The sequence below is a fragment of the Eleutherodactylus coqui genome, chromosome 1 (genome assembly GCF_035609145.1).
Source record: "Eleutherodactylus coqui strain aEleCoq1 chromosome 1, aEleCoq1.hap1, whole genome shotgun sequence".
In the NCBI taxonomy this organism is placed as follows: Eukaryota; Metazoa; Chordata; class Amphibia; order Anura; family Eleutherodactylidae; genus Eleutherodactylus; species Eleutherodactylus coqui.
This window is the reverse complement of record NC_089837.1, coordinates 319,550,585-319,622,673: the sequence shown is the minus strand read 5'-3', so window position 1 is coordinate 319,622,673 and position 72,089 is coordinate 319,550,585. Positions and strand designations below refer to the sequence as shown.

Genomic DNA, 72,089 nt, shown 5'->3' with positions numbered 1-72,089 from the left:
ATTAAATCCTATCCTCACCCATATAAGAAAAGAAGAAAGAAAAGAAGAAGAAGAGGAGAAAAAGAAGAAAAAGTATGTGTGTGTGTGTGTGTTGGGGGACGGGTTGATTGAAGAAGTAAAACAATAGAAAGAGGGGAGGGGAGAGGGGAAAGCAGGCAGGTTTAGTATTGTTAACTCTGTCATTCTGATGACCCACAGATGGGTCCTATATTCATCATGCCAAAAAGAACAAGTCTTGGAACTCTATAAAGGACTCAAATTCTATCCATGGCTGCCATACTGACAACAATTTATCTGCTCCCCTCACATTCTCCGTACACTATTCCTCCATATGACAGGTGTGACATCTCTTGTTGCCATTCATACAAGGAAGGAACATGAGTGGTCGGCCAATGATGCGGTATGACCGCCCTAGTAGCTGGCAGGCAAAATCGTAGTAAACCTCTTTTTTGAGATTTAATTGAGCCTTGTGGGGTGTTATCTATTCTCTTATGTATTTCTCTTACAATTTCTCAAAGGGTGTTAGTGCAGTACCAAAAGAGCAGCAATATCCGCAGGTAAAGAGAGAAGATCACAGATGATAATACTCTAACCAGGACAGATTGAGGTCAACAAATCTATTTCTGAGCTCCTGAAAAGACAGAACAGAGGGACCACTAAGAATGTGATGAACCCTGGGGTCTTCCTGTCTCTTCCATACCATAAAATGATTTGGGATATTACCTGGCGGAAACGCTGGGTTGCTAAAAAGTGGAGTTAGGGGACTATCCTCTCTAGAGTGGATTTTTTAATCCCAAAGTCTAATCGTCCCTTTCAGAGGATAGTTTGAGGAGACGGCAGTGGCCCTATCGCTGGGCCTTATCTATGAGAGGAGTCTTATGGAAATCGGGCAGTCTACTTGTTCCACGACTACCCATTGCTTATTAGTAGCATGGTATTGCCAATCTAAAAGGTGCATTAAGACTACAGCTGTAGAGAAAACACTTTATGAGAATTCCAAATAGAGGATATTTCCGTCTCCTCTATTCACATTAACTGAGAAGTATTTGTTCAAAACTTCTGTTATGAGCTTCTTAAACTGGGGGGTTTTCATAAGAAAGATAGTATTACGCCAAGTTCTAGTTGCACGTGAGGGATTGTTAAGACAAAGGGTAGGGGAAATAGAAGAGTGATCAGACTCCATGTTAGTGCCTATGAAGAAATCACCAAGAGCAGAGTCCATATGTCAAGCGTAGGTCAATACAGGAAAAGGATGAGGGGAGCAGAATGTAAATTGTTTAGAAGATGAATTTAGCCCCTTAGTGAGCGGCCCATAGTGTTTTTATGTACCAAAGGTAGCCAAGAGCCTGGAGCAGTGACGAGTGGCCTCGTTGAGGGGTCCCCGGTCACCTGATAAAAAGGTAGCGATCTACATTAGGCCAGTTTCACACGACTGGATACAAATCGCGGATTCTGCATGCATTTGATTCACTGTATTACGGGGATCAGTCAAATGCATTGGATTAGACAATTCCGCTTACATTAGCGAGTCAGAATTACATAATCCACTCACAGAAAACAGAACGCAGCATGTTTTATTTTACTGCGGATATCCGCAACATAGAGCCCATTGTGCTCTATGTTCGCAGATATACCTGCAGCCCATACGCAATTACATTGTGTACTAGCAGCGGGTTCCCGCATTCCCACATCATTGCTAAGCTAAGCAGTTATGTGAGGTACATTACGCGGCCGTATGCAGGGCCACGGCCGGGCTCACACCTGGGATCCACTGCAGGCCTCCGCAAGTAGATTTATATATGGCCATGTGAACCGGGCATTATTCAGATCGCTACCTGTAATATTTAATTGTAATAATTTACAAGATATCCCTGGGAACGCTCATATTCCTGCATTTCAAGGAGCAACTTTTTGAGTGCCCTCTGTTTGAGATCTATCATTCTGATAACTATGAGCCTTTGTAATCTTGGCTTGGTGTAGGAAAAAAAATGTTCCTGAAAATTTTAATAATTAATGTTAAATTTGTACGTCTCCTAAATGTTTGTTTTTTTTTAAAAACTAAAGTTTTTCCAATGTGCTTCCAGAATAAAGTAAACAGATGGAAACATATATCTCACCAAACATTTGTAAAGTATGTTTGCACATATTTGACATACTGCAGTTGAAAGTGGTAAAAAATTATAATTTTTTAAAAATTTACCAAATTTTGTCATTTTTAATAAATATATACAAATTTGATCAGTCTATTTTTAACACCTAAATTAAGTACAACATGTGACGAAAGAACAATGTCAGAATTACTTGGATATGCAAAACTTTTATGGAGTTATTCTATGTTAAAATGACACATCTCAGATTTCCCAAATTTGGGCTGGTCATTAAAGTGCAAACAGGCTTGGTCTCTAAAGGGTTAAGCATCTAAATGTGTCATATAAAACGTCTTTGTGAAGCCATGGGGCAAGAGTGGGAGAAGTTCTGACAGTACGCCCAGCAGAGTCAAACTTTCGATCCGGGATAATATTGAAATCTCCACAAATGACAAACCTTCCTCCCTGAATCCTACAAATCTTTTAATAGTTTTATTTAAAAATCTAATTTGAGAAAAATTTGAGAAATATATATTTGCCTGAGTTATTTGTGAATTATTTACAGACCCTAATAGTATAATAAATATTTCCTTAGGATCTATTAACTGCTAATTAAGGACACAACTAATGTTATCACTGAACGCTATCGGTATACGGTAGATTTTTAATTTTCATGACATCATAGTTATTAATGTTAGATCATAAAATAAGGTTAACAAACGATTAAAAGATATAGAAACAAAAAATTTCACATTCCTGGTGTGACACAAAGTACATCAGGACAAACCTAAGGAGGTGGGGTTAACCTGGTCTGAGAATAAGCTACTGTGAAAATAACATGCATAATATGCAGGGATCAAGATTTCAGACTGCTGAGAAAAGGAAAGAGGGACCCCATGAAGAAGGGGATTCAAGATCTGGCTTGTCTTTTATCTATGCAAACTATGTATATTTTTGGGAATTTATTCTGAGAGAACTTGGTACAAGACAACTGTGCAAAGTGGGTTTCTTGTAGGCATATTAATCAGCCTTGTTGTTTAAATCATCTTTGCAGACTAAGGATCTATTGAAAGGAGATTTAAGCCCTTAGGCATTTTAAGAGAATATTTTAAGCAACATAAAAATTAAGCAAGATATGATAAGAATAGTAGAACTTTGGTATGCTGCCTTTATCTACAGATAAAAACCAAAATTAACCCTTTCCAATGCACTGTCTGACGTCTTCCTACATTCTGATTGAAGCTTGTACAGCTCCAATGTCAGAGGATGTCCGACAGGGTATTCTTACCATCTACTGCCAGCCATCTACCATCTACTGGCCATCTACTGCCAGGCTCTCTGGCGCACACACACTGGCTTTAGCCAGCAGATGGCACCGTTGTATAACAGTAAAAAGAGAAAGCCTTTTAGGAAACCCTGAATCCAAAATTGAATTGGAAAGGGTTAAATGCTCAATAAAGAACCTTCTGTGATTTTCATAAACAATAGGGGACCTGTTAAAAGTCGCTCTCCCTGAAAAAGGGTGAAGAATATGGCCACAAATGCTCTGGAAAAAATCATATCCTGTATAATATTGAGGGAGAAAAGTTTGCCTGACAAGAAATTTTCTCTAAGAGAATGGCAAGTAATGAAGATTACTTCTATGGGATGAAGGCTTGTGAGGCCAGTCTTGAGTTGTTTTAGGGGATTTTAGTGTAGACACACCAGGATGTTGATCTAAAATTTGTAGGCCCCATGACAACGGCAGTTTAGATCCTTCTTCAGGTTTGCATGAAATGTGTGTAGATTAGAGATGAGCGAATGTACTCGTCCAAGCTTGATACTCGTTCGAGTATTAGCGTGTTCGAGATGCTCGTTACTAGAGGCGAGCACCACGCGATGTTCGAGTTACTGTCACTTTCATCTCTGAGACGTTAGCGCGCTTTTCTGGCCAATAGAAAGACAGGGAAGGCATTACAACTTCCCCCTGCGACGTTCAAGCCCTATAACACCCCCCTGCAGTGAGTGGCTGGCGAGATCAGGTGTCACCCGAGTATATAAATCGGCCCCTCCCGCGGCTCGCCACAGATGCATTCTGACAGAGATCAGGGAAAGTGCTGCTGGTGCCGGAGCTGCTATAGGGAGAGCGTTAGGAGTGATTTTAGGCTTCAAGAACCCCAACGGTTCTTCTTAGGGCCACATCTGACCGTGTGCAGTACTGTTGAGGCTGCTTTTTGCAGTGTTGCACAATTTGTTTGTTTTTTTTTGTATATCGGCCGTGCAGAGCATTGCGTCCTCAGTCTGCAGTCATTGTACAGAGTATAGGGCCAGTACTGGTGAGGCAGGGAAAGAGATATTCAGGCTATATAGGCAGTGGGCTTTTTCCAAATAATTGGGGAAAAATACTATATTTGGGCTGCCTGTGACCGTCTTCAGTTTACTGCGTATCTGCTGGGGGTAGTAGTCCTAATTAATACGCAGCTAAGCGTTACAGCAGGCTTGCGCAAAATTGTTTCCTGGATCTGCTGTCTCTGTTACATCAGCGCCGTCATCCCGCCAGAGGGAAACAGTATACATAATATTATACGCTGCCTACAGTATCTATCTGCTGGGGGTAGTAGTCCTAATTAATACGCAGCTAAGCGTTACAGCAGGCTGGCGCAAAATTGTTTCCTGGATCTGCTGTCTCTGTTACATCAGCGCCGTCATCCCGCCAGAGGGAAACAGTATACATAATATTATACGCTGCCTACAGTATCTATCTGCTGGGGGTAGTAGTCCTAATTAATACGCAGCTAGGCGTTACAGCAGGCTGGCGCAAAATTGTTTCCTGGATCTGCTGTCTCTGTTACATCAGGGCCGTCATCCCGCCAGAGGGAAACAGTATACATAATATTATACGCTGTCTACAGTATCTATCTGCTGGGGGTAGTAGTCCTAATTAATACGCAGCTAAGCGTTACAGCAGGCTTGCGCAAAATTGTTTCCTGGATCTGCTGTCTCTGTTACATCAGCGCCATCATCCCGCCAGAGGGAAACAGTATACATAATATTATACGCTGCCTACAGTATCTATCTGCTGGGGGTAGTAGTCCTAATTAACACGCAGCTAAGCGTTACAGCAGGCTTGCGCAAAATTGTTTCCTGGATCTGCTGTGCGTTCCATAAGGGAAGTCAGCCTCCAACCACAGGCCAATAAGCGGCACATTTAATTACAGCGCTCTGTTTCTGCACTACTGGTAATACAGTATGCTGAGGGGTAGGGGTAGGCCTAGAGGACGTGGATGGGGGCGCGGACGCGGAGGCCCAAGTCAGGGTGTGGGCACAGGCCGAGCTCCTGATCCAGGTGTATCGCAGCCGACTGCTGCGGGATTAGGAGAGAGGCACGTTTCTGGCGTCCCCACATTCATCTCACAATTAATGGGTCCACGCGGTAGACCTTTATTAGAAAATGAGCAGTGTGAGCAGGTCCTGTTGTGGATGGCAGAAAGTGCATCCAGCAATCTATCGACCACCCAGAATTCTGCGCCGTCCACTGCTGCAACTCTGAATCCTCTGGCTGCTGCTCCTCCTTCCTCCCAGCCTCCTCACTCCATTACAATGACACATTCTGAGGAGCAGGCAGACTCCCAGGAACTGTTCTCGGGCCCCTGCCCAGAATTGGCAGCAATGGTTCCGAATGCTCTCCCACTGGAGGAGTTTGTCGTGACCGATGCCCAAGCTTTGGAAAGTTCCCGGGGTCCGGGGGATGAGGCTGGGGACTTCCGGCAACTGTCTCAAGAGCTTTCAGTTGGTGAGGAGGACGATGACGATGAGACACAGTTGTCTATCACTCAGGTAGTAGTAATTGGAGTAAGTCCGACGGAGGAGCGCACAGAGGATTCGGAGGAAGAGCAGCAGGACGATGAGGTGACTGACCCCACCTGGTTTGCTACGCCTACTGAGGACAGGTCTTCAGAGGGGGAGGCAAGTGCAGCAGCAGGGCAAGTTGGAAGAGGCAGTGCGGTGGCCAGGGGTAGAGGCAGGGCCAGACCGAATAATCCACCAACTGTTTCCCAAAGCGCCCCCTCGCGCCATGCCACCCTGCAGAGGCCGGGGTGCTCAAAGGTCTGGCAGTTTTTCACTGAGAGTGCAGACGACCGACGAACAGTGGTGTGCAACCTTTGTCGCGCCAAGATCAGCCGGGGAGCCACCACCAGCCTCACCACCACCAGCATGCGCAGACATATGATGGGCAAGCACCCCACAAGGTGGGACGAAGGCCGTTCACCGCCTCCGGTTTGCACCGCTGCCTCTCCCCCTGTGCCCCAACCTGCCACTGAGATCCAACCCCCCTCTCAGGACACAGGCACTACCGTCTCCTGGCCTGCACCCACACCCTCATCTCCGCTGTGCTCGGCCCCATCCACCAATGTCTCTCAGCGCACCGTCCAGCCGTTGCTAGCGCAAGTGTTGGAGCACAAGCGCAAGTACGCCGCCACGCACTCGCACGCTCAAGCGTTAAACGTGCACATAGCCAAATTTATCAGCCTTGAGATGCTGCCGTATAGGGTTGTGGAAACGGAGGCTTTCAAAGGTATGATGGCGGCCGCGGCCCCGCGCTACTCAGTTCCCAGTCGCCACTACTTTTCCCGATGTGCCGTCCCAGCCCTGCACGACCACGTCTCCCGCAACATTGTACGCGCCCTCACCAACGCGGTTACTGGCAAGGTCCACTTAACAACGGACACGTGGATAAGCACAGGCGGGCAGGGCCACTATATCTCCCTGACGGCACATTGGGTGAATTTAGTGGAGGCTGGGACAGAGTCAGAGCCTGGGACCGCTCACGTCCTACCCACCCCCAGAATTGCGTGCCACAGCTCGGTGGTGGTATCTGCGGCGGTGTATGCTTCCTCCACTAAACCACCCTCCTCCTCCTCCTACGCAACCTCTGTCTCGCAATCAAGATGTGTCAGCAGCACGTCGCCACCAGTCGGTGTCGCGCGGGGTGGCAGCACAGCGGTGGGCAAGCGCCAGCAGGCCGTACTGAAACTACTCAGCTTAGGAGAGAAAAGGCACACGGCCCACAAACTGCTGCAGGGTCTGACAGAGCAGACCGACCGCTGGCTTGCGCCGCTGAGCCTCCAACCGGGCATGGTCGTGTGTGACAACGGCCGTAACCTAGTGGCGGCTCTGCAGCTCGGCAGCCTCACGCACGTGCCATGCCTGGCCCACGTCTTTAATTTGGTGGTTCAGCGCTTTCTGAAAAGCTACCCACGCTTGTCAAACCTGCTCCGAAAGGTGCGCCGGCTCTGCGCACATTTCCGCAAGACCCACACGGACGCTGCCACCCTGCAACATCGGTTTCATCTGCCAGTGCACCGACTGCTGTGCGACGTGCCCACATAGTGGAACTCTACGCTCCACATGTTGTCCAGGCTCTATGAGCAGCGTAGAGCTATAGTGGAATACCAACTCCAAGATGGGCGGCGCAGTGGGAGTTAGCCTCCTCAATTCTTTACAGAAGAGTGGGCCTGGTTGGCAGACATCTGCCAGGTCCTTGGAAACTTTGAGGAGTCTACCCAGATGGTGAGCGGCGATGCTGCAATCATTAGCGTCACCATTCCTCTGCTATGCCTCTTGAGAAGTTCCCTGCAAAGCATAAAGGCAGACGCTTTGCGCTCGGAAACGGAGGCGGGGGAAGACAGTATGTCGCTGGATAGTCAGAGCCCCCTCCTGTCTATATCTCAGCGCGTTGAGGAAGAGGAGGAGGAGCATGAGGAGAATGAGGAGGAGGGGGAAGAGACAGCTTGGCCCACTGCTGAGGGTACCCATGCTGCTTGCCTGTCATCCTTTCAGCGTGTATGGCCTGAGGTGGAGGAGGATCCTGAAAGTGATCTTCATAGTGAGGACAGCCATGTGTTGCGTACAGGTACCCTGGCACACATGGCTGACTTCATGTTAGGATGCCTTTCTCGTGACCCTCGCGTTACACGCATTCTGGCCACTACAGATTACTGGGTGTACACACTGCTCGACCCACGGTATAAGGAGAACCTTTCCACTCTCATACCCGAAGAGAAAAGGGGTTCGAGAGTGATGCTATACCACAGGACCCTGGCGGACAAACTGACGGTAAAATTTCCATCCGACAGCGCTAGTGGCCGAAGGCGCAGTTCCGAGGGCCAGGTAGCAGGGGAGGCGCAGAGATCAGGCAGCATGTACAGCACAGGCAGGGGAACACTCTCTAAGGCCTTTGACAGCTTTCTGGCTCCCCAGCAAGACTGGGTGTCTACTGTGTGTCGAAGCTGGACGAAGCTGGACACGTGGCCTGACCTCGCGCTGTATGCCCTGGAGGTGCTTGCTTGTCCTGCGGCTAGCGTCTTGTCAGAGAGGGTGTTTAGTGCGGCTGGGGGAATCATCACAGATAAGCGTACCCGCCTGTCAACCGACAGTGCCGACAGGCTTACACTCATCAAGATGAACAAAGCCTGGTTTTCCCCAGACTTCTCTTCTCCACCAGCGGACAGCAGCGATACCTAAACAATACGTAGGCTGCACCCGCGGATGGAAGCATTGTCCTCTATCACCATCAAAAACGTGGACCTTTTAGCTTCATCAATCTGTGTATAATATTCATCCTCCTCCTCCTGAAACCTGACGTAATCACGACGAATGGGCAATTTTTCTTAGGCCCACAAGGATCAGTCATATAATTTTTCTAAACAATTTTTATACGTTTCAATGCTCATTAAAGCGTTGAAACTTGCACCTGAACCAATTTTTATTTTAACTGGGCTGCCTCTAGGCCTAGTTACAAATTAAGCCACATTAACCAAAGCGATTAATGGGTTTCACCTGCCCTCTTGGTTGGGCATGGGCAATTTTTCTGACGTACATTAGTACTGTTGGTACGCCAATTTTTGGGGGCCCTCGCCTACAGTGTAATCCAATTAATTTTTTGTCCACCTGCATTAAAGCTGACGTTACATCAGCTGTGATGGGCAATGCAATGGGATACATTCATGTACAGCCGGTGGGTTCCAGGGAGCCACCCATGCTGTTGGTCCACATGGAGTTGTAACTGCATGTGTCCACTTCTAAAGAACCCCAGTCTGACTGGGGCATGCAGTGTGGGCCGAAGCCCACCTGCATTAAACATGACATTACCTCAGCTGTGATGGGCAATGCAATGGGATATATTTATGTACCCCCGGTGGCTTCCTGGCACCCACCAATGCTGTCGGTCCACACGGAGTTGTAACTGCATGTGTCCACTTCTAAAGAACCCCAGTCTGACTGGGGCTTGCAGTGTGGGCCGAAGCCCACCTGCATTTAATCGGACGTTACCTCAGCTGTGATGGGCACTGCAATGGGATACATTTATGTACAGCCGGTGGGTTCCAGGGAGCCACCCATGCTGTGGGTGCACACGGAATTTCCATTGCGGAGTTGTACCTGCCTGTGACTATTTATAAAAAACCGCGGTCTGACTGGGGCATGCAGACACCTTGACAGAATGAATAGTGTGTGGCACATAGGTTCCCCATTGCTATGCCCACGCGTGCAGCTCCTGATGGCGGTGGCACAGGATTATATTTCTCATTGCTTCTGTACAGCATTGTGGGCTATTGCCCCGCCCCTTTTAAAGAGGGTCGCTGCCTAGCCGTGCCAACCGTCTGCAGTGTGTGCCTGCGGTTCCTCCTCATGGCAGACGAAATTAAAAATAGACATGAGGGTGGTGTGGCTATGAGGCCAGCGTTTGGCATGAGTGCAGCTGAAGGCTGCGCAGGGAGACTTTGGTGTGCGCTGTGGACACTGGGTCGTGCGGGGGGGGAGGGGGGGGGGGGGTAGCATGTAAACCAGGAGAAGTGGCAGCGGAGTGTCATGCAGGCAGTGATTGTGGTTTGTTGGAGGTAGTGTGGTGCTTAGCTAAGGTATGCATTGCTAATGAGGGCTTTTCAGATGTAAAAATTGTTGGGAGGGGGGGGCCCACTCTTGCCGCTATTGTGGCTTAATAGTGGGACCTGGGAACTTGAGATGCAGCCCAACATGTAGCCCCTCGCCTGCCCTATCCATTGCTGTGTCGTTCCCATCACTTTCTTGAATTGCCCAGATTTTCACAAATGGAAACGTTAGCGAGCATCGGCGATATACAAAAATGCTCGGGTCGCCTATTGACTTCAATGGGGTTCGTTACTCGAAACGAACCCTCGAGCATCGCGAAAATTTCGTCCTGAGTAACGAGCACCCGAGCATTTTGGGTCTCGCTCATCTCTAGTGTAGATCCATTCTTTTGCATTAAAGTAGTTTTGTAGGACAATCCCACTTATAAGGAATCTTGGCTTGTCATAAAGTGGAGGTAATGCTGGCGACGTGCTGCTGCTGACACATCTTGATTGCGAGACAGAGGTTGCATAGGAGGAGGAGGGTGGTTTAGTGGAGGAAGCATACACCGCCGCAGAGACCACCACCGAGCTGGGGCCCGCAATTCTGGGGGTGGGTAGGATGTGAGCGGTCCCAGGCTCTGACTCTGTCCCAGCCTCCACTAAATTCACCCAATGTGCCGTCAGGGAGATATAGTGGCCCTGCCCGCCTGTGCTTGTCCACGTGTCTGTTGTTAAGTGGACCTTGGCAGTAACCGCGTTGGTGAGGGCGCGTACAATGTTGCGGGAGACGTGGTCGTGCAGGGCTGGGACGGCACATTGGGAAAAGTAGTGGCGACTGGGAACCGAGTAGCGCGGGGCCGCCGCCACCATCATACTTTTGAAAGCCTCCATTTCCACAACCCTATACGGCAGCATCTCCAGGCTGATCAATTTGGCTATGTGCACGCTTAACGCTTAAGCGTGCGGGTGCGTGGCGGCGTACTGGCGCTTGCGCTCAAACACTTGCGCTAGCGACGGCTGGACGCTGCGCTGAGAGACATTGGTGGATGGGGCCGAGGACAGCGGAGGTGAGGATGTGGGTGCAGGCCAGGAGACGGTAGTGCCTGTGTCCTGAGAGGGGGGTTGGATCTCAGTGGCAGGTTGGGGCACAGGGGGAGAGGCAGTGGTGCAAACCGGAGGCGGTGAACGGCCTACGTCCCAACTTGTGGGTGCTTGGCCATCATATGTCTGCGCATGCTGGTGGTGGTGAGGCTGGTGGTGGTGGCTCCCCGACTGATCTTGGCGTGACAAAGGTTGCACACCACTGTTCGTCGGTCGTCTACACTCTCAGTGAAAAACTGCCAGACCTTTGAGCACCTCGGCCTCTGCAGGGTGGCATGGCGCGAGGGGGCGCTTTGGGAAACAGTTGGTGGATTATTCGGTCTGGCCCTGCCTCTACCCCTGGCCACCGCACTGCCTCTTCCAACCTGCCCTGCTGCTGCACTTGCCTCCCCCTCTGAAGACCTGTCCTCAGTAGGCTTAGCAAACCAGGTGGTGTCAGTCACCTCATCGTCCTGCTGCTCTTCCTCCGAATCCTCTGTGCGCTCCTCCCTCGGACTTACTCCAATTACTACTACCTGAGTGATAGACAACTGTGTCTCATCGTCATCGTCCTCCTCACCCACTGAAAGCTCTTGAGACAGTTGCCGGAAGTCCCCAGCCTCATCCCCCGGACCCCGGAAACTTTCCAATGGTTGGGCATCGGTCACGACAAACTTCTCCGGTGGGAGAGGAACCATTGCGGCCCATTCTGCGCAGGGGCCCGGGAACAGTTCCAGGGAGTCTGCCTGCTCCTCAGAATGTGTCATTGTAATGGAGTGAGGAGGCTGGGAGGAAGGAGGAGCAGCAGCCAGAGGATTCAGATTTGCAGCAGTGGACGGCGCAGAATTCTGGGTGGTCAATAGATTGCTGGATGCACTTTCTGCCATCCAGGACAGGACCTGCTCACGCTGCTCATTTTCTAATAAAGGTCTACCGCGTGGACCCATTAATTGTGAGATGAATGTGGGGATGCCAGAAACGTGCCTTTCTCCTAATCCCGCAGCAGTCGGCTGCGATACACCTGGATCAGGAGCTCGGCCTGTGCCCACACCCTGACTTGGGCCTCTGCGTCCTCGCCCGTTTCCACGTCCTCTAGGCCTACCCCTACCCTTCAGCATGGTGTATTACCAGTAGTGCAGAAACAGAACGCCGTAATTAAATGTGCCGCTTATTGGCCTGTGGTTGGAGGCTGACTTTGCTTACGGAACGCACAGCAGAGCCAGGAAAGAATTTTGCGCAAGCCCGCTGTAACACTTAGCTGGCTGCGTATTAATTAGGACTACTACCCCCAGCAGAGACGCAGTACAGTCAGGACGGTCACAGGCAGCCGAAATATATTTTTTTGGAAAAGCCCACTGCCTATATAGACAGTATATGTCTTTCACGTTTTTCACTGTCCCTACCTCAGCACTACTGGCCCTATACTATGTAAAATTACTGCAGACTGTTTCCCTCTGGGCAGGATGACAGCAATGATGTAACGGGCAACGCAGAGCCAGGAAAGAATTTTGCGCAAGCCCGCTGTAACACTTAGCTGGCTGCGTATTAATTAGGACTACTACCCCCAGAAGAGACGCAGTACAGTCAGGACGGTCACAGGCAGCCCAAATATATTTTTTTGTCCCAAATTTTTTTGGAAAAGCCCACTGCCTATATAGACAGTATATGTCTTTCACGTTTTTCACTGTCCCTGCCTCAGCACTACTGGCCCTATACTATGTAAAATTACTGCAGACTGTTTCCCTCTGGACAGGATGACAGCAATGATGTAACGGGCAACGCAGAGCCAGGAAAGAAATTTGCGCAAGCCTGCTGTAACACTTAGCTGGCTGCGTATTAATTAGGACTACTACCCCCAGCACAGACGCAGTACAGTCAGGACGGTCACAGGCAGCCTAAATATATTTTTTTGTCCCAAATTTTTTTGGAAAAGCCCACTGCCTATATAGACAATATATGTCTTTCACGTTTTTCACTGTCCCTGCCTCAGCACTACTGGCCCTATACTATGTAAAATTACTGCAGACTGTTTCCCTCTGGGCAGGATGACAGCAATGATGTAACGGGCAACGCAGAGCCAGGAAAGAATTTTGCGCAAGCCCGCTGTAACACTTAGCTGGCTGCGTATAAATTAGGACTACTACCCCCAGCAGAGACGCAGTACAGTCAGGACGGTCACAGGCAGCCCAAATATATTTTTTTGTCCCAAATTTTTTTGGAAAAGCCAAATGCCTATATAGACAGTATATAGACAGTATATGTCTTTCACGTTTTTCACTGTCCCTGCCTCAGCACTACTGGCCCTATACTATGTAAAATTACTGCAGACTGTTTCCCTCTGGACAGGATGACAGCAATGATGTAACGGGCAACGCAGAGCCAGGAAAGAATTTTGCGCAAGCCTGCTGTAACACTTAGCTGGCTGCGTATTAATTAGGACTACTACCCCCAGCAGAGACGCAGTACAGTCAGGATGCTCACAGGCAGCCCAAATATATTTTTTTGTCCCAAATTTTTTTGGAAAAGCCCACTGCCTATATAGACAGTATATGTCTTTCACGTTTTTCACTGTCCCTGCCTCAGCACTACTGGCCCTATACTATGTAAAATTACTGCAGACTGAGGACGCAATGCTCTGCACGGCCGATATACAAAAAAAAAAGTGCAACACCGCAAAAGCAGCCTCAACAGTACTGCACACGGTCAGATGTGGCCCTAAGAAGGACCGTTGGGGTTCTTGAAGCCTAAAATCACTCCTAACACTCTCCCTATAGCAGCTCCAGCATCAGCAGCACTTTCCCTGAGCTATGTCAGAATGCATCTGTGGCGAGCCGCGGGAGGGGCCGATTTATATACTTGGGTGACACCTGATCTCGCCAGCCACTCACTGCAGGGGGGTGGTATAGGGCTTGAACGTCGCAGGGGGAAGTTGTAATGCCTTCCCTGTCTTTCTATTGGCCATAAAAGCGGGCTAACGTCTCAGAGATGAAAGTGAAAGTAACTCGAACATCGCGTGGTGCTCGCCTCGAGTAACGAGCATCTCGAACACGCTAATACTCGAACGAGTATCAAGCTCGGACGAGTACGTTCGCTCATCTCTAATCAGCATGCATCTAGTAGAGCTGTGTGTGTGTAATGTCTGGGTATCAAGATGGATGTAGTAGAGTTATGTGTGTGATGTGTGGGAATCATAATGAATGTACAATGTAGCAGAGCTGTGTGTGTAATGTGTGGGAATCAAGATGGGTGTACTACAGCTGTGCGTGGCATGTAGTAGAGCTGTGTGTGTAATGTGTGGGGTGAGGATGGATGTAGTAGAGCTGTGTGTGTGATGTGTGGGGATCATAATGCATGTACCATAGAGAAAATGTATATGGAGAGCAGCATCAAGTAGAAGCTATTTCAGAAAGACATCCTGGAATCTTCAGGGAATCCAAATCCAATTAGCATCTTTATTGAGTTTAAAACTCCATCAGCATGAACAACAAAACTTGCGACGTTTCGTCCTATGCAAAGGACTTTGTGTGTGTAATGTGTGGGGTGAGGATGGATGTAGTAGAGCTGTGTGTGTGATGTGTGGGGATCATAATGCATGTACCATGTAGCACAGCTGTGTGGCCCACTGCGCCACCAGAAACACTGTTACTATAATTTCCTAATAATTACTAGTATTATCAGATAGGGTGCTGCACAGCATGAAATGGCTGTAATACACAAATGAGACCTGCAGAGTGCGACAGTCAATCGGATGAAAGGGGCAGGCATAGAAAAATGTATTTTCACCAGAGTGACCCTTTTAGTAAAAATATAAAGAAATACCTTCATGGAAATAAAAGTATTAAACAAAATAGACTGTGTTGAACCAAAAATCAAATAACTTTACATCCTCACTGGAAAAGCAGGAAAAATATGAGACAAGTGTTAAAATATTTTCAGAGGACATACTAAAAAGAATGAAGAAAAGGAATCAATAAAATTAATTAACAATATTAGCAACTAGTGAAAATATAAAGTATGAACATATATTCCAGCTAAGCAGATGCCTATTAATTTTTTGGGACCTAACAGATGTCGAAGACATCCTAAATCTTGACTTTTATTTTTTCTAGATTAAAAATATACCAGAGCAGGATAACCAGAGAAAGACAATACTTGAAACATACATATGTGGGATGGGGTTACTAGTATTATGGTTTTTGTACCCCAATGTCCATATTCATATTGAAACACCCACACTAGCAAAACCCTATTCATTATAGAACAGGCTTCAGAAGCTGTAATAAAAATATACACATGCACCTGCGCATTCAGAAGCAGGAGGGTATTTGCATATATGGTGTGCTTACAGCAGAAGGGCTAGACCAAGCAATACAGCCATGGGCACTCCCCAATAAGAGATCCCCCACCAATATGGGATCAATAGATCACATTCATGAGCCAGAGAAAAAGTGAGCAAAATAGGGTGTTAAAGGGTTAATTAGCACACTGATAGGGTTACACTGGAATACTTTAAATTATTTCCAGCCCAAAATCCAATACTCAATACAACCCTATAGCAAGCAAAAACTGACTATATGATCCAATTTGCGACCCAAAAGCCAAGCTGGCTTGCCCTGATAATTGCTGTAGCAGATAGTATTACTAACTAGACCACACATCAGTCTATTTGCTGACTGGAATAAACATGATATACGTGTCATTTATAGTGGAAGGAATAGATAATCTAAATAAGTAGATGTCTAATAATTTTTCCCTGCCTAACTGATGTGGAATGACTAGAATCTACACAGTTGAGTCACTCTACTATGACCACCTCCTACTTTTGACGTCAGCAGCATGTAGCCCATGAAGTGACCTGTCGTGGGCTGGCTTGGTGGGTATATAAGGTGTGCAATAGGCTTTCTGCTTACATATCACTCGTCATTGTCATGGGTAAAAGGGGCGATTTATCAGAGTTGAAAAAAGGGTTGATTATTGGACCTTCTCAAACAGCACAGTTTGTGAACTATTCACATGCTGCTGGGTTGAAAGTGTACCGTGAGTGGACAAATAGACCACTGGGAACAACCAACGTGGAAACTACGGAGTGCCATTGATGTGAGAGGTGAATGTCGGCTATGAAGATGCGTGAGGACCGACGTAGTACAGTGGAGTAGCTCCCTAAGAAAATGGACCAGGGGGCTATCAGACGTATGTCTAAAATAGTTTAGCGAACCCTACTGCGAATGGGGCTCTGAAGCAGACAGTTGGTCACTGCATCTATCCTAAGAAAGAAGCATTGGGAGAAAATGCTTCAATTTGCATGGCGGTTTTGGAATTGGACCACTGCTGATTGCCAAAGTTTTGCCTTCTCCAATGAGTCACGGTTTCTGCTTTATCGAATGCATGGACGATGGCATGTCAGGCGAGAAACATCAAAGAACAAACATCCTGCAACCATTGCTGGTAGAATACAAGCTGGTGGCAGCAGCATTATGGTATGGGGAATATTTTTGTGGTATTCTCAGGGTCCGCTTATCCATGTGGAAGGCACTCTGAACCGATTTGGTTATAAGTTCATTCTTGCACATCACGGACAACCATCCATGTGTTTTGTCTTCCCTGGGGCAGATGGGATCTTCAAGCAAGACAATGTCACATGGCAAGAAATGTCTGACAGGGGTTGGAAAAGCATGAGCAAGTACTTCACTGGCCCCCTAATTCCCCAGACCTGAATCCAGATGAGTATCTGTGGGACCACATAGGTCATAGTTTTCGCTCTGTGGATCATCCCCCACACCTCCACCAACTGTGGTATGCAAGGCAGTCAGCATGGCTCCAGAAATCTAAGACAACCTACCAGCACCTTATTGAGTCACTTCCAGCCGATCTAGCTGCTGCCCATGTAGTACACAGCGGCTACTCTGGATATTAGCTGGTGGTCATAATAATGTGACTCGACTCTGTATATACTGTTTGCAGGGGAATGAACAAATATTCCGCATAAGTAGATTCCTAAGAATTTTTCTGTGCAGGATAGATGATGGATGACCAGGGGATTTGTGTAGTTTATAGTGGAATGAACAGAGTCCACATAAACACACACCTTAGAAATTTACTGTGCTTATGAAACCAAAAAGATCCGAGGCATCAGCTGTTTATACAAAATGTCATAATCTTAATTTAAATGTTCTGTAAATGTGTAATGTGACATTTCGGGAATGCAGGGCCTTTTTCAAGCCAAAACATGTACAGGATAGATATTGACAAATTTAAAATGTCAGCTTTTTTAACCCTCTAGGCATTGGCAATACTTCCATGGTCATGTCTCCATCATCTTAGATACCATAAACAATACCTATTAAAAACATAGAGGGACAGAGTTACCATTCAAAATACAACAGTTTTCAGGGAAAAAAAATTGCTCCAGAAACCTGTCTTACATATTTTGCCACATTTACTATGTGTTTTTCGGCACTAAAGTATGATTGTTCTCAGTAAGATAACCAAGTAATCTTGTAGATATGATACCTTTTAAAGTCTAACAAAAATACATGATGTTATAGCGAGCTTTCAGGTCCTCTATCAACCCTTCGTCAGGCTTAAAAAAGACCTGAAAGCTCGCTATAACATCATGTATTTTTCTCAGTCATTAAAAGGTATCATATCTACAAGATTACGTGGTTTCTCTTACTAAGAACAATCACACTTTGCTCTACTTGCTAACACCAGCAAAGTGCATGCCACAGATAATTGAAAAAGTTTTGAATACCTATAAAAAGTGTAAAGTTTCTCAGAGTTCCACCATAATGTGGGGAATAGACGTGCGTTTCCGACCAGCCTTCTTCAGAGGAACAATTTGGGGAACCGCTTTCTCTTTTCCTGTAATCTGTCTTTAATCAAGAGTCAAGAGTCCCTTGCTTCTCCATTTCCTTGCCAGTCGCTAATGGCCCTTTTTACAATGATTCCTAAACCAAGAAAGAACCCCTTGACATGCAGAAATTATCGCCCCATCTCATTGATCAACGTTGATGTCAAACCCTTTTCTAAAATCATGGTGAATAAGTTGGGCCATCTCCTGCCTTCAATCACCCACAATGACCAAGTAGATTTCGTACTGGGCAGAGAGACCAAAGATAACCCCAATAACACTGTTCTTCTGATGTCAAGAGTTCTATCTCCGAAGCAACCGCTCTGCTTGCTCTCCATTGCCTGCGAAAAGGCATTTGATTGCATGCACTGGGGTTTCCTACGCTCCACACTTGAACAAATTATATGATTATGTTTATCGAGTTTGGTGCATTTTTTTCTTCTACATGCGGCAGTAAGTTCACCCGCTCCCTTGCTTTTGGGCTCCCGTGAAAAGAAGCCTATAGGCAACGGACTGTTATATGCACTATATGGACAAAAGTATTTGGACACTGCATGTTTTTCAGAACAAGTACTTTATTCTTCTATTTCGTAAGGTGGCGGCCCTCCTTTTGCTTGTATTACAGCGGCAGCACGTTGAGGCATTTCCACAGTTTCTCCATAAGTCTGGGCCGGAATAGCTCGCCATTCCTCGTGCCAGGCTGTGAGAAGAGATTGTTGTGAGGATGGGCGTGGGTGGCGGTGGCCTACCCGTCACTCCAGTTCATCCCACAAATCGGATGAGTGAATAGTTATTACAAAATGAGCAGCTTTTTATTTTCCCTGTGCCCTTCCCAGCATACCATTCGGCAAACTCAGTATTTGCAGATTTTCTGCAGTGTCCAAATACTTTTGTCCATATAGCGTAGATAACTTCTCACATCTACAGTTCTCTTAGGCCTCATGCCAATGTTTCCCAACTCCAGTCCTCGAGGCACCCCAACAGGTCATGGTTTCAGGATATCCTACAGTAAGAACATCTATGGCAATGTCTGAGGCCTTCACAAGAATTACATCACCTGTGTAGTACTAAGGAAATCCTGAAAACATGACCTGTTGGGGTGCCTTGAGGACGGAAGTTGGGAAACACTGCCACATGCACACGGGCACGCACGGATTCTGCTGCTGAATCCCGCAGAGGAATCCGCCCATGCTTGCAGACATGGGCATTGAAAGACAGGTTCTTACCTCTCCAGATCCAGCGCGGGTCTCCTCCGTCGCGGCCGTATCTTCTTTCTTCAGCACTGCGAATGCGCAGTAACTTTTTAAAAAATCTCCTTCTTTCCCACAGATCCGCGGCACATCCACAGCGACAGCTGCGGGTGTTCCACGGTAGGGACGGCTTCCATTGATTTCAATGGAAGCCGTCCCTGCAGGATCTGCAGGAAAATAAAGCATGCTCCGATTTTATTTCAGCATGGAGCATCCACAAATAAAATCCGCTGGTGTGCGTGGAGAGAGGAATCTCCACACACAACAATGGGCACAAAATCTATTTGCCCCGTGTGCATGAGGCCTGAGCCTGATTACCCGCTATGTAAACGTTTATTGGTTTTGTAGTTTGCTACTACATGTTGTTGCCTACTTTTTCAAATACTACTAATAATAAACACAGTTTAAACATAATATGTGGTGAATGGAGTCAAGAAAAGTACATGGATTTTCATTGATCCATTCACACTTACACACTTACTCCACTCACAATATTCATTGTGTGTACAAGTGAATGCAGACGGCCGCAAGTATCTGCAAGTATCAACTACAGGAAAAGTTTTAGGAACCTACTTATGTGAAAAGTGTGTTCATTCTAGTATAAACTACACATTTATCCCGCTCATTCCATGTCTATGTATCTTACATATAAAAATCTTTAAAGGGGTTGTCCCGCGCCGAAACGGGTTTTTTTTTTTTTCAATAGGCCCCTTGTTCGGCGCGAGACAAACCCGATGCATGTATTAAAAAAAACAAACGGATAGTACTTACCCGAATTCCCGCACTCCGGTGACTTCTTACTTACCTTGCGAAGATGGCCGCCGGGATCTTCACCCACGGTGACACCGCAGGTCTTCTCCCATGGTGCACCGTGGGCTCTGTGCGTTCCATTGCCGATTCCAGCCTCCTGATTGGCTGGAATCGGCACACGTGACGGGGCGGAGCTACGAGGAGCAGCTCTCCGGCACGAGCGGACCCATTCAGAAGGGAGAAGACCGGACTGCGCAAGCGCGTGTAATCGGGCGATTAGACGCTGAAATTAGACAGCACCATGGAGACGAGGACGCTAGCAATGGAACAAGTAAGTGAATAACTTCTGTATGGCTCATAATTAATGCACGATGTATATTACAAAGTGCATTAATATGGCCATACAGAAGTGTATAACCCCACTTGCTGCCGCGGGACAACCCCTTTAAGCGTCTACTTATATGGAATGTCTGTTCATTCCACTTTAAGCAGAACATATATCTTATACATTCCACCTCAATTTTGCACAGGGACATTGTTAGGCATCTGCTTTTGTGGCATATCTGTTCATTCTACTCTAAACTTCACATATATCCTCTTCATTCCAATCTTGCTCGGGGAAATCATTATGCATCTAGTTATCTGGAATGTTTGTTCATTCCACTGTATACAGTCTATATACTCCGATTCATTCTGCATCCATGAGGCACAGGGAAATTATTAGACGTCTGCTTTTGTGGATCATTCCACTATGAACTACACGTGCACCTTGTTCATTCCATCTCTATTATGTACAGGAAAACAATTAGGCATTTACTTATGTGCAATATATGTTCATTCCACTGTAAACAATATATATATATATATCCTGTTTGATCCACATCTATCTAGCAGAGGAAAATTATTAGGCACCTGCTTATATGGAATATCTGCTCATTCCACCATGAACTACACATACACCTCATTCATTCCAGGTCTGTTAGGCTCAGGCAAATCAATAGGCATCTGCAGAGTTGTTGTATCCGTTCATTCCGGTATTAGGCCTGTGTCGTATGAGGCTATGCGTATTTGCATTCGCACTTATGCTGCATTTTTGCGCATTGCATGTTGTGTATTTGCATGCGTAAAAAAATCATGCCCGATTCTCTTGGCCATTGAAATGGCCAATTAGTCAAGTGCATTCAAAATGTGTATTTTTTATTTTGCGCGACGCAAAAAGCTTATAATATAGCTTATAACAAGCAGCTGCTGTAACTCCCAACTACTGTATATGTGGGGCTGTTTCTGGGGTCCCCAGGGATGATGGTGGGAGGCAGGCTTCTGGACTTGTGTGTCAGCAGCCCCACCGACAGCACTAGTCGGCCAGAATGTCTGATAATGGGAACGATCAAATTGCCGTCTCCACTGTTCGTACACATCAGTTAGGTTCTCTGGACGCCTCTAGGCCGCGTTACCATGGAGATAGCGCTCACAAATCCGTCAATCTCTCTTTCTCTGGTTCCTATTGGTCCGCACATATAGGCGGGGCTAATCGGTTTCGCGCACGCGCACCACGAATACTGCGAGCGACGGGGAGAGGGGGGTTCAAGGGGGCGTGAATTCCCTCCTCTTGTCTCCGCCATCTTGTTTCGGTTCCCGCCGACCCCTCCCCCTTGTCTCCCGGAGCGCGTACGGAAGGTTACGGAAATCCCCCGCCTGCCCGTGAATAAACCCTGAGCGGAGTGACCGGAGTGCGACCAGTGTCCTCGGCACGGCATCGGACGGGAGGGCCGCGCTGTATCCTGCGCGGTGAGTGCGGCTTTTGTGTGCAGGGCGCTGGGGGGAGGTCGGCGCGGGGCGAGCGGGCTGAGAAAGTCTCGGGCTCAACTTTCCGGGCCGGCCCGGTGACAGGCCGCACTCCCCGCCTCGGGCCCCGCTCATTGGTGGAGGCCGCGGCCTGGTCGGTGTGATTGGTCGGTTGGTCCGGAAACCAGCTTGTTTAGGAGGGGGAGAGCAGGACCGGTGTGTACACGGCGGAGCGGCACTTACCGGCGGCTCTGCGGCCAGCTTACCGGTGTGCGGAGACTACATAGCAGGCAGTACTTACCTGCAAGCTGGGGGGGCGCTAGCGGGCCCCCACAACCTGCTAGTGAGCTAGTGTAACCGCGGGGCTCTGTTGCTGTACACGTATGTACCGTCACAGTGATGGTGGCAGTGTAATGAGCCCCACGGCCGGCTGCACCCCAACAGGCGCTGACCCTGTGCCCGCCGCTGACCCGCCACCTCTATTTTCTCTTCTCCATTTGTACTGTGAATGGCTGCGGCGAGCCGCCAAGGGACAAGCGCAGTGCGGATTTTTTAAAAATGTGTATTTTTCTTGGCGATGACGTAGAATCCACGACCTTTCCACAATTTCGTGCAGAATCTGCAGGAAAATAGAGCATGCTGCGATTGTTTCCCTCCGCGAGCGGAAATCGCCATTCAGTTGTGAGCGTGTGCGGACAGAGGCTGTTTTCTTTTTTTCCGTAGCACGCTATGGACGGTATTTGCTGTGGATCGGCAGTACGGACGTGGTTGGTGTGCAGCCGGCCTAAGTGATATACTGCATGAAAATCGGGACATCAGGATGTTCAGCGCCGTTGTGATAAATAATTGAGCAGCCTAAAGCCGCCGACACACGGGCGTATTTGTACTGCGGGATCTGGAGCGGGCGTCCGCCTCCGGATCCCGCAGCAAATACCGCCCATAGACTTGCTATGGAAAATCGCTTTTCCCGGCCCACGAGCGGAAAACTGTGATTTTTTTATTTTTATTTTTTAGTTTTTTTGCACTTGCATGTTGGGGGGTGGGGGAGGGGGTCGGGTAGGGAATCGTTACATGTCCTATTCTAGTGCGAGTCTCCCACGGACAGCTTCAATTAATGTCAATGGAAGCCGTCTGCCCCACACCCCTTCCACAGTAAGCAGTGCAGGTGGGCCGCGGGATCTGTGTCGTTGCCTAGCGACAGCACGTCACTACTGCACATGTGCGACAGACGGCACATCATAGTACACAAGCTGCCTGCTCACAAACACATCGGACAGGTACATGGGGGGCACCGCCGGGGCACAGAGATGGGTTCCGCTGCGAGATCCCACTGATGGAATCTGACCCATTCGCTGTGGCTTCCGCTGGACATGAATGGGCGATGTAGGGTGTCAAACACCCCGCAACACTGTAAAATAGAAGATACCGTGTTTGATTTAGCGCACGTTAAAAAACACTCATCTGAGAGGCCCCGTTAAAATGAATGGAGGCTTAGTGCAGTGTTTTCAGTGGGCATTCAAAATGGCCACTAAATACTGTAAAAAAAAAACAAAAAACACGCCTCTGAGAGAAGCCTTCGGCCGGGCTCACACAGGCGGATTCCAATTGCGGAATTGCAATTGTATTCTGCAAGTGGAGGAAAAATCCCAGCATGCTCTATTTTGCCCCAGACTCCATTCAGATGGCCTGCATCGAAGTCATTGGAGGCGTCTGACCCTGTATTATACCCTGTAGTCTCCCAGTGGGTATGACTCAGGACACTGTCCCTCCCCTGGTGGTCACCTGACCCTACGTACCGTAGCTGCTCCTCCTGTAGATCAGGCACATTGTGGCCAGTAAATCAGCGCTGTTGCTCTATGGAAACCAGTGGTCTTCTAGTTTAGATTTATTAACAGCTGTGAAAATATCAGTTGTTTGTTCTGAAGAATGTTGACTGTTTCCTTGGAGGGGTATTTGATGCCTGACTACAGCACTGTAAGGCTGGGTTCACACAGGGCGGATTTGCTGCGGAAATTCCATCCAGAATTTCGCCGTGGCAAATCCGCCTGTGGCCGCTAGTCCCGGGATTAGCCAGCCATGTGGACGAGATTTCTCAGAAATCTCGTCCACACGGGATGACAAATTCGCCGCGGCAAAGCCGGCACTGCGGTGCGGATTAGCCGGCCGTAGCATGCTCATTCTTTTTCTTCCTCCGCTGCGGCGGCGCTCTCCTCTATGGGAGCGCCGGCCACAGCGGAAGAGCGAACGGCCGGGCTGCTTCAAAACCCACGGCTAAGTGCCGCGGCTTTTGAAGCAGCGCTTCTTCCGGCGGAATTCTCGAGTTTTTTTGCTGCGGCCAAACTGCGAGATTTCCGCCGGGATTCCACTGTGTGGTCCTTTCTCTCTTGCTGTGTAAGTGATCATGGCACCTCATTAATTTGCCCCAGTAATTGGATTGTCCTATCAGCACAGATCCTGTCTGTATGCCTTCGGCCTCATGCCCACAGGTGGATGTTTGTTGTGGAGTCCGGAGCATCATCCTCTGGGTTCTGCAGCAGCAACTCTCGCTGACATAGTGATATCTTTTGCAGTTAGCACCCTTGAGATACATTTGTTGCTTTTTTTTTTTTGTTTGTTTTTTTTTGCTTAATTCGCTAGAACTATTTTTAAAATTAATAGGGAGCTCTAGAACTCTTTGGGGTGCATCCAGAACTTTTGAAAATATTTACTTTTTTGAAAGAGGGGGTGCTGACTTCACAGAGGTCTTAGGCCACTATCACACAGGCATTTGTAAAAAGAGCGTTTATTAATGCGCCCCATCATTGCAATGGGTGATGTGGGGCCTTAGAAAGTGCTGCAACGCACTAAAATAAAACATACAGCGTTAGATTTAGCGCAGTGTTTCTTAAATGCTCGTCTCATTGAAATCAATAGAGGCTCAGTACAACGGTTTTAGCAGGCGTCTCAAGCACCCGCTTAACTGCTGTAGGAAAAAAAAAAAGCCTTGTGAGAGGTGGAACGTTTGTATTTGTCACATGCTGAATGCTGTTTAAAAAAATGTTTTGTTGTTTTATTTTTCAACTCTCCCCATCTCCCAGTAAAAATTAAATAAAAAATTTATCAAAAAGTCAAGTGCACCCAACAATGGTAGTAATAAAACCTACGTACGGCTTGCTCTATAAAAAAATAAAACGCACCCCCATCGATGTGGAAAGAGTCATGGCGCTCACAACGAAAAGCATAAAGGGGCTTTTAAACCCCTTTAAGACCTAGAAATAAAAATCTATAAAAAATAATATTGTCATAATGGACGCTGGGCAGGTAAGCAGGCCTGGGCCTGGGTCAAACTCCACTGCGGGAATCCCGCATGCGAGGTTCTACCTACCTGTGGCCAGTAGGCAACGCAGGGGGCACCGGCCGGGCAACGGGTCCGACCTGCCCGGGGACATGAGGCCTAATGTCATTTTTACCGCTTGACCCCTGCATAAGCAAACTCTCCCACGAAAAATGCCATTTGCATATTTTTTTCCCATTTCACCTCACTTAAAAGTTTAGTGAACTTTTTCAACAACTTATACGATGCATTAAAAGGAACCCGTCATCAGGTTTGTCCTAGGCAACCTAAGCTATGCATGTAATAGTGCTAATGAGATTGCTATACCTGCCCCGCTACCCTTACAATCCTCTTCTGGAAGTTTTCCCAGTTTGGATTAAAATTAGGAGAAGAGTCTGATTCTCTGATGGAATCCCGTGCCTAAGCCTGCATACTAACGTCCACCTTTACTTCCGATTCGCGTGCTGAACACACCTGCGCTTTTTCAGCCGTTGCAGGGTCACCTGACATCAGATGCCGTCCGGCTGCTGAGCTTGATGTGTATGTATGCAGATAAGGCATTAAGGCCTCCTGCCCACGGGCGATATTTCATTGCGTTATCCACGGCGATAATTAGCACGCGTGAAACTCTTTCTATAGGATAACTCTGGAAAGCACAGCCCGATGTACATGGTGAAAATCCGCTGTGATTCTCCACTCGCATATACTACAGTCACCATCTGCAATCGCTGTGACTTTAGTGTTCTCCTATGGTGGAAATCTGCTGCGTTAAAACCCAACACCCGTGGACAGGCGGCCTAACACTAGTACAGTCACAGTTTAGGTTGTGTAGGAAAAGCCTGATGACCAGTTCCCTTTTAAATGGTACCATTAAAATACGCAATTCGTTCTGCAAGCCTGCATATAGCTATGTCCACTGAACATCAGTTATAGTTGGTGTGCGTTCACATCTGTGCTGGGGATTCCACTTGCCTGTTCTGGCCAGGGAGCAGGAAAGGGGATTTTCAGCTGCATGCACATGGAATATGCCATAGACTGTGATGCTACCGAACACACACATAGCAAGAACATGCTATGATCTTTATATCTTGGCGCATGTTACGTGTGCATACATGCCAAGATAGTGTATGGCAGTCAGGGGCCCGCAGCAAGTACGCAGTGTTATTGCATACTTCTTGCATGCCACACAACTGTCAAGTCTAAGTCAAATCAGACAGCATTTGTGTGCAGCCGGCCTTGGGTATAAAGTAGGGGGAAAAATTACAGATAGGGAAATACAAAAAAAAAAAATCACAAAGTGGCTATAAACTTACTAATATGCAGATTGCAGGAATGGGCTGATACAGGCAGACATGGACACCAGTTATCTCCCAACATGTAGACAGACTGCTAAGGCTGCCTGTCCACGGGCGTTGCGGTATCCCGCGGTGGAGCCGCCGCCGGGGAGCAGGAGCCAGCTGACGGATCGCCGCGGTGAGCCTATCTGACAGATAGGCTCACCATGGAGAATCGCAGCAATTCGTAGCATGCTGCGATTTGTTGGCTGTGAGCGGGGAATCTCTATGATTCTCCGCTTGTGGACAGGGGCACTGTGCAATGCAAAAATGCAAGTAGTGTAGCCGGCCTTGGGTATAAAGTAGAGTTGACACACTTCCATCAGAGTATGGTTCGGGCTGTGAAGGATCGTACAAATCGCACACCTAAACACTCAGGAGGTCTCGTAGGCATGTGCCCAATGAATATACTATCATTTGTGCCAGAAATCGGAGTAGAGTATACTGGAAATCTACAGAAGCTTATAGCCTGCGTAGGTTTCACGGACCGGCCAGTCATGTGATTCTAAATAAACTTGCCGCACTTCACTCCAGTGCACACTTGACTTGGACAGGTGTATAAAGCGATGGTCTAAATAAGTTGACCCGAGTATGCTCAATAAGAGAGCCTTATGTGGCACGGATGCTAAGGCCCTCCCCAGGACCAAGTGGTTGCGAGTTCAATCCCCGTTCAGGTAGCTGGCTCGAGGTTGCCTCAAACTTCCATCCTTCTGAGGTTGGTAAAATGATGGAGGTGTAATTACCTTAAAGCACTGTGGAATAAGTTATACAAATAACAAGATTGTTTTTTTTCTTGGATATACACAGTACAACTATTAGTTTAGTTCAATTGTCTGTAATTGTGATTTTAATAACAAACACAATCAGCCCACATTTTATTAACAATCAGTGCAGAAATCCAGGTAATTCCAAAGGGTTCACTTACTTATTTCTGCAGTTCTATGTTGTCTTCTGGTTCATGCTGTGAGCTGCAGTCCTGTCATTATAAATTAGCATCTCCTGGATATAGAGGACCTGCTTTAATTTGATCAAAAACTGCTAGCCCCAATCTTTAGTGTATGATCACACATTGCAGAGTGAGTCTGCACCAAATGATTTTCAGCCTAGAATTCCCTCATTGTATCGCAACAAGTTAAACCCACAGTGAACATCTGCAGCTTTTCCATGACAGAGCTGCTAACGCCGGTCTCACGTGAGCAGATGGGAATTGTGGATTCAAATGCATTGACTTTTGCTCACACTTGCAGGTAGGAATTGTGGATTCCGCGAGTTGAAGAAAACTTGCAGCATGCTCTTTCACCACGCATTCCACGTGTATGAGCACCATTGATCTCTATTGATGCATTCGATCCGCAGTGCATACGCAATTAAAATTGCGTATGAACGCGGATTCGCTCACAAATTGCTAGGAGACCAGATACAAATGGTATAAAGAAAGCAGGAATTTGTGGGCAGACAATGCAGGACTGTGTCTGGGGAGCAACAACATCCATCCATCCTGCTGTAACATCTGCTTAAGCCGCACAACCTGCTCTTTACCACAATGAACCCAGTGCTTCATATACAGTGCTAAACACAGTGCAGTGCCTCCATTGATTTCAATAGAGCTTTGCAGACTAGCACTCAAATGTGTTGTTTCTAACACCGTGATATTTAAGCGCTGTCAGTTGTATTTTTGTAGGTTTTGGCGTTTTTATGCTCATCGCCCATTACAATGATGGGATGTGATTTAAAAAAAAAAAAAAAAACCCTGTCAAATGCAGTAGAATGTGTTGAAAAATGCCAAGCAAAATGGATTTAACAAATCCCGCAGCGTGATCCGTGCCCATAGGGAATCATTGGACACCCGCAGGTAATTAAATACCTGTGGATGTCATTTTTCCCTGCCGCGCAAATTGCACGTCCAGGAAATCACCTGCAGCATGCTCCATTTTCTGCGGGTTTCCCACACGGACGGCTCCCGTGGCTTCTATTGAAGCCTATGGAAGCCGTTTGGTCCCACGGTACACCTGCAGCTGTATTTGTGCTGTGCCACAGGATCGCGGGAAAGCATAATTTCAAATTTGGCCGCGGAGGACGGGAACCCGCAGCGTCCAGACAGGTGAGTATTATCTATTTTTTTTTGGCCTCATGTCTGCGGGAAAGGAGGAACCTGTTGCCGGATTCTGCATGGACAATCCGCTTGGGCCCGAATTTACCGGTGGACACGAGTCCTTATTCTTCTGGGCACTTCCTCCACAAGAATAAGGGTTTTTTGTTTTTCAATGATTTATACTACTTCACAAAAAAGTAGTATAAACCAGCTGAGCCCAGAGAGCAGCATACCGTTCTGAAGGCATGGTTCCCACAACAGCTCTCACCATAAGGGCACAAGAGAATTCCCTGCTTGCGTTCCTCCTTCCATGATAGGCTGTCCTTAAATGTGCGTACGCGACCATACACAATTTGTTTCTGTAATCACTTGTAGTTCTTCCGCTGTGAATATCCACAAGCAGAGTCCGAGCCGCTCGAGTGGGGCCGGCATAAAGGCTTGAGAATATGCAGCATTTTCTGTCTACTTGCTGCTGCTGATTTCTTTTTTCCCCACGTGAATGTCAGTCCGGGCTCACGAGCGTAATTCAGTAACATGTGTACGCGCACAGCTTTAGCAGTGAATGGAGTCCAGAAAAGTGCATTGATTTTCATTCATCCATTCACACTTGTGTGTGTATACATTGCGTGTGATGTGCATGTAAAAAAGAATGCAACATGTTCCATTTTACCACGTATTACATTGTGTATGTGCTGCGGATATATACAACATTGCTAAGTAACAGCAGGAAATAAAAAAAAAAAGACTGTACATGACCGCGTGTGTGAGATACACTAGTCACGCAAAGTGAAAGATTGCTGCCATACGCGGCATGGAATAAGTAGGTTGAATCCATGATTTTGGCTCACAAATACTGACCCTATACTGCCATGTGAATGAAGCCCAACTTTAATTCCCCCCCCCCCCCCCCTTTTTAGGCTTGGCTCACACATAATTTACACTGGGAGGCACGTATTGCTGTGGGACCTGTACTATCTTAAGGCTTATTCCGACGTGTGTGTATATCGGCTGGATTTTCACGCCTGGCCGATATATGCATGTTGGAATAAGCCTTTAGCGTGTAATACGATGCGTTCTATTATAGAAAATGCTCCTATTTTTCATGCGTGTGAATTTGGCGCAAGTTATGTGAGCAGAAAATGATGACCTTTGGCAGATTGGTACAGAGTATTCTGTGTGCAATACCCTGCATGCAGGATACACTGTACCAGCACGCTGGAGTGAGCCCAGCCTTAGGCCTCCTTCCCACGAACGGATTTCCGCCGCGTAATTCGCGGCGAAAATCCGCTGCGTTGCCCGCAGCTATTAGGTTCTATTGAACCTAATAGCTCCATGCTCACGATGCGTAATTCCACCGCGGAATTACGCACCGCGATTTCTCCCGTCCTCACCCGCAGCATGCTCTATTTTCTGCGGGCGAGGACGGGCTGTACGCACTGACGGCTTCCATTGAAGTCAATGGAAGCCGTCCATTCACGCTATCTCCCGCTGTAACCAGCGGGAGATAGCGTGAAAAAACGCTTTCCCGCCCACCGCCGCGCGTCATATGACGTCATATGACGCGCCCGGCCGCGTCACGTGACACGGCCGGCCGCGGCACGTGACACGGCTGGTGACGCGGTGGCGGTGGGCGGTGACGGGCGGTGACGCGCGGTGACGCGGCGGCGGTGGGCGGGGAAGCGATTTCACGCTATCTCCCGCAGGTAAGTATAGGGGCTCTGGGGGGCGCCGTGACGGGCTTCACAGCGTAATATTACGCTGCGGAGCCCGTCACGCTCGTGGGAAGGAGGCCTTACTGTTTCACCTCCTCCTATAGAAAAGTGTAGCATACACCTTCTATTCCATGGATGTTCAGCATGTATTTTGTTTTTAAAATTACAATTAATATGAAATATAAAGAAACATAAAACTTTATATTTTCATACTTTTGTAGGCCTCATGTCCATGGGCAGATCAGATTCCGAATGTGGTTGCCCACAGCGGAATCCAACCCTGCCCCCGGCCGAGAGCACTGCGGGACTTCTACTTACCCATCTGGGTCTTCTCTCTTCTTCACTGCGGATGTGTGCAGAACCGCTGGCCAGCATGACGCTGCACATGCGCAGTAGAGTTTTGTTTTTTCTAAACTGATTTCCAGCAGAATCTGCAGCCTGTCCAAAATGTAATTGCGGATGGGCTGCGGATCAGACAGCTTTCTTTGACTTCAATGGAAGCCGTCTGTGTGGGATCTGGAAAGAAAGGTCCACAAATCAAATTCACATTATTTATCTCACTTGCGGACGCCCATGCTTCCCTATGGGCGGCTTGATTTGCGGATCTTCCGCACAGGTGACCCTTGCGGATTCCTCAAATCAGATACGCCCATGAACACTGGATGTTAAGGTATAGGTTTTTGTTTTCAAACACCTGAAGAAAAGTGTTCAACTACAGAAATAATTAATTAACTCAAAATCATGGTTAAATGTCCTGCTTCCGCGCGGTGTTTAACTGAACGCAATGTGCAAGAGTGGCCATCTGGAGCATTTCCAGCCACTAGGTATGACTGGGGAGTCGCTGATACAAGACAGGTTTTACTGGACTAGCATGGATTTGTATGTATCCTGCCCGCTTGTGTTGTAGTGGCTGCATGGGCAAAGTGTTATGTACATAAAGGTGCCAACAATGCCAAGACTTATTTATAGTCCTCTTTGTTACACTAGTGTGTTGGAGGCCTAAAAATATTTGGGTTCATATGCTGTCCATGATTCTATGTTCATTTGCGGACAGCGCTCGCACCCATTATAGCCTATTGGGCACTGCGCACTGCCCAAACCAGTGGTCCTCTTGAAAAAAGTAATCGCATCACGAACGAGAATTGGGACGTGTGAATGTGTGGGGCGTCCGTGAATTGGACAGCACATGGACAGGCCGCTGCTGATGTGAGTTGCACCTAAACCTCTCGGCTCTCCATTGGGTGTAAGGTAATTTGGCCTCCTGAACCTTGTCACAAAGATCCTTTGGGATGCTGCCCCCTCTCTGTGAGATCAGTGCTACATTCCTAAGGCCGCTCTCGCACAGCCTTCTATTTACAGCATTTAGCACAGAGTTTGAAACACGGCGTTACGTGCTGTAAAATGCCTCCATTGACTTTGATGGGCGAGCGCTCAGACAAGCGTTAAAACATGGTGTTTCTAACGAGCGCTGTCTGTTCTGTTTTGGGGTGTATAAGTGTTTTTAAACACGATGCATCACCCATTTAAATCAATGGAGAGAGTTTGCAACGCTGCCACAAATGCATAGAATGCGGTTTACAGCGTTTTCCCACGTTTTTGAACCCAGCGATTTGTCATCGGGAGGGAAAGTGAAAGTGGTGACATCGTCAGCCCAATATCGCTGTTGCCAATTTGTGTTTTCGTGCTGATGGGAGGCGGTTTTACCAGAAAAATGCCTCACATCCCTTCTGTGAAATAGCGATCCTCTGGGGCGGCTTTCAAACACGTTAGTGGATCAGCAAGTGTTTCCCATTTCAATGGGAACCTTCACATTGCACACCATGTGATGTGTTTTACTGTCCCATTGAAAACAATGGGCGATGCGTTCCAAGGAATGCAAAAAGAGGAACATGCCACAGATGAATGGGGTTCATATTCGCAATATAACAAACTTTTTTGCAAGATTCTCAGCCGTGTGAAACCGGCCTAAAAAATTTTTTACATGAAAAACTTTATTTCTACAGTAGGTGCTTTCCTGACGACACATTCCTGATACCTGGCTGCTGTCCTCCAGTGTTTTGTACTATATTCCTTGGTTATTGCCATTGGTCGAAGTAATGGCGTGATCTGAATATTATCTTGATTCTGCTGAACAAAACACTTTTTCAACAAAACTTCTAGTGTCCAATTTTCCAAGTGCAATGCCTTATAGATTCATGTTTTAAATGTCCCTCATACCAGAGAGGAGAGGTCCATTTCTGTTCCTCTACGTAATGGGGATGTTCCAGATCTGCAGGTTTTATGTCTCATGGCAATAGTGGTATCCACGGAATTTGGGGGCCGTCACATGATCTGAAGATATGGCTCCAAAACATGGCTGGTTCCCGGTAGAACACATGCTTATTCGCTTCAACTACTGTTGCTTAACCCCTTGACACTTTTGGGCAAATTTGTATGTCTTCAAGGGTCAGTGTTTGGAGTGGGATTTTGAGCTGATCGCATTCTATACAGGGCAAGTACCAGCTGGCTTTGATAGCTGACACCCTCTGGCAACAGCTGCAATCGGTGCTGCCACTGATGGTGGCTGGTGACCCTTTAAATTCTGCTGTCAACTTTGACAGCGGCATTTAAATGCCCCCATTGTAGTTTGGGGGTTCTTGACTGGCCCCTCTCAATGAGATCACGAGATGCTGTTCAGATGTCGTGGCAACCCAGGGCTTTTAGAAGGCCTCCAGTACTGTCATGTATTTCTGCCTACTAGGGACAAGCCTGTGGCCTCTCCTAATAGAATGTCGGCAGAAATGCCATATATTGCAGTACTGAAGTATTGCAGTATATGGTATAAGCGATCGTAAGTTCAAGTTCTCTATGGGGACTAAAAGAGAGTATAAATACTGTATGTATATTTTATTTTTTTTAATTAAAAAAAAAAAGAAAAATTCTAAAATTTCCAAAAACAAAATTGTGAGTGGTCGGAGTGTTGCCACTCTGTCTCCGAAAGCAGTTTTTAATAGAAAGCAATCAAAAAAGTTGTATGTGCTCCAAAATGGTATCAATAGAAACCACAGATCACTCTAGGAAAAAACAAGCCGTGACATAACTCTTGTCAAGGGAAGGATAAAAAAGCTAGGGTGGTCAGAAGATGGGGACAGAAAATATGTTTAATAGTAGTGCAGCAAAAAAAAACAACCTAGATTTGGTGGTCTTGTAATTGGACTGACTGCAGAATAAAGTTGTTTTCTCCCATTTGACTCTACTTAGAAGTTTTTAAAGGTTTTTCACTGTATTGTATGGCACATTAAACAGTACCATTAGAAAATACAACTCATCCTGCAATAAAGAAGCCCTCATACAGCTGCGTCACCAGAAAAAGAACAGAAGAACCCGAAAAAGTGCGTGTATAATGCTGCGCATGGCAGCAACTTTGGAGTGTGCATGACAGTATATCTCACGCACGCACAGTCGTCTTGGCTTTTTTCGCTTCCCGCTGTGTCGCGAAGGCCACTCTCACACATGCATCCACAAAAAACCACATTCTAAATGAAATCACAGTATTTTACCACAATTTCACGAGGTGTTTTTGAACGCACGTCACAGCATTTGACAGCGTTTCTTAACGCATCCCATCATGGTGGTGAGGTGCGTTGAAAGCGAAAACGCACAATAGTAGAACAGAAAATTGTGCCGCTAAAAACAGCATGTTCCAACGCGGGTCTTCAAGGCCCCATTGAAATCAGTGGGAGTGTTGTATCGCAGTAAGCGCGGTGTTCGGAACGCTGCGCTATTCGCAGTAAAAGTATCCAGTGTGAGAGCAGCTTAGGACGACTGCACAAGACCGGGTTAGATTACGTATGTGGGGGCCACAGCGGAATTTGACCCTGTGCCCATCTAGCATCTACGCACATCAGTCTTTTCTTCTTTCTGTACTGTGGATGGTCCACACGGCGAGCTCTCGGGTATGCGCAGCACAAATTTTTAAATTTTTTTTTAACTCTTGCTTTTCAATTGTAGAAGGGCCGTGGGTGGGACGCCCGCACAAAAATGGACCCTGCTGCGATTTATTTGATTTCCGCTCGTCTGCAGGAAAAAGCTTTTTTCAATAGCATGTTATGGGCGCTGTTTGCTGCGGAATCCGGAGGCAGACGCCCGCTCCAGATTCCGCAATGCAAATCTGCCCGTGTGCAGGCAGCCTTAGCGACGTTGGGTATAAATGCTGCACATACGCAAAGTAATTGCATACGTATAGTGTTTATTACACCCTCCTAGAAAACAATACGTGTAATACGCAGTAAAATAAAACGGGCTGCGTTCTTTTTAGATATTATGTGCAATGTATATATGCAAATGCGTATGAATCGCTATACTTGCACTAGATGCATTCACGTCGTCTTACGTGTTTTTGCGCAAAAACACTTGCCGCCGTGTATTTGCGCGAGAACAAGGTTGATAAGGTAAATTTGTGCGTGTCTGCCTGCAGTATTGCACTTTTTGAGGACAAACCAATTAAAATCAATAGGTTCTATCCTCCTTGTTTTGCGCACGCAAATTTTGTGGGCGCAAATATCTGCGCAAACATGGTCGTGCGATTAAGCCTAAAAGTTAATGAGTTTTATTGCCTTTGCTGCTTTATCCTCTTGAATTCTGCAAACCAGTTTTATTTGTCCCCGACCTCCATAACCTTCTGTTACTAAAGTAGCCGTTCCATAAATATAGCTAATATATCTCTTTCTTCTGGGGTGGTGAATCTGTCTCCCATGCTTATTGCATGCCCTGTCCCCCTGTACCACGCAGAATGCCTGCTTGTAGCACTGTGTGAGGGTGAGCGGCAGACAACAATGCTGCATTGACTCTCACATCGATGTTAATGAATGTACTCCGTTCTTTAAAGTCACTTGGTCTGACCCCTGCTTGTCTCAAGGTAACTTTAAACAGGAAGTGTTACAGTAGAGCGGATTGATACTGCCCGCTGCCAATGGAGGACGAGCAGGGCCCTGCAATAACATGCTGGAGCAAATGGGATGAGAGGAGAGGCGGGTGTTGGTGTCATGTAGCAAGTTAGATTGAATGCCTTTGACTGTTAAAGTGGAAGGAGGCTGCAGGATTTTTCATTGGAGACTTGGGAGTTTTTCCTTTAGACAGGGGTCAGCTGAAAGACAAAGAAAAATGGCGAGGAGTTTGCAAGGAGAGCAGTCTGTGTTTGGCTTTCGGATGGGTGCTGCACTGTCTCTTCCTTGCATGTCCTCATGCCTTTGTCCTTTCTTCTGTGTTTTTTTTTTTTTCCTCTTTCCCGAGAGGGGGGAGGGCTAGTGAGAGTGAAGCTGAAGGGGAAAAATGTAAGTGCTCCGCCGTGGCCTCATGAAATGGGAAGCTCCTGAACTCCTGCTGCTATCTCCGGTAAGTTCTTACATTTTTCTCTTTTTCTGTAAAGTCAAGTGCTAGATTTTTTTTTTTTTACATTTATTTATTTATTTTTTTAAATGAGGAATTCAAGTTTGTAGTGTCTAAGAAAATGGCCCCGTACATTCCTGGCATACCTTCTGCTGCACCTCTTGCACAGTGCCGAGTGGATTCCTCCTTCTCCCCTGTGCTATATGCAGTGATCACTAAATGCTGTGTCCATCTATATATGTGATCAGCTAGACGCCAAGACCGCTACATAAGGCAGTGCAGAAAGGTTAGACTGTTTTCATGTAACCTAGACGGTGAAGCGAAGGAGGGGGAGTCGTAATGCTTCATTTCTTCCCCCCAGTTACTATGAACAGCTGTTACTAGAGCGCATAACTTTATTTTACAATGGCCTTACAGCCATCCAGTTAGAAGTCATCACTTATTTACATTTCAACGTGCAAAATAAATGTGATGTAGTCGCCTCGCTGACGCTCTCCCTCCCCCTCCCCCTCCCCCCTTACTTGCCCTTGTACCTTGCAGGTAAGCAGTCTGTTTGCACACCTTGTAACCATAACCGTAACTAGACACTACACATTCTTGCACATGGCTGATGGCAAATCCCGCTTCGACTGCACAAGTGGGCTGCGTACCTGGTACAAGAGGTTTGCTTTGCTCCTAAAGAGGTTTTCACATCAGTTATGAAGGTCATAGGAATGCTTGATGTGCAGCCCAGTCGCCGGCATCTCAAGTCCCCATGGTCAGGGATCTGTCTTGCCAGGTTCAGGCGTCTGTGCTGGATCTACCATGTTGCTTGGCATGTATCATTATTATCATTATGGAATTCTCCTGGTTTTCTCCATGTTGGGCCTCTTTAGTCGGTGTGACCTTGAAATGCTGTTGCTTTAGAGTTGAGTGAAGGACAAACTTTTGTCTAAAACTAAAACCATCATGGTGTTTTACCTAAAATACGCATCAGTGTATATATAATTCTGGTAAGAGATCTTTGATCGAAAATGTTATTTTATATGCCCTGAAAAGACAACTCTAGTAGGATGAGGAATGTTGGGGTCAGATTGTCCAAAACCAACAAGTTTGGTGTAAAATCTTCTGATCACAGAAAATAAGTAGTGCCCCACTTTACAGCTGGGAAAAGTAATGGTCACAACCACAACAGTATCATCTAAAGTGGTATGGTAGTAGTCATTGGTAGTAATTGGGTGTCCTTGGAAAGATACAGCTGTCATTAACAACTGTCTACACTGTAACTAGAAGTGTTGGGTCCAAAGCTCACAGGTACCATCACCAGTAAGGGCCTTGTGGGAAAAATAGATCACATTTCTACAGATGGTCATAGAAGTAAATCCAATTGAATAACTATACTGGGGAGAATGAGCCTCATGTGGCGCAGGGTGTTAAGTCAGCAGAAATGCAGTCCTAAGCTCTCACTCACGACCTGAAGGTTGGTTCAGGTAGCCAGCTCAAGGTTGACTCGTCCTTCTGAGGTCACTAAAATGAGTACCCAGCTTGCTGGGGGGGGAGAGGGAGAGTAACAGTCTACTGGGGAAAAGGCAATGGCAAACCACCCTGCCAAGAAAACGTCACGATGCTTGCACCAGGGAACTTTACTGGGGAGACAAAAATCCAAATGTTGGCATTCTAATGTCTGTGGGATGTACTGCTGACAGAGGTCTTGGGGAAGGGTGAAAAGAATAAATCAAACAGAATAACTAACTTTTTTTTGTTCTCCTGTTTAAATAAATGCCTTGCTTCTTCTTGTGGTGCCCTCATTGAGCGTTACCATGCTTATTGTGCTAGTGGAACCTGCATATTAAAGGAGTTGTACAGTTATTAGACAACATCCCTTCAGTAGCACTCACTGGAGTAAAATAACGAACTGATCTGTACTTGCCCCTTCACCAGCGTGATCCAGTGCTGCAGCCCCGCCATGGTCCGGGCGTCTGTTATGACATCTGATGTCACCAGAAGGGCCGATGACTGCGGTAGCCAATCAGAGGCTGCATCGTCACTGCTCATTATCCTGGCATCAGCGCTCATATGTTGGGCAACATGATGCGAGGAGAGCCAATCAGTGATGCTGAAACTTCTGATTGGCTGCTGCGCTCACCTGCCTTCCAGTGACTTCAGCTGTCGCAACAGACACCGGGACCGCGGCGGCTGCAGCCCTGGATTCCGGCTGTGGAGGAAAGGTAAGTGCTCATCAGTTTATACTACAGGGGGCGCTGCTGAAAGGATGCTGTCCGGTAACCAAATAACCCATTTAATGGGGGAATCTGACACCTGGTTCGTCAACAAATGATCTTTCATCTATCACTTTAGGCCTTGACCAGGTTACTGGCCTAGCAGCGTATTCTCTACCTAGTATTCTGTTCTGCTAGCACAGGTTCACGTAAGGCTACATTCACGCCAGCGAGCATATCAGGCCGTTTTACCTGTGGCTACAGGGCATTTCCCGTGCTTCTGTGAAATGCCGATCCTTATGCGCAATAGAGAAAGTGTTTACGCGGCATGCGAGTGCCTTGCAAGGTCTCTAAGGTCCCATTGAAAGCAATGCGTGATGCGTCCCAAGTAATGTGAAAATATAGGGCATGCGGTGATTTTCTTTTTTTCTTTACTTTGCAGCATCGCTCATGTGTATAAGAGCGGAGTTTATATTCCCGTGAGTTTTTTTGCTTGCAAGCATGTAGCGCAAGGCCGGCTTCACACGGGCGATAAAAGAATCGCCCGGGACTTGTGTGTTTTTTGTTTTTTTTTTTAGACACAAATGGGGTCATACACCTTTGTGATGTTTTTCTGCATGGCACTGCGATGCAGGAAACAAACCGTGGCATGTTCTATCCTCCTTTCTGCTCTCGTAGCGTAGCGCCCATTGTCTGCAGTGGTGCCGGCGCCAGCAGCTCACCAAGTGCTAGCTGCACGCGATGCAAGGTCCCCCATTGAAAACCGCGGCGGACTCCCTTCATCCCGATAGTCATGCCAGGCTGTTTTGACGTGAAAATGCCTTGCAGCCTTGGGGAATTTACATGGCGGGGTGCGTGATATGGGGGCGGGATTCACCGTGCTATATTGTGCTCGCCCATGTGATGTTAGTCTTAGTGCGGGTTTTGACGATTCTTTTAATTAGCCACAGCCAAGAATTAATAAACAGTATTAAGGCTCATTCACACGAGCATATATACGCTTTTTTGTGCGTGTGATTCCAGTAAAGAGATCCCACTGATGTGAATGGGCTCAATTAGGATATGCCGTGAAGATACGCACACATATCTGTGTGCAGAAATTCAGTTTTGGGTATATGGAGCACGTAAATACACTGCGCAAAAATGCACGAGTCTATATATACATTGCATTTTGCACAGTTGTATTTATGTGACTGAAACGTCCATATGCCCATATGAGTGCACCCTTACAGCTTTTTCATTGCATTATTGGTTGATGTTGGTGTCATTTTTCCATGTTGTGTGAATTTTTTACTAATACCCCTCTCTTCAGAAGAATATCTTTTCAGGCTCCGCTGAGACCGATCGATCTGCTAAACCGATGTGTAAATGACATATTCCATAATGCACAGACCCGCTGAAGCGCCTATAGGGAGATTAGGACCATGGGGGGTGTCCTAAAAGTTTCTTGGTAGTCTTTTGAATTGTTTCATTGCATTTGAAATAGAATATTAAGCAACTTTCAATTATTAAGAAATCCGTTTTGTGTACGCAGCACATATGCACCTTTTGGTTTTCCAAGGTAAACAGAGAAATCCCTGTAAACAGTTAACTAAAATGCAGAGCCGTATCTGGATAACTCATTTCACTGTCCTGTAAGGCTAATATCACGCAGGCGCTGTGAAATTCAGCCCGATATTGCACTAGCCAACATGCGATATCCACACGGATGCGGGGCAGCTTTGTGTCAAAACCACTTCCCAGAGTGTTTCGCATTGTTCTCAATGGGTAAACGTCACATCGCACTCGCATTCACCTCGCACGTTTGACCAATTTCAGCCGGCATAAAAATCAGCTGGGCACTTGTGCCGTGGGACTAGCCTGGAGATTGGCGCCAAAGTCTGCACGTGGAATTAGCCGTGAATTTCACCCTATGCTCTTTGGGTGAGTTTTTCTCCATGAAAATCCAAGCATTTTGGGCAACGATCCCTTACGCTATGGTTTTGATCTGCAGCACATCTAGACTGGGGGTCATTCACTCCTCAGCATCCCACATCTCTTTAGCTATTTACCGAATGCTGTGAAGATCCATGTCGCGGTGCGTACAGCGGGGGGTTTGAAATCCACCTTGTGAAAAATTGACTCTGCCAACCCTTGATGTGGTTTCGCATGTGGATTTCCTCCATTCACAGCGGCTAAATTTTTGTGCGGATCCATATGAAAATCCACCTTGGTGTTCTGCCGCAGATTTCACGGTCACATCCATGTTGGGATGTCTGCAATTTTGGCTAAACTGTTAAATCCACAACAGAGTTCATTCTGTTGGGCTAAAGGGGTGTCTGAGATCTGAAGGACGTTTGCTGAAAGCAGGAAAGTTGGGCTAGAGGAACACAACTTACATCGGACACTGTCGGTCCATGTGAGAAGTCGCTGTGTGTAGCCTCACTGGTGTGTGATTCAAGGACCACATTGGCCCAATATCGGTACTCACCTGGTGGTCCCCAGCAGTCTGTGCTTACTTTCCTGCAGCAGTGGCCCACATCTGCATGAGTGCTGGCCTTGGGGGGATGCTAGTATATGGGGGCCTGTCACCACTGCCTGACCATTCTGCAGAGGTTTCTGCGGACTGCAGGGAGTACAGCTTATTTTTTAAAATGGTGTCCTAGCAGCTTTCACGCTCTTGGCAAAAAATAAAAAAGTTGATGTAGACTGCTGAGTAGATATACCCGCAGTCAGATGGTAGGTATAGTTCATACGCATTAATGAATATTCAGTTCAAAACAAGAGGGAGTAACTAGACAGATAAAACCATTAATGGAATCCTAATATCATAGACTTAAAGGGGTTGTCCCGCGCCGAAACGGGTTTTTTTTTTTTTTATAGCCCTCCCGTTCGGCGCGAGACAAACCCGATGCAGACGTTTAAAAAAAGAAACGGATAGTACTTACCCGAATCCCCGCGCTCTGGTGACTTCTTACTTACCTTGTGAAGATGGCCGCCGGGATCTTCACCCTCGGTGCACCGCAGGTCTTCTGTGCGGTCCATTGCCGATTCCAGCCTCCTGATTGGCTGGTATCGGCACACGTGACGGGGCAGAGCTACGAGGAGCCGCTCTCCGGCACGAGCGGCCCCATTCAGAAGGGAGTAGACCGGACTGCGCAAGCGCGTCTAATCGGGAGATTAGATGCTGAAGATTAGACGGCACCATGGAGACGAGGACGCTAGCAACGGAACAGGTAAGTGAATAACTTCTGTATGGCTCATAATTAATGCACAATGTACATTACAAAGTGCATTAATATGGCCATACAGAAGTGTATACCCCAACTTTGTTTCGCGGGACAACCCCTTTAAATTACATTGATCACTCCTGTATAGTCCGAACGGGGCGTCATTGGCAGCCATCTGTGAAGCAGGTTCAACCAAGTGGTGGTAGGCGGGTTTTACATAGTGTTTTCCTGAAAAAATACCACATGGTGCTTTTGTGTGCATTTTTAGGACAAAAATGTGGGCGGATAAGTCAATAGTAAAATATAAAACGCACCACATGGAGAATAATTTTAATTTTTTTTTTTTTTTTTTTAAATTGTATCGTTTTATCTCCATAAACTTCTCAATAGGACTTCATCCCTTCCCAACATCTGATGTCCATGTATATCAGATAGGGGGTGAGCCCGTATACAGCAGGTGCTTGCTACAGTGTACAGCTGACATCGCTGCAAACTTATGTCATGTAACCCCTTAGATCCCTCTTTAAAAAAAAATAAATAAATAATGATAACCTTCTAAATATTAAGAGCAAAAAATAAACCTTATTCCCATTTTTAACATACAAATAATAACGAATTGATATTATGGAGTATGTTAACATCTGAACTCCTAAGTCCTCATGTCCACTAGCTAAATGGAATTGCGGACTTTGCCCATAGGGAATCATTGGCCATCCGCGCTCCATTTAATTGATTTTTGCACCTGCGGATGGCATTTTAAAAGAATTGCGTTTTTCACGCGCGGGAGAAAAAACGCGGCATGCTCCATTTTGCCGTGGATCGGCAACATTGCTATCACATTGATAGCAATGTGTGCGGATATCTGCATGCAAAAAAATACCATTTAAAGCAAATCCGCGCGGAATCCGCCGCGGAAATCCACGGCAGATTCTGCACGGATTGTATTTTTCTAGTGGACATGAGGCCTAAGGCCTCATGCCCACAGCCGGGTTGAATTCTGACTACGAAATCTTGCAGCAGAATCGGACCTGGCGCCGCCCTGAGACCGCATACTCGCCTCCCTGGATCCAGAGCGAGTGTCTCACCTGGCACGCATGCGCAGTGCAGGGCAAGGTGTTACGGTGCTGGGCTGTGACGTGGAATCCCGCAATACTCCGCAGTGCCCACAAGCAGAATATTGTGGGACGGACGGCTTCCGTTGACTACAATGGAAGCTGTCCGTGCGATCATCCCCCCCCCCCCCCCCCCCACATACACCCCTGCACAAACTAGAACATGCTGCGATTCTCCCCCAGTGAGGTAAAATCAGTTGATTTCTGCTCCCGTGGGCAGCATGTCTGTGGACGGTCATTACTGCAGAATTTGCAGCGGGCGTCTGGCTGTGAATTCCACAGCAATAATCCATCCGTGGGCATTAACCCTAAGGCTCATTCACACAACCGTGCTTTCGACACATATTAAGGCCGCAATGCTCAGCTGCATGACACGCGGTGAATGGAGTCAGTGAAAGTAAATAGACTTCCATTGATCTGTAAACAGTGTGTCGATACACACGAGAAATAGATCGCAGCATGCTCTGTTTCTCTGCGTATCACACAGCGTGAGCCCTATACACTTGTATAGGCGGCGTATACAACATGGTCCATATACACTACAGCGCAACCCCATTCTGAAACGGTGGAGAATGTAAAATAAAAAAAATTACACTGCGCATGTCCGTGTGCACATGAGATGCGTGGTCATGAGCAGCGCACTCGCTGCCATACCCTCTCTGCCAGCTCACACAGATCGGGAAAACACTACAGAGCTCCCGCAGCGTCTTAGGTCATGTGAATGAGCAATTAAAATACACTTGTCCCATGATCCATAAAAAAGGATTACGATTATTGCTAGTTTTTGGTCCCTTCATCTTCCAAAAAAGACATAAAAAGTGATCTAAAAGTATAACTAAAATGGCACTAATTTTAACCACCACTCACCAAGCCAAAAAACAAGCCACACAACTACATCGGAGAAAAAGTTATGGGTTTCGTAATATGGTGGGAATGTTTTTATTCCAGTCATTATGGTTATTAGAATGTGATTTTTATTTTATTTATGTCTTTGTAAAGTGTAAATACCTTTTTCTTACGCACATTATTAGTATAACAAAGAGAAAAATGTATTTACCTGTATACTTGCGTACTTGACCCTGGACGTAGTCATGGCAACTATAAAGAAGAGACTTTTTTTTTTTTTTTTTCTCTTCCCTGCATTGTTGGAAGTATTCCAAGAACTTTAAAATGGTTCAAAACTAAACAGTGTTGATATTACAAAGTGATGGCGACTCTACAAATAGTTTGGTAGAAAGGTATAGACCTCTATGTAAGCGAACCTGACCTGGTCCTCACACACGCAGACAAGCCTCCAGCCTCAGTTACAGATCCATGTTCCTTGACCGAGGGCAAAACCGTCCTTTTGGCCCTCTGTGGGATATGTTAAGCACTGGTGGGGCATAAAAAAACGACCCAACGATTCTCACTCAAGACCTCTTTTGAGCGATAATCGTTGTGTGCATTTACAGGGCAAGGTGATCGCTCAAACGGTAGTTTGAGTGAAAGTTTTGAGCGTTCACCTTGCATAAGTGTGTAAATGGGGGTCCTCGCTGTATGCAGAAGACAAGCGGGACCGCTTCTCTTCTGCATACAGCTGTTGTCTCAGAGCGCTCAGCTGGTATACAGCGGAGCGTTCCGAGCGGGGTATGCAGAACACAGCTGGAGCGCTGTCTTCATACTTCGGCTGTGTTTTCTGAGCGGAGTGCCAGCTGAAACAATAGTATCAGCAGTATCCAGCTGAGAACTCATCGGGCGGTCCTGATAAGGCTCATTGTTCTTTTTCAGCTTGCTTAATGGGCCTTTAATTATTTTTATTTAATTCACAGTAACTTAGTACAGATGTGAATTTTAGTTTCTGGTTTTCTGTTCTTTTACAGGAACATAAAACGAAAACGGCACTGGTGGTTCCATACTGACACCAGCGGCACCCAGCGGTTGGTCCCTATTGACTTTAAAAGAGTCAGTCTGTGTTCTCTCAGTGTTATTTTCATTGTACCAGAACCCCCCCCCCCCCCTTTTTTTTGTGTGTGAGCTGCCAGACACTTGTCATGGCAGCCGGTAGCCTAGTGAAGGCCCTATTACACCCTACCGATAGCAGCTGAGGCACAGTACACTGCAAAAAGTATTACAGCGTATTATAGAAGGTCACTTGGAGGCTGTTAAAAAAAAATAAAAAAATTTCAAAATGTAATGCAAGACATGTAAAAGTAGTAACAGATTTTAATCAGACATTCTCGGATGTGGCAATGCCAATTATATTTAATTTACTGTGGTGTCCTTTTTAACCCATTAAAAACCGCAATACATCTTTTTACTGACCTCAGTAATAGGCTTTAAACCTGTACGCACATCTCTTTAAGACGGTGGCGTGGCTGACTACTGACAACCAGGCTCCTGCTATACGAGCCAGGAGCGGAGAAACCTCAAATCCTGGCAGTTTAACCCTTCACATGCCGCAATTGATGCACGTTAATAAATTACTGGGGAAGGGTGGTTCCTCCTGTCACCTATCAGCACTTCACAATACGATCACAAGGATACAAAGGCCACAGTGTCTGCCATGTAACTCCGCCTACAAGACCCACCTCCTGCCGAGTGTAATAGTCTGCTGTCATAGATATAGTAAAATGCACTACATAAGTAATGGTGTACTATTTTAGCGATCGAACAATCGCACCTTCAGGGACTGGAAAACAGCATCAAAGTTAAATCTAGTTTAATTTAATGTTTAGTTTAAAAACCCATTCATAACCACCCAGACAATGAAAATAATTTATTTACCTCGCTTGGTGACTGTTGTTACTTTTTTAAAACTGTTTTCACAAAAATTGCTAATTTTTCTTTTGTTTGCCTCACAAAAATTGTAATAAAAGGTAATCCAAACGTCGCATGTACCCATAAAAACTACAACTCTTCCTGCTTAAAAACAAGCCCTCATAGAACTGCGTTACCAGAATAATAAATATGCTACGGGTCTCGGATGCAGGGGCCATTGTCTGTCTATTGAAAACCTTTTTATTGTGCAAAAGTAATATGAAAAAAAACAAAAAAAACTCTAAGCTTGGTATGGCAGTAATTGTACAGATTGAGAGATGTTGTTCTTACTGATTGGACAACGCTGTAAAACCCACAATGATGGCAAAACTTCTCTCGATCTATACTAAATGCAATGTAACGATGAAAATCGCTCGGTCCTTGAGGCGTAAAATAGGCTAGTCTCTAAGGGGTTAAAGGGGGTAACGCACCTCCTGGTTTGGAAGAAGGAAAAAAGTATTAATGGTGGTGTTGGTATCGACGGGCATACTAGTTGTTTAATTTTTGACCTATGGGGCAAATATTTCAGTTGTACTGTAGATCACTTCAAGGGTATAGAACCTGCCTATGTAATGTAAAGCAGTAGAAGCGGGGGTGATGCTCTGCTAATTGTCCGCTCCTGGATTTACCTCCAGCCATTCTAAGAGAGCAGAATCCAAAACTACTTGTATGAAGCCAGATTTAGCTCCATGCTGTCTATGATTCATAACACAGAGTCCACTCGCATCTGTCATGAGCTGTTTAAGGGGATTGTTAATACTTGAAAGGGAACATGCCGGATATTTTTAGGCTCTGACCACTAGCCGTACGCAACCACCGCTACTGGCTGCCATTCAGTTAGACCTGTAGCCTCTTGCACACCCTGCCATCCAGAACCCAAAACTACTCAGACCTACGTAACGTGCTTAATAAAATAGAACAGTCTTCCCAGGGACTAGACGTTTGCCCAAAGCCTTGATGTCACAACACCTGGACTAGATACGTAACACTGAAATGTCTGCTACTTTATTGATCTCAACTGCAGCGCGGTGCTTTACTCTGCATCCACCGCGTAGACAAAGCTGCACGGAACATAGAGGCATAGGCATATTCATTGACCGCCCATACTTCCCATTGTATGGCCGGGACGCCTCCATGCTCTGACACCTGTTTAGCCCCTCGTTTCGGTCATGCAGGTGGAGCTCCTGTCTAAATAAGCCCTTTGTTTAGGCTCTTCTGTAGGGCACTGCAGAGATGCACAATGCTGCAGAACTGGGCATTGCAGGATAGTACATTTTACTATGTATTTTGTTGTGTTTTCCGAAGTTGTCATGCTATGTCTTCTGTTTTAGATGTTGGCTGATCCAAATGTGTTGTATTTCAGATTTGAACATGTCTACTGATGGAGGGTTCGGTGCAGCAAACAGTGATGCTCAGCAGAGCTTACAGTCGTTCTGGCCAAGGGTGATGGAGGATATCCGAAATCTAACAGTGGTAAGAGTTAATGCTTGAAATCCAATTTTATTTCCCCCTCTTTATCTTCTCACTATGCAGTGCTGAAGTGCAATGGGAACCGAATCTGTTTTTTGCTTATCAGAAATGATCTCTCATTCAGAAAATGTAAACCGCTAAAGCAGCTGCAATGGTATATTGCTGGGGTTAGTACTGTGGAGGTAGTGTGTCCAACACATAGTCTATAGGGAAATGAATATACTTGTATTATTGGAGGGCTTGTGTCATGAAGGCAGCCCCATAAAGCCAGAGTAGTGGCCTGCTGATTGCCACAAGTTCGTCTAATCTAACTCCGATTGAAGCTGCCTCAAGGCAACAAAACGTCCTTGCAGCATTGTGTCGGCCTCCTAAATGGCCATCTATGTATAGCAGGGCAATTTCGAGTCCGCCAGAGCCCCTCTTCCCATTCTGACTCAAAGGATCTTGAGTGGAGGTCACTCTCACCATTCCATGTCTGTATGCCCTAACAAGGACATAGGTTGTCATGGTAAGATAACCCATATGTGTATTGTTGAAAAAAAACATTCCCTACGACCACTCTGTGATAAAAACAAAACCTTTATATTTTAATTGACTTGTTTGTTCCAGTTGTTCATTAGTCATAAAGTGCCTACTTCAAGGCAGTGATGGCAGTAAATGGCCGTCAGACATTCTGCCTTTTTATATCGAAGGTCTAATGTTCCATTTAGACGGGACAACGGTCAGCTAAATGATTGCACGAGCGCTGATGACACTGCTAAGGTCGTCGACCCTCGTGCAGAGCGTTTAGACAGGCAGAGATCACTGCTGGACCTTGGGCTTCATGCTTAGCGCTTCATCTTCTATGTATATCGCTGAGCAGGGAGCGTTTACACTCAACCAGAATTCCACAATCCGGGCCGTTATTTATGCTGACTGAAGGCATTCACATGGGACGATTATCACTCCTTTTCGAGAGATAATCATCTCATGGTACAAACTCGTGCTATTGGTTCTTCTGACTCCTTATGTAAATCACACTAGATTTACACCATGTTTATTTTGTCATACAGTTGAGGCAATTTGCGAGTTACAATTTCCCTTAGGTTACCTGCACATGGCCGGGTCAGATCCTGCAGCTGAATCCGACACTGTGCCTGGCCAGTGACCCCAGCGTACCTGTCCGTCGTCTTCTAATATGTACAGCGGATGTGCCGGCCAGCACACACATGCGCAGTACAGACTATGCCGCGCTGTCGCTAGGCAATGATGCGGATCCCGCAACCTTTCTGTAATGATTGCAGAAAGCTCAGGGGGTGGACTGCTTCCATTGACTTCAATGGAAGCCGTCCGCACAGAGTCGCAGCATACTACAATCTATTTCCGCTCACGTAAAGGAAATCACGCTTTGCCATAGCATGCTATGCGCGGCATTTGCTCCGAAATCCGAATGCAAATCCACCCGTGTGCCGGCGGCCTTAGTAAAAAAAAAAAAAAAAAAAGTCAGTTAAATACAGAAGGTGCAGATAAGGCAGCCTACAGCCGAAACAATTTTCTATCCTTGGCCAAGCTATAGGCGGTGGGAGGATATTTATATACCTGAAACCGTTGTCTGTTCACATCATCCAATGACTGTATCCAGGACTTCCAATCTATCAATTCCCCACTAAGTATAGGTTTATTTTTTTTTTTTCATTCCAACCTTGATGGGTATCTGTCCACTCTTTCACCGTAGGACATCTCTCTGCCATCCAAAGTCTAGCATTTACATTCCCAGCTGTAGACGGGGTCTTCTATATAGCTGAGTGATGTTTTGAAGACACGTTTTTTTTTTTCAACTATGTAGCCCTTGAGACATGTTACTGGATCCACATCCACTTTAGGCCGCCTGCAGACGGGTGAGTCGGATCTGGCGGCGAGGATTCTGCGAGCCCCGCACAGAAGTAGAGCATGCCGCGATTTGTTTGCCGCACGAGATTTCGCGCGGCCGTCTGCAGAGGATTGCGTTTGCTAAATTTTGCGGAATTTCCGCTCGTGTGCAGGCGCCCTTACTTTCCACTTTACTTTCCCAAAACTGACATGGTTTTGGACAGCACCATAGCAGGTGGGTTTAGGGCACTTAAAACATGTTGGGTCATTTCTAATTTCCACCTGTCCATGTTTTTCGGAGTTGAATGCAATCCATGGAATGTAAAATACTTGTCTGTGAACATCCCAGGATTAAGAGCGAGGAATAGTTTAGTAACTTTTATTCCATTGGGTATTCTATAGACCAGGCATCTTACCTATTAAAAAAATGCAGATTAGTTTTTCTCATGACATTTGACAGGATTTAATTTCCCCATCACTTAACAGATTTATATCCAGTTTGTTAGTTTTTGTTTTTTTTCCTAAGACCCCAACTTTGTCCAGATAATGGCACAGCTGAAAGTAACCATTAGTGAACACATTACACCTAGTGAAACTGTATGTGATAAGACTGATGCTGGTATACCTTCATATGAATAGGATAGAACTGCCCTTATTCCAACAGTAGGAAAATATTAGAGTTGTCTTATTTTCGTGGTTCATGTCTAAAAGCGGAGTATGAAATGTAGAACTCTCGCCTTTCACTAAGTGCTATAACTTTGTAACCAAAAAATGTATACTTTGAGTTAGATGATCCTTCTTCATCTTTATCTATTGAATGCTGCAAATCATGACCTTGCCAGCTGAACTCAAGGAGCAGTGATTTCATTAAGTTGTACAATCCTTCTTCTGGCCTGTCTGTATAGAACCAATCCAGGCCCAGTGCAGCTCCCAGTTTGGCCATGAGCCACCATTTTTATAATCTGGAAGAGATTGATGTTCCCAGGGGGTGGGGAAAAAGTAGATGAACTGTTTTTAGGCTGCATGCACACGGACAGGTCGGATTCTGCATGTGAGAGCCCGCAGCAGAATCCGACCCTGTGCCCGGCCAGCATCCGCACGTACCTGATATCTTTCTTTCTTTCTTTCTTTCTCTGTACTGCGGATGGTCCGCACAGCTCGCTGTCGGACATGCGTAGTACAGATTTTTTTTTTAAACTCCCGCTTTTCCAACGGAATACGCAGCCTGTTCGCAATGTCAGTTGCAGACGGGCCACAGGTTGGAGTGCTTCCATTGACTTCAATGGAAGCCATGCATGCGGAATCCGCAGGAAAATGGAGCATGCTGCGATATTTCCTCTGCATTCAGAAATCACAGTTGATTTCTGTGTAGAACGCAGCGGATCTCCATAGGAAGTGACGGGCAGTATTTGCTGCGGATTTGCAGTGCGGATGCAGACCGCAGATTCCGCAGCAAATATCCTTCCGTGTGCATTCACCCTTAAGCCTAAAACGTATACAGCTATGCTAGCAGTCTGCTTGAACTGCCAAGCATCAAAGTAACTAGATCTAACTAGATTTATGACCCCATAAATGTAGTAGAGGTCATCAGTTAGATTTCCATAGGTTAGTGCATATGCAGTAGCAGCCATGTTACCTTTTTTTTTTTTGCAAGTTAAATATGGTAACTTATGCATTTATTTGGAACAGCCTATGTGGATCTCCCAGGATTACACTTAAAGGGGTTGTCCCGCAGCAGCAAGTGGGGTTATACACTTCTGTATGGCCATATTAATGCACTTTGTAATATACATCGTGCATTAAATATGAGCCATACAGAAGTTATTCACTTACCTGCTCCATTGCTAGCGTCCCCGTCTCCATGGTGCCGTCTAATTTCAGCGTCTAATCGCCCGATTAGACGCGCTTGCGCAGATGGGTCTTTTCCCTTCGGCTCGGCAGCAGCAGCGTTCTGGCTCCGCCCCCTTGTATGCGTCATCGCGTAGCTCCGCCCTGTCACATGTGCCGATTCCAGCCAATCAGGAGGCTGGAATCGGCACACGTCATAACTTTTTCTTCTGCCCGGCGGGGGCGAGACTTGTGATTTACCTCCATCCTATGAGCTATGACTGATGTGTTAGGATGCAGCTATTCCATTCTATGTCCGTTGTGTCCTAACATCTCTTGTGTGGTTTCTCTACACAGAAAGATTTCCGTGTCCAGGAGCTTCCATTGGCTCGAATTAAAAAAATCATGAAGCTTGATGAAGATGTTAAAGTAAGTTACACTGTTTCTTCTTCGTTGCGTTGCAATATACTCTGACACATTCTGAGAAGTAGATCCTCTTTCTCGGTTACATTTCTCTGGATCTTGAAGAAATAAGGCAGACTAAGGGATAGTTGTTTAATGGTAATGCGCTCCTTTCTATAGTATGGCCTAGGCAAATCGAGTCATAGATGAAGTTCTAGACAAAAGTCCTGTGTATGAAGCCGTGAACATTTTGCAGGCTACTGGTTTTATGAAAGTGTCATGTATGGGGAAAGTAATCAGAAATATGCCCTACCCTCGATCGTCTTGGTATTTCAAAGAGAATATAGGCCTCTACCGTATTTTGCCTTGTTTACTTGTTAAGCTGCCTATTCACATTCAACTATTTTAGCGCTACCCATTTTATTTATATGGGCGATGGTGTATACTCCATTATGAAGTATCTTAGGGAGTAAGTAGATCAGATCAACCCAATTGTCCTGCTCTACTTTGCTTCCACTGAGAAGTAAATGCAGCAACATAAACTTTTTGATGAGGCAGTGGCATATTGTGATAGTTGGGTGAGGAGCATTTACTGTTTGATGTATTGTAGGATTTTTTTTTTTTTTATTTATGTTCTACTTTCTGTATATTTTGAGTTATTCATCTTAAGGCTCTCACTGTAACTAGTGTTGACTTTAACTTGGATACGTAGTAATTAGAGATGAGCGAACCTACTCGGCCACGCCCCTTTTTCGCCCGAGCGCCCGCGATTTTCGAGTACTTCCGTTCTCGGGCGAAAAAGATTCGGGGGGGCGCCGTGGGTGAGTTGGGGGTTGCAGCGGGGAGTGGGGGGGAGAGGGAGAGAGAGAGGGCTCCCCGCTGCTACCCCCCGCTCCGCCACGCCTCCACCCGCCCCCCGAATCTTTTCACCCGAGTACGGAAGTACTCGAAAATCGCAGTGCTCGATCGAATACTCGAAATGAGTACGTTCGCTCATCTCTAGTAGTAATTAAATGTGTGTGGTATAGAATCATTAGAAGGCTTTTTTTTTTTTTTTTTTCCCATGACTTAACCCGTTCCCGCTGCAGGGCGTAAGTTTACGTCCTGGCAGCCTGGTACTTCCCGCAACAGGGCGTAAACTTACGTCCTGGGGATAGTGCGGGATCATATGTGATCCCGCAGTATCCCGCAGCGGGAGCCGGCTGTCAGTCACAGCCGGCGTCCCACTGCAACAGCGGGGGGGCATCGGAGATGCGCCCCCCGCTGTTAACCCCTTCTCTGCCGAGATCTAAGTAGATCGCGGCAGGCAAAGAGTTCACAGAGGGAGCGGACTCCCTCTGTCTCCGGCCGGAACTCGCGATGTTATCGCGAGAGCCCGGCCTGTCACCATGGCAACAGGACGCCAGACACTGGCGTCCTGTATTGCCTGTGCCTATAATCGCTGTACAAGCGATAAGGCATGTCAGAGCAGTAGCTCTGCCATGCCTTATGACAGTGATCATCAGGGCAGTGGTTAAAGTCCCTCAGAGGGACACAGTGTAAAAAAAAAAGAAAAATTAAAAAAATGAATTAAAAATAAAATGTAAAAAAACCCATTTTTTATGCTTTTTCTCAGATTAGCATAAAAAAAAGGTAAAAAAAAAATAAAACCCCACATATTTGGTATTGTCGCGGCCGTAACGACGTGTACAATAAGTTGCACATGCTTTTGACTGCACGGAAAAAAACGCTAAAAAACTGAGGCAAAATGCTAATTTTTAGCATTTTGCCTCACTAAAAATGCAATAAAAGTGATCAAAAAAGCCGTATATACCCCAAAATGGTACCAGTAAAAACTACAGCTCGTCTCGCAAAAAATAAGCCCTCACAGAGCGCTGTACATCAAAAAATAAAAAAGTTACAGGACTTTGAATGCAGCAATTTAGAATAGAAAAAAGATTTCCAAAAAAAGGGTTTTTATTGCAGAAAAGTGGGAAAACCTAAAAAAAAATGTAAGAATTTTGGTATCGTTGTAACCGTACCGGTCCGCAGAAAAAATGAAATGTCTCATTTGTGCTGCATGATTAACGCTGTAAAAAAAGAAAAAAAAAAATCTATGGCAGAATTGATGCGTTTTCTCTCCCTGCTATCATAAAATTAAAAAAAAAAATTTTACAATATAGTTTATGTACCCAAAAGTGGCACCGATAAAAACTACAGTTCGCCACGCAAAAAACAAGCCCTCATACGGCTGCGTCGACGGAAAAATAAAAAAGTTATGACTTTTGATAAACGGAGAAGAAAATCCGCCAAAAATTGTTGCGTCCTTAAGCCCAAAATAGGCCATGTCATGAAGGGGTTAAAATTGCTGCACAAGCACTCTTTCTTGGTTGCTGCTGACCAGGACATGTGACTGCTGCAGCCAATCACTGGCCACACAATGACTTTCTATAGGCATTGATTGGCTGCAGCAGTCACATGTCCTGGTCAGCAACAAGGAGGAAGGACAGAGTGATTGTGCAGCAATTTTAAGTGGTGGCAGAACCCCTTTAATAAAAACACTTGAAGAGAAAATTCATTATGAAGTTTGACTCCAGGTTATTTGTATTCTGCTGACAGTGGAACCTGTCAGCACTTGATGGTTGGATATGACTAGATTGGTAAATATTTATTTGGAGAATAGTCTGATTGGATTATGTAAACCTTACCACATCATCTCTTATAGTGGAGGAATAAACCTTAAAATAAGTGATAAAAGTAAACCTTATGCTCACTGTTAGGCCACGTCACGTGTCAGTCATGTGACTAACATGTCATTTGTCATTTCACGGAACACGCCATTCACTTTCTCCAGAAAATAGTTTGTACGGAATAATGAACCGGCTGATTCTTCTTGCAAAAGTTGTTGATTGACTCCATTGAATTACTATTTATTTGTGGAGATAATCCACAGGCAGACATAGGATTATAAACCATTCCTGCGTGTTCTTGAAATAAGCAGTTATGCTGCAATGTGATAGAGAACACAGGTTAACTTCTCTGATCACTTCCATTTCTGGCTAGTAAAGGCCTGGGTGGACAGGACTTGGCCAAGGGGTGCGGCTTAAAGATCTATATCCGATTTCAGGTGGGGCAGGGAGGAAGCATCCTGCTACCGGCAGCCAAACATAGCCTTGTGATGATAAAGGGGCACATTAAAGACTTCTTTATATACAGTAGCCCTCTGTTTTATTTGCAATATAACAACAGGATAAATGGGAGCTGAGAAGATTGAGGAGGACTTTTTATGTGCAGTGTTTCTTTAATTAAATTGAATTTTGCATTTGTTTAAAATTTGTGTGGTGTTGTGTTTTTTTTTTTTTCTGATTACTTGTCCGTACTAATAAAACTAATATAAGGTTAAATTGCAATGTATGTAGCATATGTGTTGACATATCCTCTGTATCTTAGTACGAATAAAACCATTATATTTTATGTTAAGATGTGGTAAGAAGTAAAGGCCCATTTAGACACAACGATTATCACTCTAAATTCGCTAAAAAGGCGCCTTTTGAGCGATAATCGTTGCGTCTAAACGCGCGGCCATTGTGCACAGTACGTTCATCGCTTATTTCTAGCCAGATAGAAATGAGAGATGAGCCTTATCAGCACCGCACACTGATATCTCAGCGGGCAGTGCTGATAGCATTCTTTCAGCTGGTATCTTGCTGGCAGTTCTCAGTGGGACACCAGCTGAAAGCGCCGAGAACAAAGCAGCTGTTTGCGTATTAAAAAACAGCTGCATTGTTCTCGGAGCGACCGCGGCGGTGTAGCACTCCGCCTGCACTCTTTGATAGCTAATTAGCTACTTAGAGTTATGCAAAGATCGCTCAAAACTGTCTGTCGTTTGAGCGATTATCATTCCGTGTAAATGGGCCTTGAAGCTGCACAGACCTACCTAACATCCAGACGTGTTTAATTGGAGAACAAAAAGATTTTTCGATGTCTTGTTGAACCTTTTTCTGATATGGTAACTTGTGATTTAGATGATCAGTGCTGAAGCTCCAGTACTCTTTGCCAAAGCCGCCCAGATCTTTATAACAGAGTTGACCCTGCGTGCCTGGATACACACGGAAGACAACAAGAGGAGGACATTGCAGGTAATGACGCTGGTGTGCCGTAGTGCCTCATGGAAAAGCATGCTTAACTGCTAATTCTGAATTATTATTGTCAGGATAAGCTTATGTAAATATCAATGAGGACATCATGTTTCAAGTGCGTGTAAGTGGCCATCCTACCAAAGCTGTGATCCTTAGTTTAAAAATGAGATATTGAGAAAGCTTGGCATAAATCCAAGAAGTCTTCATCTGCCCTTCACTTGTATATAAGCCTCCTTAAAGAGGATCTTCCAACTCTCTTGATGTCTGTTCCAGTCAATATTTGTATTCATGACTTAACAATTTTGGAGCATCTTTTCTTAAAACTCTGTGTTGTACCGTTCCCCCCTATTAAGCTGCTTTCACACTTGCATTAGGGCTCCGTTCAGGGTTTCCATTCCTTCGCTCTGGTTTTGAAGGCGAGAAAGTGAAATGGGAAAAAAATCAATGTCTGCTTCCATTCAGTCAGGTTTCCATTGTTTTGGATGGAAAAATGACTCTGCAGACTGCGCTATTTTCTTGTCCGAAAGAATGGAAACCTGACAGAATGGAAGCAAACTGAAGTCTTTCCATTTCCTTTTGTTTGTTTGTTTTTTGTTTTTTTTTTTGCAACCCCATTGAAATCAATGGTGAAAAAACATCAGTTGTTCTTATTGTTTGTTTTATTTCCATCTCTCTCCTCCAAAAATGGAACAGAGAAACGGAAACCCTGATGTGAAACCACCCATGTTCCTCCTCAGGATTAATAAACCAATTGACAGATACGCAGGCAGCTACACTTTTATTTTTGTGATTTCTTTTAGCCCTTGAGCTTTAACCAATTTATTTTTTCTGTTTCCTTTGTTGTCTTAGAGGAACGACATTGCTATGGCAATCACAAAATTTGACCAGTTTGATTTCCTAATTGATATTGTTCCCCGGGATGAGCTAAAGCCTCCAAAACGCCAGGTAAGTCTCCTGCACAAGGTGAAGCTGTACACGGCCCAGTATACATGCTACGCTGGATCTGTCCCCTTTACATGGTACCTGGATGTTTGATAGATAATCTGTATTCGCGGAATGTTATTGGCTCCTTTAGTAAATGCTTAATTTTTCCCCCGCTATATAATTATTGCAAAACTAAAGCTCAGTATCCCGTGGGATGTTATTAGTCTGACCATCCACAGACCATGATGGGGGCTCGAAAATGCATTTAAGCTAACGGGGTTCAGGTAGAAGTGTGAGCAGAGCCAGAATCTTTTAGCCATGCGACTGAAGGTTAAGTGATGAATATGTTGGCCCATATTTACCATGGCTGGCATACCCTATACCTGTCTAAGAAATAGTTGGAGTAATGTACAGCAAATTTATTAAGACTTGCGTCTCTTATAAATCTGCTTTATTGTGGACTTTAACAGCCATAAAATGATATCTATACCTGTTATGTGATATGCAAGCTCTCTACTTCATAAATTTGACTAAAACTACTACTTTAAGTAGGCTCACTGTTCTCCAGCCTTTACAGATAGCAGGGAGAGTTGACTATGTGATTGTTCATGACTTCATTTCTGGGTGCATAGCCTGATGCGGGGTCAGGTTGTGCACCCGGATGTGGGAACCAGCCAACGGAGGAACAGGTGATCAAGGGCAGGAGGGAGTATTGCTTATGTTTCACCACTTTGGACCTGTTTGTTTTCGCCCTGCATAACACTCTTTACTGTTGCTGTTGGGTTCATTCATACGTTTGATCAGACGGGCGGTCACTGTCTTAAATACACGGACAGCTTTTGTAAAGGTGGCCCATTCTGTAAATTGATTCAAACATGGCTGCTATGGATCCCGCAGTTCAAATATGCCTGTGTACATTAGGCCATATACAGAGCCAATGATGGGGACCCTGAATACGCAATAAAAACGTTTAAGTATGGCGCGTAAAAAAAAAAAAAAAGCCAAGGGAATATGTGTGTTTGCTTTTTTGTTGAACCACTACCTGAGCAGAAGCTCTGTCTGTTCTGATGTTTATAGTCTGTAGGCAGGAATTGGTTAAAAATTATCCTAAAAAGCTACAAAAGCGTGTGAAGGAGTCCTTAATAAGCCATCTTATTTAAATATGTAGTGTCAGTCCTGTTAGCAGTGTTGGTTCCCTGTAAGTAAACCAAATTAGAAGGGTTTCTATCATTAAACATGTTCTAATTTTCCCCTCCTCATTCAAACACTCGATCATATCCCCTCTGCTAAAGAAACCGACCCTTGACGTGATCGACGCTGCCAACTACCGACCCATCTCAAACCTCCCCTTCATTTCCAAACTACTAGAACGCCTGGTCTATTCTTGCTTCGCATGCTTTTTCTCAGATAACTCTCTCCTTGACACCCTACAGTACGGCTTCCACCCATCACATTAAACCAAAACCGTCCTTACCAAAGTATCGAACAATCTGATGACAGCCAAATTGAGGGGTTACTACTCCCTACTAATCTTCCTTGACTTGTCCGCTGCATTTGACGCTTTCGACCATGACCTCCTATTTGCTATCCTTCGCTCCATCGGTATAAAGGACACTGCTCTCTCCTGGTTCTCCTACCTCTCTGACCGCTCTTTCAGCTTCTCCTTTGCTGGCTTTATCTCCTCTCCTCTCTCCCTTGCTGTTGGGGTCCCCCGGGGCTCTGTCCTCGGCCCCTTTCTGTTCTCTATCTGCATAGCCCCAATCTGACAAACCAACACAGATTCGGAATCCAATACCACCTCTGTGCTGACAACACCCAGTTATACACATCTTCCTGCGATATCTCTGCGCCTTTCCTCCAAAACATCACCGACTGTCTGCTGTCTAACACCATGTTCTCCCTTTGTCTCAAACCTAATCTCTCAAAATTGACCACCTTGTCTTTCCGCCTTCAACCAGCCAACCTCCCCCAACATCTTCATATCCGTATCCGGCACAATCATAACCCCCCCATATCCAATCTCTGGACCGAACATGCCAGCTAAAGACACTTGTCACCCTCATCCATTCCAGACTCGACTACTGCAACTCACTGCTCATTGGCCTTCCTCGCACCAGACTCTCACCCCTCCAATCCATACTAAATTCAGCAGCTAGACTCCTTTTCATAACCAGCCGCTTCTCAGATGCCTCTGCATTATGCCATTTGCTGTATTGGCCATGCACTACAAAACTCAATTCAAACTCTTCACCCTGACCTACAATGCTCTCCACGGCACCAAGAACGTATATTGCTTCCCTCCTGTCCATACATCACCCAGCCTGCACGCTCTAATTTGCTAACACACCCAGATTAACGCCCTTCTAATATGAACCTCACATGCTCACCTCCAGGACTTCTCTAGAGCAGCACTGATCCCCTGGAACGCTCTACCCCAAAACATCCAGACAATCCCCGATGCGGCTTTAAAGGCGCATCTCTTCAAAGAAGCATGCCAGACCTTTTGGTCTAGTCCCCCACCCCCACAATATGCCCCCTGCCCTCCCTATAGCTTTCCACTTTTGTCTATCATGTACACTATCTGCCCCTCACCCTGTTTGTGTTCTATAAACTGTATATTAAATGTTATCGTCACATTGCTGTGTTTCCCCTTGCTCTACCGCCTGCCCCTGTACCTTCTGTATCACCCCCACCCTCTCTGTTTCTAAAAAATTGAATACCCCATGTAACTTTAGTAATTCCTGTGATTGTCATATTGTTTGTGTTCCCCATGTACCTCCAAAGCGCCGTGGAAAAAGTTGGCGCTATACAAATAAAGATTATTAATAATGGGGGGCTGAGAGGTTTCGGAATAAATGGACCTGTGGATTACGTAATATACAGCATGGAGCACGGCAATGGAAGTCTTGGTGCTCCAAATGGCTTACCACCGTTTGACCTGTAAACTATGCCACATCTCTCTTCAGCTCCTTTATCTACGGGCAGGCTCAGCTGCTGTAAACATCCTTGACTGGAAGCTGTGACATGATGGAAAAGGCTTTCAGTCGGATGTTTACAGCTGTTGGCTGCTACACTCTTCTGCCACGGTTCATGGGTAAAATGAAGCAAACCCCCTGCTCACAGTAACTTTTTCAAGAACCCCAGTAATCATATTTGGTGCGAATTGAACACATTCTGTCAAGGTTTTGGTAAACTTCTACTTGGAATTTTTGGGCAAATGATGATTTCTTTTTGATATTCAGACTCCTAGGGGTATAATCTCATAAGTAATATCATATCATTACGATATGCCATCCCTTTATAATCGGTGGGAATCTGACTGCTAGGACCTCCACCAATCTTGCAAACAAAGGGACTGCACCACCGCGATCATGACACAACATTGCCGGAAGTGGGAAAACAGAGACCAGGGAAACATTGTCCTCAGAGTGGCAAGGGATTGGTAAAGTATTACTCCCTTTGTTATTTTGAGGGTGGGGGGAATCACGTGATTGGAAAAGCCCTTTAAGTAGGCCAGTTAATAGATGCCATAATTAAAAAGGTCTCACCAATTGTCTTTTAAGACATGCGTTCACACCTTTAGCTAATGTAGATCAACACTGTAAACAACTGGTGGCTTGTATGCTGTACGTGAAATTTACTTTGTTACATGTGATTCAGCCATCTGAGTCCTTGACGGGGACCTGCCAGTGAAAGAATGGTTAAGGTGATAGGATGGTACGGTTTTCACGCCCCAACCCAGTGTACAGGGCCGTTTTGTTTTCGGATTGTGACGAAAACAGCAGTTTTGCGTTGCAGATAAATTGCAGCAGTGCTAAAGATAACCCGTCTCTTGGTTCTGTCTTAGATGCCGGTGACGAAAGGCGTATATACACAGGCAAATGCTCTTCTTAAAATGATTGTAATTGCTCCTTCCCTGTGTGAGATTACACCGCAGCTCTTCATTGTAACACCCGAGTCTCACAAACCTCAGGATAATAGCTACCTCTTCTGCATCCTTCATTCTGCTGACTTTCTTCCGGCAGTGAGACTTTGATAATTATTGGTGGGGAGCATCTCTTACACCTTGCCCCTTCTTTCTGAATAGCAAGACAAGACACAATGGGGACCTTTATGAGAATAACTTGGGTGTTTGCCAGCTGTGCGGAAGAGGGAAACGGTAAAGGATGTATAAAATCTTTGTTCTCTGCTCTAAAAGTTACATGGAGCTGGAAAGAAACCCATGTGCAGGGCTTGTAAACATCCTACACTCTCAGCTGTGAATATGATATGGCTGGGAGAAGGGTGTTTACCCCCTCTGCCGTGGAATAACCAGCGCACTACAGCTCGTTTTCCAACCAAATATAGATGTCTAGTCTTATAAGAAAGCCCTAAGGTATTTTGCTATAGGGTTTTTTTCTCAAGAAAGGGCACTTAATTTTTTTTTTTTTTTTTTTGTACTTTGACCCATTGGTTTCATTAATCTTTTATTGTATGCTCTCGATTAGGAAGAGGTTCGGCAAGCAGTGACTCCAGCAGAACCCGTCCAGTACTACTTTACATTGGCCCAACAACCAGCGGCGGTACAAGTCCAGGGGCAGGCAGCTGGTCAGCAGACCACTACTTCAACAACTACCCTCCAGCCCGGCCAGATTATTATTGCTCAACCACAACAAGGACAGGTCAGATAAATATGGCTAAAGCTGCATGTTGTTACTTCTTCTGTTCCCTTTCTTTATATATCGGTAAGATGTTAGATGTGAGACCATGAGTGGCTTAAATGAAAGGCTTGTTTACTAGATCAGTTCTGCACCACGCGTTAAGTATAAATATTATATATGTGCAAGTTCTTTGCAGGACTTTCAAGATTAGATTTCTTGGGGAGGTCTTAAATCTAGTGCAAGGGAAAGTTACCTATAGATTATTTTGTTTCATAGCAAGAGTCTATGGGAGTTGCTAGGGCTCCTTGCAATAGGTTTTTATAAATCTTCCCTAGTGAATATATGATTTTTAGGTTTTAAATGCGTTTTTTGATTAAATAAACATTGATAGCAGTAGTAGGGGGAAAAAATTGTTCTCACCAGCTCCCCCAAAAGTCCCCATCTCTTTACATTGGATGTAGTGGTGTATATACAGGGCTGAGAGTATCTGTTCCTAGCATGTGTTACTGTATATGGGATGTCACTAGACTTCGAGACAGCGCTGAGGTCACAGGTCACTCCGACTGACCTGCATATCAATGGAGAGGTAGACTTATACGAAATGAGCTGTCCTCATCGGGGCAGAAATTTAAGCAAACTTTGAAGAAAAAGTCAACCCCTTTTGAGCTCATCTATCACTGTTTTTCCTTACAGAGTGCACCAGTAACTATGCAGGTGGGAGAAGGTCAGCAAGTGCAGATTGTCCAGGCCCAACCACAAGGTCAGAACCAGCAAGGTCAGAGTGGAACAGGACAAACCATGCAAGTTATGCAGCAAATAATCACCAATACGGGAGAGATCCAGCAGATTCCGGTATGGATGACAACTAGTTGCTTGATTGCTCTTCTCATTATGTGCCTTGTTGGTTGCAGCATTTCAAAGCTTCCATCCGTCTCCAATTCTGTATCCAAAGCTGTAAATGCTTTGCATAAAAGGGGTCCACTCAGAATGCAAGTCATTTATAGTTACCCTTTTTGTTAGGATATTTTCAAGAATGCTGCATAAGAGAATTGGATGTTCACAAACTTGTTACCATGGGCTTTAGCCCCAGTTTTTCATAATTTTTATTTTGACCTCTAGATGGCATATTTTCAAGTGCAGGTATTGCAGATCACAACCATACTGCTGCGGAGACATTATAACATGATTTAAGTGTTTGAAAATGGAAAACTGTTTATTAACGGGCATTCATGTACAATGTTGAACCTATATTTGCCCCGTACTCTGTAGAGTGTTAACTGAACTGTCATTGAGAAGGAAAGTGTCCAATTGTATGAATGTAAGTGAAGGGCTCAGTAAAGTGAAAAATTCTGTACCAGGAATGCACTGTCCATGAATGGTAGTATTCGGTTTTGTGAGCTTTGACCTGCATATCTGAGTCTACATGCCTTGCAGCTGATCCCAGATATAGGTGCCTAGCATGTCCTGTAGGTAATTATGTACTAGCTGGAAGCTGACTCTTGGCTGTGCGTTTGCTGCTTCAGTTTCAATGGGGTGATATCTGTTTGATTTTCAGCCATTATTTTTGAATATAGGGCTGCTTTAGAGGCAGCTTATAGGCTTGGGCCGTACAACCAGGCACAGAGAATCTGCATTGCCCCTCCTATTTCTAATTAATTTTGCTAATTATTTGCTGCTTATTCTAATCACTTCTTGTAGGTGCAGCTTAACACAGGGCAGCTTCAGTACATACGTCTTGCTCAGCCAATGTCCGGAACTCAGGTTGTCCAGGGACAGATTCAGACCTTAACAGCCAATGCACAACAGGTAATGGTTTTCAATTCTCATTTATGTCACTTACGTATTTCTTTTCTCTGAATTAATCTTGTACAGTGCTGTGGGTTAGACAAACGCATGCTTCAGAGCAGATCAACCTCAGTAACACAATACTATGGGGGATATACAGGGGTTTATCACAATAATGGGAAATTCTAGATGTTTACACTTTAGCGTTTACCTTTGCGGCCAATATTGCATTTTTCAGTTGCTGTTTTGCCTTCAAGGCTTTGTCTGCTGTCATAACTCTTGATGCCATACCACTGGATACACAAAGTAAACTGGCGGTGTTGGTGACAGGTTCTAACTAGACGGGCACCAGTAATCTGTCCTCTCTAAGAGCCTGTAAGGTTTGACATCTCACATGATCCGCAACACTAAATACCATATGCAGGTGAATTACTATTTTACTGTTGACTTGCATAGACACTACATATTAGCAACAAACGTGCCGAAGTCCATGTGCTTATTGCTGCATGCATTATCTATCCTAGGCGGTTCCATTATTTTGGAAGACTTTCTGCAGAAATACACAGGGGTTGATCATGATACCTGTGGCTCCCAGATAGCTTCCGTTTCAACATAATGAACTACTAGAGATTAGTTTGCACCAGATTGTAAGGCCACAACCTCCATCTACTTGGTTATAAAGCACTTTTCTTTTTTTTTTTTGGGGGGGGGGGTGACTCAACCTGTCCAAAGTAGGTGCATGTTTCTTCTGTTGAAAAGAATCTGTGACTTGGCAGCTCTTTACATGGCATGTTATGGATGTTCAAGAAAAGAAATGGAAAGTGCTGAGATCGGTTAATAGATTGCATGCACTACATACTAACTCGGGCATAGAAGACCTTTAGGCGTCATGTCCACAGGCGGGTCGGATTCAGCCAGTGAGCTATACGTACATGGGTCTTGCAGGCTGCGGCGTCTTTTTTTTTTTTTTTTTCTTCTTCTCTTAAATCTGCTTTCCCGCGGGATCTGCAGCTCGTCCGCAGTGTCAGCTGTGGGCGGGCTGCCTGATCGGAAGGCTTCAACTGACCTCAATGGAAGCCGTCCATGCGGGAACCGCAGCAAAATGGAGCATGCTGCGACTTGTTTTCCGGACTAGAAGGTCCGCAAAACAAATCTGCATGCTTTAATTAAGCTGCGTACGCTCATGTCTCCCTATGCACTGCATGAATTGTGGATCGTCCACATGGATTCCACAAATCAAATCCAACCATGGACATGAGGCCTTAGAAGTTTTGTACTGACCAAGGGGTTCATGTGTGGACACCTCTCAGCAATCTTGTTCTATTGTATGAGTCACAGCAGTCGCAGGGAGTCCTTATTTGAGCTTTTATGGCAAAAGTACTCATAGTCTTATCTTTGGCAGGGTATCTTGAGGATGACCCAAAATGTCTTGTGATGGATACCTATTAAATTTGAGCTTTGGCTTCCTGCTCTGAAACACGTGACTGTTTGTTTTATTTGGGAAGGAAAATGCTAGGCACGGGTAAAGGTTTTAGAATCCTGAACTTCCACGTTCATATCGATGCACATGAAATAGAAGGGCCTCCAGTTCAGGTTATTATATACAGGGCTTTATGCAAAACACATAAGAGAGTCCAATAAGAGATTACACTGCTATGCAGAATGAACATTTTCTTCTACATCTGACATAAATACAGGTGATCTCTAACTCATTTTGAGAGGACCTCATGAAGTTACTGACTTGCTGTCTTTTAAATGCTTTTTCAGTGTCTCATTGAAAGGGCCACAACTCTTTGACATAGCCATATGAGGGCTTGTGTTTTTTTTTTTCCCTCAGTGGACGCAGCTTCCTAATGCTCTGAGCGCAGACAGTTCTTTATGTAGTGTGGTGCAGTGCCCCCCACCTGTAGGATGGTAAAATCGATTTTTCAAAAAAAAAAAAAAAACACTTGTGAAGCAACTAAAAGGCGATTTTAATTTAATTAATCGCCCAGTCCTACTATTTGATATTGCAGACTTGGAACAGACAGTCTTAATCACAGTGACTTATGCTGGAGGATGAATTTGATGCCACATTAGACAAACTTTTTTTTGCTACTGATAAGTTGGCTTAGTGTACACTAGTTTTGCACCAAACTTTGGCACATGTTGTTGCACATGCCATGCACCTTTGTGAAAAGCCGTACCCTTTTACCAACTCTGCAACAGAAAATGTGTCTAAAATGCATAATAAATGTGGTGCAAAGCTAGGGGTGTTTTTTTTTTGGTGCTATTTATGCCAGAAAACCGGCGCATTTTCAATAGTATATCTGTCTTTTAGTTATGTACATAAAAGCACCTGTTCCATCTGAAATGTTGTACTGAAGACATACCATATCGTTGCTTATAAAGATGCTTTTTCATTTTAGATAACGCAAGCGGAAGTGCAGCAAGGTCAACAGCAATTCAGTCAGTTCACTGATGGACAGGTAACGCGCACAGAGGGGTTTTAAAGCTCCTTAAACCATTGTTGCCCCAGTTTTGACTGCATGTAATACCCATTTTCTGTTTTCCAGCAATTATATCAGATTCAGCAAGTTACCATGCCTGCTGGCCAGGATATCACACAGCCCTTGTTCATCCAGTCCAGTGGTCAAGCAGCTGATGGACAAGCTACACAGGTCACTGGAGACTGATGACATGACCGGGGGATGAAGGGGGCAATGGTAGACGGAGCACAGGCATACACAAACACATGGATTTCCTGTCGTGTTCTGACTTCAGTGCATCAAATGGTCAAGAGTCTGCAGTTTATGCTCCGTTTCTAATAAGGTGGAACATTGACTCCTCCAGGATATCTGTGCGCAATATCTGAGATCTGAAAATCACTGTAGTATGCACCAAAGAAGGTGGAAAGTTGTACCCAGCAGCCCCGCAACAAAAGAACTTCAGAAACCCAATGCACTTGTTTGCATTGCGCATTTTTAGCAGTCGTCATCTTCACACTGTACAATAAACACTTGAGTAACAATTTCAAAACGCCATTGGGGGTCCCACAAGGCATCCCTTCTGGAAGGGCTAGAGGGTTTTTATGCCTCTGCAAAATATATTACCAGAGTATGTCCCTGCATCTCATTTGTACCCTTTCCTTGGTTTTCTATTTTTCCTCTCCACAATCCTGCCTTTTTGTAAGATTTAATGGAAAGAAGGGCAATTTATTTAACCCCTTTTTGGCTTCCTATCCTGTTCAGTTGTTTGTGATTGAAACTGGTAAATGTGAACAGGGGGTTAAATGTTATAAATATATAATTTTTTTTTTTCTTTTTTATTTTAAGTATTGTGCTCGTCTGAACTGAACGCATGTGAAATCTTTGCACAGACAGCAATAAAATTTCTTTTTAGATATCCTTTTTATTTCCTACATGTACGTTACATCCATAAGATTATGTCAACCTTTAGAAATAATTTTACAACCTATTCACTGGTATACTTTTTACAAAGCCCTTTGAACCTTTTATACATACATTATATTACTTGTACTGATCAGTACTTAGGGTCATTTAATGTCGCGCAGTAGCTTTACTTTCTATGTGGATTGATCCAGTGTATAATTAAATGGTGCTCAAAAGTGGATATTCTTCTTTTTAAGGAAAGTGGGTGGAGACATGCAGCCAATTCTAGCAGAACACTGCTCTATAAACCAATTTCATATATAGTACGTATGGGCCAAATTTTCAGGTTTGTACAACATCGGGAAGTTAGAGAATTAGTGGCGAGTAAGTCAGTTAGGGCTTTCACTAAAATTTATATTGGTGAAAGCCCTAACTGACTCTCCACTAATTCTCTAACTTCCCGATGACACACTAGCATTCTTTAGGCCCTAAATAGAATTGAATAATTAAGTTGCGACCTCTTTATATTTCCTAAGTGCAAAAGTGACACTCTATGTAATGTAACCAATAACGCACATCTGAACCTCAAAAACATGATATTTGCCACATCCATTCTTTCCTTTACCAAGTAAGAAAAGGAAACTGGTCGCAACCTCAATAATCAGTTCTAAACCTGAAATAATCTGCAGTTCTTTTCTTAGAAACCTTAAAGCCTAAGAAAATGGGTTGTATACTGAGAAGAATCTACCTCGTCTCTACGTGTATACACTGCGGACAGTCTAACGCTCCTCTATGTGTATACACTAAAAAGAATCTAGTCACCTCTGTCTGCATTTACTGAGCGGAAGAAAGCCGCCATGGACTTCAGGGATGGAGCATGCCTTTAAGGCTAAGAAGGGGCTGCAAACTCCAGTCTCGGGGTACATTTGAATAAAAAACGGGGTTAGTTTAAGGGTAAAAAGTGAGGAGAGTTGGAGGGGGGGGGGGCACACCCTGCAGAGGGACATTGGTACATGCAGTCTGAGGAGAATCTTAACACTCCTCTAGGTGAATACTTATTTTACTCCTCAGTTCCTCTGAAGTAACCACACCTTCAGCTAGTTTACAGTATATAGTTGTTCAAAGCTATTTATAGGGGTAGTCCCACCACAATAATTCTATCTAATACACGTAATTTTGCTCTTATAAATGCCTCCCTGAGAATAAATCGCTCCATTAAGCATATTGTCCTCCATGTTTGACTCACTTGCTAGTGAACCTTCCACCTGCCATGCCCTGTAATAAAGGACATGTATCCACACTGAAGATCAAGTCCTCTTATATCACCCTTGTGACCAACTAATCATTCATTTGGGGCAAGAGCAGTTTGGAATTCATGGACAGCACAGAAAGAGACTTAGGTTGGTTTCACACAATTTTTTGCAGAAATGCACTGATTTTTATTTTTGTCTTTTTTTATGGCAAAAAACCACTGCATCCACGTTTTCTGATGTTTTTCCATAGGTACGTCTAGAAACGAAGACTCCAAATAAAAACTGCACATGTGACTAAAAAGCACCACCAAAAAAAATCATAGGCATTGGTTAAAAAAACCCTTTTTTTTTAAATTTATTTTGATGGGTTTCCCCTTTCCTCAGAAGAGAATAACAAAGTGTATCCCATAGGACAATATCCAGTGCTGAGCATATACAAGCAACTAAACCCCCTCGGGTTTTAGCACTGCTAGTTTGTAATCCCTACAATATAATCTTTTTATTAAGTTAAATAAAAAAAAGCCTAGAAAACCGGGCACAAACTGTCTCATTCTATTTTGACTAGGGTTCATATTTGGCCAAGATTTATGCGTCTCGCAACGCCTGGATCTTGCGTGTGTTTCTCGGCTGCGTGAAACTGTCCTTACATAGTGAAAACACATATATGTCAATATAGGATGAGACAGTTTGTCTGGCTTTCATAGCCCCACAATTCACGTGGACACTAATTTTAATTTTTGTTGGGCTTTTTAAAAAATTTTTTTTATAAACATAGCGAAGTTTATATTTTAGGAATTATAATCTAATAGTGCTAAAATCCAAGGGTCTTTAGTTGTTCTCCCCCCCCCCCCCCCCCCCCCTCAGAAAAAGAGTTTTTTTTTCCCCTTCTGCTATCTAAAATAGGTCTTAGGCCTCATTCACATGAGTGTGGGGTTATGAGGAATTAACAAATAGCAGGGAGAAAGTGGAGGATTAACCCATAGTCCCACTCTCTCTCCCTGCTATGGGGAACACCTGAAGCCCTGCGGGGCTTCATCTCTCTTCTGCTCGAGCCGCTCCGCTTGTTGCTGATCCGCTGTAAAATTTGCATTCAAATTAAAGTGGTGAAATCTGCTGCAGATCTGAAGCAAAATCCACAGCAAATCAGCGACCTGTGAACACACAATGGTGCTCTTACACTTACAGATTTTCTGCCAGGAATGAGTGCTGATCGATGTTTTTGCAAGCTAACTGGTGCTTGTTGTACTCCGTTTGTATGGAGTAATTAGTATTCTTGTGCCTAAAAGATCTTTGGTACAATCGTTCGGGCACGGTTAACAGCACATGCGTGTTTAAACAGAGCAATGTTCTGCTGACAACAGATTTTTGGTGGTGTATAAAAGTTGCACTCGCTCAACTAATGAGCATTTGCTCATTTGTCAGCTAATCATTGGCACCTTGGCACTGGCAGGTTTATTGGGTGCATCATGCTTTTTCACTTCACAGCCCAGTAGAAATAAACTCAAAATTATATCGAGGCTCTGTTTCGTAAAGTGAAAAAATAAACTAGATTTTGTTACAATATTTATAGTACAACTTGAGTATTTTTATAATTTGTCATCACTCACTATGAAAATTGGGTTTAGGCATGTATGTTAGAGAAAGGACACGGCCCTAGTAAGCTTTAGCCAGCAGCTCTCTCTATATCTGACTTCATTCATAAACATACACTCGTTCTTCTAAATGAGTGTAAAATTCTATGCTGGTGATTAATGTCGTAATATAGGTAGCTTAAAGGGGTTCTCCCACTTCTAGCTGTTTTCAAATGGCTCTGTACATTGCACAGTGGCCCTTGTTGGTACTACAGGCTCAATCCTATTAAAGTAAATCGGACTCAGCCTGCAGTACCAGCCTTAGCCACTATGCAACATACACAGCTGTGTGAAAACAGCAAGGAGTTAGCTAACCCATTTAAAGGTATATGAAAGATGTAAGCAGTATAAATCTGTTTTCAACACACTGTCCCCCTCCTCGTGATTGCTACAGAATAACATTGTTTCCAAATTGTTGGCCAAACCATAGGATAGGTCATCAATATCTGATCTGGGGGGAAGTGTCTGTTACTCGATACACCAATAAACAGCTGATTGAAGGGAACGCAGTGGATTTGCCATTCACTTCAAAGGGATAAGCCTGCAGTACTCAGAACAGCTGCTATAAAATTGTTCTGAGTGCTAACTGTAGCATATTCAGATGCAAACACTAAAGAGGCTACAGAACTCACATGAGCACAATGGCCCTTCAATCAGCTGATTGGCAGGGGTTCAGACCAATTGCCCCTCACCCCCACTGATCAGATATTGATGACCTATCCTGAGGCTAGACCATCAATTTATAACAGTTGGATAACCCCTTTAACGGGGTTGAGCAGTTGTAAACTATTGTAAATCAGTGGTGGTGTGTCACTCAGGAGCCCCGCCAATCAACTATTTACTGCGCCCATTACTACAGGAAGCAAACAGCTCCAGCTGGATGAAGGCCACAGAATGGATGGCCGAAACGTCGCTGTGATTATGCTGTACTTTTAAATAAAAGTTGGATGGGGATTTTACTCCTGACTTCGCCTATTGCTTGAAGAAAAGACCCTACGTGCTGCCAGTCCTCTTACTATACTGTTCCCACGGCAGTGGCCAGGCTTGGCATTGCAAGCTGTATACCCGTTGAAACGAATGGGAACTTTGCCTGTAATACCAAGACTGGCCACTGCAGTCTGAACGGAGCTTTGTGCTTCCTGCAGTAATTGTCTCTGTACATGAACACATCAGCCTGGTGAACAGCTGCTCAGTAGGAAATTCCAGGTGACAGACCCCTGCCAATCTACTACTGATGGCCTATCCTGAGGTTACACCATTAATAGTTTACAACTGAACAACCCCATGAAGTTAGTGGTTTTCAGACGTTTCAGGCCAGGAAACGTCAGCCTTCTTAAATACACCACGGTGAAAGCTAAGCTCCTGCACATACGAACATTATATCATCTTGTACAGGAGGAAGCGGGCAGTAAGTGACAGAGCTGAAACACAGCACATTATATGCAATGTGCTAGGACTGCTAGGCCGTAAGCTGCTTCTACAGAGCTCTTCTTCCTTCTGGCACATAGAGGGAAATCCCAAGCAGTGGACCCCCTCTGCCATCTGTTTGCCCAAATACAGCATATGAACAGAAGTTGTTGTGAAGCAATCCCTTTAATTATGCGGTACAACATTTCTCTGCATCCTGAAGAATGTCCTGCCATCACACAGAGGAGATGCTTCATTAATACTCATTTACGTGCCCTGCAGTTATTGATACTGATATAGTGAACCTATGTCACACAGCTACAAAAAGGAAGTTTCAGTGTGTTTACAGTCTGAAAAAGAAACTTTAGCATTGTAAAAAGAGGAACCACTTGGGGTGTTGGAAGAGTTTTTTCCTACCAGACAAAAATATTCAAAAAGCAAAATGACCCAAAAACGGTTTCAATCTGCATATGCCAGAAAAATCTATCCTTTTTCTCCATGTTTTCACTATCTGAGGGTGCATTCAGATGACCGTATATCGCCAGGTATTCACGCCGGCCGATATACTTTGTCCCTCTCTGCAGGGGGGGGAGGCTGGAAGAGCCGGGAGCAGTGCTCTGAGCTCCTGCCCGCTCTCTGCCTCCTCTCCGCCCCTCTGCACTATTTGCAATGAGAGGAGGCGGAATGGGGGCAGGGCTAAGTTCTGGGACTTAGCTCCGCCGCTGTCCCGCCTCTCCTGGCTCTTCCAGCCTCCTCCCCCTGCAGAGAGGGACACCGTATATCGGCTGGGCGTAAAAACCCGACCGATATACGGTTGTCTGAATGCACCCTTAGTCCAAGAGGATGCAAGCAGAAAATACTACTGCACACTGTTCTCAACTTTTGGGCGCCTTCAGACGACTGTATATCGGCCGGGTTTTCACGCCCGGCCGATATACGGTGTCCCCCTCTACAGGGGGAGAAGGCTGGAAGAGCCGGGAGCAGTGCTCTGAACTCCCGCCGTCCCATTGCAAATAGTGGTGAGGGGTGGAGAGGGGGTGGGAGCTCAGAGCACTGCTCCCGACTCTTCCAGCTTCCTCCCCCTTCAGAGAGGAATGCTGCATATCGGCCGGGCGTGAAAACCCGGACAATATACAGTCGTCTGAAGGCGCCCTTAGGCTGCCTTCACACGAGTGTATATACGCAGCTATTTATCCATGTAAATACGCCGACCATCAGAAAGAATGCATTTATTCAGCTGGCTCGGCGTGTTTACGCTGGTAAACAGCTGCGTATATACGCTCGTGTGAAGGCAGCCAAAGTTAAAGCAATCCCCTTAGTACCCAAATGGGATTGTAAGGACAATGAAAAATGGAATGGCATGCTGGCGTGACGACATCTGATAAGATATGCACAAAATAAATGTATTTTTAGTAGTTTCTTTTTTTTGATTCAAGTCTAGTACATTAACCCCCAGCTGTTTTGGACAAGCTCTGTTTGTTCTACAGAAGAGGGACATTATAATTTAGGGCGATCAGAGCTTGTCTATTTTAAACTGCTCGTAGCTCCAGTTATCTAAGGGCTACCACCATGCGTCTGATATAAGCTAAGTCTTTTGGCTTTAGAATGACATCTAAAGGCATGTTTGTAGACCAGAGTTACAGCCATTTGAAGTTCAGTTGGAATGCTGAATTTATAAGGCTAACTTCACAGGGGCTGTGAATCATCGCCCTGGCCATCCCTGTGAAGTTCCCAAAGATGCAAGGCGGTTTCATGTGAAAACAGCCTTGCATCCCTTCAGGGATGCAGGGAACCCCCACGTGGCTGTCAGCTGCTCAGTTTCTTCTAGTGTTTTCATTCGGAGACCTCGCCTCCTGTGTACTTTGCACAGGGTGCAATGCTGCCACCGGCCCCATTGCAGACAGTGAATTCTGATGCGGTGAATGTCCTATTGGGGCGAAACAGAACAAAAACTGAGAGCCAGGATGAGATCTCATTGCCACTCGGTAAGGCCTCTTCCCCACAAGCGCAGGTGGCGTTTGTGCGCCCGTTCAGACGGCATTGTGGCCCAGCGCATATATGCTGAGACCGCAATGCCATTGCCTCCCCTTCCTCCCCCCTCACCAGCTCACCGCCTCTCTCCTTCCCTCCGCTGTTTGCAATTGGAGTGGGCAGGATGGGGGTGCAGCTAAGCACCCGCCCTTTGTTCAGAGCTTAGCTGCACCCCACCCCCTCCCATTGCAAAGAGAAGGGGGAGGGAGTTTAGCAGTCATGCTGCTAAGCTCCCTCCCACCTCCTTTCTCTGGCCGCTGTTATTGGCTCCCATTGGAGCCCATGTAGCGGCCGCTGTATTGCGGCCACAAAGATAGTTCCAGGACTATCTTTGCAGCATGACGCTATATTGGCCCAGCCGGGCGCTTTCACTCCGCAGGAATACAGCCATGTCATCTGATGCATTGGAATCAAATGCATCAGATCGTAGCGTATATTTGCCAGCCGTGAAAACAGCAGCTGATATATGCTTGTGGGAATAAAGCCTTAGAGAGGAAAGGACGGAATTACCTGTGGCAAAACATTTTTGTGGTCAGGGACACAGCGTAGAGCAGATGAGAGTTATCATACTAAAGGGCCACTTTAGCTCACAGCATT

At 45.4% G+C, this 72,089-nt stretch overlaps 1 protein-coding gene across 3 annotated transcripts; it reads left to right on the top strand.

The window, feature by feature from the left end:
• The first annotated feature begins 21,425 nt into the window (after window positions 1-21,425).
• On the top strand, window positions 21,426-65,181 carry NFYC (nuclear transcription factor Y subunit gamma). 3 transcript variants are annotated; one of them, XM_066575049.1, is made up of 10 exons: window positions 21,426-21,655; window positions 46,149-46,258; window positions 50,288-50,359; window positions 54,337-54,450; window positions 55,300-55,395; window positions 59,862-60,035; window positions 60,708-60,866; window positions 61,713-61,820; window positions 64,208-64,267; window positions 64,355-65,181. In XM_066575049.1, the coding sequence occupies exons 2-10, from the start codon at window positions 46,157-46,159 to the stop codon at window positions 64,472-64,474; spliced, it is 1,005 nt and encodes a 334-aa protein (XP_066431146.1). In that variant the 5' UTR covers window positions 21,426-21,655; window positions 46,149-46,156; the 3' UTR covers window positions 64,475-65,181. The 3 variants fall into 3 exon arrangements, with proteins under 3 accessions (XP_066431146.1, XP_066431147.1, XP_066431148.1); XM_066575050.1 differs by lacking the exon at window positions 21,426-21,655 and adding an exon at window positions 35,186-35,476; XM_066575051.1 differs by lacking the exon at window positions 21,426-21,655 and adding an exon at window positions 43,888-43,905.
• The last annotated feature ends 6,908 nt before the right edge of the window (window positions 65,182-72,089 follow it).

Bases quoted from the DNA above. Each gene is read 5' to 3' on its own strand.
- NFYC (XM_066575049.1), top strand. From the start codon at position 46,157: ATGTCTACTGATGGAGGGTTCGGTGCAGCAAACAGTGATGCTCAGCAG. The intron at 54,451-55,299 runs GTAATGACGCTG...TTGTTGTCTTAG, and splicing joins ACAAGAGGAGGACATTGCAG to AGGAACGACATTGCTATGGC. The intron at 60,867-61,712 runs GTATGGATGACA...CACTTCTTGTAG, and splicing joins GAGAGATCCAGCAGATTCCG to GTGCAGCTTAACACAGGGCA.